Below are 71483 nucleotides of genomic sequence, written 5' to 3'. Positions count from 1 at the left end.
TTGTGATTTCCGACGAGGGAAGAAAAGCTCATCGGGCGGGTCGGGTTCGTCGGTTTCTCAGACAGCCAACCCGCAACTCGAACCGATGGTCTCGGGTGCTTGCGCCGGCGACCCACTTCCAACCGTGAACAAGCTTGGATCCGACGGTTTCGGGTGAAAGTGATCGGGTTTCGGGCGGTTTGGTCGGGCCGGCGGGTCATGGACAGCCCTAATTTTGGCATTTGGGACTATGTTATATTTATTTATTTTAGGAAAAAAAAATATTGTTTCAATCCATAAAATTTGCTTGAAATTTGTTTCTAGTGCCTAAATTTCAAAAAGTATTATTTTCCCCTATACTGATGAAAATGTTTCATTTTTTTGTACTTCTATTCGCTCGGTTAAATTTTATCCTACCTATCTAGTATATAAGTAGGTGTTACTAGTTTTAGCATTAGAGAATATTACACATGGATTATTATATTTTAAAAAGAAAATGAGAAAAGAACACACATGAGGTGAACAAGTGGCATGAAACTATTGGTCATGTACACTGTACAAAAGATTTTTTTTAAGATTTGGTATATACAATATAATGTTTTTAGTAGTTTAAGGTCAAAAAACTCATTAAGTTTTTTTTTTTTTTTTTGAGAATCAACTCATTAAGTTTTAAGAACGGAAAACAAACTTATGAAATCTTTAAGGATGCAAACAGTATTTTATCCATAATTATATATATATATATATATTTTTTTTTTAGAATCATAATTATATATATATATATTATTTAAAATTTGAAGCATAGTATTTATTTTTGTATGCTTTTGTTGAATCACATCAGTAGTTATGTCATTATTTTTTTTTCCATCATTTCTTAAAAAAAAATGTATATAAATATTTATTTATGCAATAATGCATTATGTCTTTACTCATTTTCAAAACTAATTATAACTTATCAATTATGATATGACCATCATTTTTCACTATTATGACTTTACATATTCTTAAACCTAAATGTAACTTATAATAGAAAATACATGTCATACAAACACCTGGAGCAGAGGCACCATTTATTTATTTTTAGTTGAATACTCATCTGAAACAAAACAAAAAAAAAAAAAAAATAATCTCATTCCACTACTATATTAATTTCCGTTTGCTAATGTTATTCCAGACCAAGTTAAAGGGTCCAGTTTTGCTTCTACTTAAAAAAATCATATGTCATTTTCAACCATATGTCTTAACAAAGGGTTTTTTTTTATTTATAAAATATTACATGCAAGTGGTTTTCTTGATATTCTTTTTTTTTTTTAATGGTGTACCAACTTTCTCCACATGGTGCCGAATCCAACTTTAATAAAACCTTTAACAGGCACATAGAAACACAAACGCATGCATAATAATTTAGCTAAATATTTAATGTGATAACAAATTTGATTGATGTTATTTCAGTAACAAATCATTTTCATCACATTCGAATACATTACTTATAATAGAATATGGTTTTACATCACTTTATCATTATTATTATTATTATTATTATTAATTTTTTGAGTTATGTTTAATAATTACGTTTAGGCATTCGGTCTAGTTTGGTCATTCCAGTCCATTTCAGTCCACTTCTATCCAAACACTCCCAAACTTTAAAGAATAAAATCCAAACACTCTTAAAATTTAGGGAGTAAAATCTAAATTCTTAAATGTCAAGGTGTAAAATCCAAACACCCACAAACATTAGGTTGTAAAATCCAAACTCTAAAACTTCAGAGTGTAAAATTCAAACACTCCGAAACTTTAGGAGTATCATTTGCAATTCATCCAAAAAATTATATATTCTCACGCATTGCGTTGTTATGCAACTAGTTTTAACTTTTAATATCTATACTATTTATAAGTGGATTCCCTTTTTTGGACTGGACTTTTATGGGGTTCAGAAACATCCCAAAACCTTAGTTTAACAAGGAAAAAATTTGAGAACAACCCGATAAAAATATATCTCTAACTCCACTTAAAATGCCTACAAAATAAGACACAATCCTACTAATTCATGTTTTCAAAGCAAACTTATCCAAATAAAAAAATAAAAAAATAAAAAGGGGGAAATTATGACACTAGACACAAAAAAAAAAAAAAAAAAAAAAAAAAAAAAAAAAAGCCTCACCTGCAAATCGCGTGTGATGAGCCTAGTAATTGTATAAGCGCATTTGAGTTAATTAGGGCAAGAAATACCATTGGAGGAGGAATTCTGAGGATAATGAACATTGGAAGAGTTGTTTTGTAAACGTATATATTAATTAGAATGAATTGTCAACCTCAAGCATATGTTCTTGATGCTTAAAAAGTGGATACTGGTATTTTGATTTTTTCGGTAACTGATATCTTAATGAAGAAATTATGCTTGCTAAGTTGTCAAATTCGGGATGTCAATTTCGTAGGGAGGAATCTTATGAACAATGTGACCTCTATACTGCGGAAAATGGGACAAATCTTGGAGATTTTTGCTAACGGTTTGAAAATCTTAAAAGACTTCAATACATGCCACAGTAAAGTAGCAGAAAATGGAATTAATTGATTGGGCCATTGGGGTACGTAATATTCATGACTCAACGTGTGCCAGGTCCCTTCTCTACCAAATGAAATGTTGTATGTTCTGTGATTATAATCACTTTGCATCTCTTTAATTTATCCTTCAGAGTATAAATTAACTTCACATGTTGCACTCCCTGCTTCTAAACTTGAAATAGCAACAATGTGCTCTCTCTCTTTTGTACATATCATTCTGTTCGGTTCATAGAACTAGTGGCATCCAGGATTACTAATGATGAAAGTTCCAATCCAGTTGCAAATTCCTGAAGTACTTCATAAAGTGATGTTGCAGGTTTACAACCTTTACTTGCAAACGAAATGATAAGAATGGTTGTTTTGACAATCAAATGAAAAGTAAAACATCTAATCTGTTTTACAAGGGAAATGAAAAACACCTATATATTTTTATTTATTTTCCAATAAAGGTGTATTTCATTTTGTTTCGTTTGTGACAGAATTCATCTCAGTCTCATTGATGGAAATCTCTTGCATTTTGTCATCATCAAATCCTTTTTCATCGTCTGGCTGCCCAGTGACAAGATTATCTGTCCTTTTTGCCCAAAGTACACAGTAAAGGCCTGCAATGATGAGAGACGCTCCTACCAAGCTGGGCAACACCAAATATACAAAAGAAAGTAGTTTAGTTCTTCATTTCCTCCCTAGCAATATGGACAATACACACAATGCCAGATTGTTTGAGGTTTTATTATTTACTAACAATTGTGACATGTAGCAGAAAACAGAAAATTGTGATAGAAAGCTACAACTGGATTGTTATAAGCAAATTTTTATGATAGGAGAATCAGAAACCAATGACTTGCAAGTGGCAGAAAGAATTTGTGTTCTATCTATAGCCCACCTGCCCAAGTGTAGTCTCTCTGCAAAAGCAATTGCCGAGAATATTCCCACAATAATTAAGAGTAGTGGACTAAACATTGCTGCAAAAACTGGTCCCTTATTACTGATACACCATGTTTGCAAGTAGTAGACTAAAGCTGAGATCACCACTCCCTATTAAAAAAGTAAGCAGGAAGAGATGAAGACTATAGTGTTTTACTTTCAAAGGTATCAAATTCCATGAAAGACCTGCATTTGTAAGAGTAAACACTCACACTGTAGAGGATGGTTAATAGCTGCATGTTCCACTCCAGCTTCCATAAGTCTAGATTTCTTGCAAAAAACAGTGCAAGAAAAAAAGATTGCAATGATGCAAAGAAGCAAATCAAAGTGTTCAGCGATAATCTAGCTGGGTAGACTTTGTAGACCACAGCCTGAGAATAAATAGACCAAATTTGGGGGAAAAAAAATGAAAAAAGAAAGGAATTTTTTCATACAATATATATTGCTATCATTTGAAAATATATAGTACATCACCTGGAGAATCAGCCATGCACTCCATGCTATGTGACTTGTCAGAATAAGTGCCGCACCCTTAATCCAGTTATCCTTGCCATGGCTCAACTCACAACTGTTGGTGCTACAGATGATTATCAGAGGCCTGTGCACAAAGCCTTTGAAAAGATATATTCCTTTCCAGAAGGTAAAAGTAAGTGCCCCACCAATGCAAATCAGTGTACCCAGCACCTTAGCTTGACCTCTAACACTTGCAATGTTCAATGTCTCCATCCTAAATCAGAGATATAAAATCAAATGAAGGGCATCTGGTGAACTAGTAAAGAAGGAAACAGCATTTTATATGAGGGAAGCTGAGATAATACCTGAGTATTACTGCTATGACGAAGGTCAAACTAGGGATAACATTACTTAAGGCACTTGCAACTGTTGGAGAAGTGTATGCTAAACCAGCATAGTAAACATTAAGATGGATAGTTGTCCCAAGTGACGAAAGCAAAAAAATCTTTGCAATCACAGAGAATGAAAGTGGAGGTCGATTTTTCCTGCTTTGCAAGAAGAAAATAAAATTTTTTTTTCTCAAATGCTCCGGCAACAAGTCATGAAACTAAAAGGCATATGATCACTGACCATATGCCTTTCTAGTGATTAGCTTGCATCTCAATAGGGGAAAAAATGATGCACGCACACACACACGTCACTGAAGACTGACCATAAGAAGGATAACTAACCTTTCAAGTACATAAGCAAAGGGACCTAACAAAAGCATGGCAATTATATGCCTGTAAACCACAAAGACAAGTTGATTGAGTCCCTTTTCAAGAGCAATTTTTATTAGGATATTTGCTCCACCGTATGCTAACTGGACTATTGCCATTGCCCCATAAGAAGTATAGGACTTCATGGCTATTCATAACGCATTTCCCCTTGATGTTCATCTGGTTTAAGTAGTAGTGGACAGGCAACCTCAGCCACCTCTTCAAAGAATCATTTTTTTAAGCCTCGTGGGAAGAATGACATTTGAATAATGGCAAGTGGAATGCATTATCACACTACCAGTATGCTTGAAAAGCATATTACCAAACTTGAAACAGAAGCCAACCTATCAGATGCTGTCTCTTTTCCCAATTAATATTTCCTATTTTCCTTTAATTTTGTGATTTCTATAGGGAAATTTTATTATGGATTGTCTAGTTACAGGAGCTGTACTGCTTTTGAGTAAACTTCCTTACAGAAGGAACAGTTCAACACACCTTTAGCGCTTTTTATTCCTTGCAGAAGGAACAGTTCAGCACTTATTGATCTTGGAAAACCCTCATAAAAGATTGACACGCAGGTAATTTAGCTTGCTTTGTTGTAATTTTCCCTCAATTTATATTTGTTTGAACTATGGTTAAATGATTAAATTTACCATTTTTTAATAGCTTAAGCTTTTATTACAATCAGTAATTTATCATAATATCAAAGTCCTAAGTTTTATTCCACCCATTTAAAATGTTAGAAACCCATGTGTTGAGCCTCACTTATTAAAGGGGGGTTTCAGCTCGCACATGAGATGGAGTGTTAGAATTATGATTAAATGATTAAATTTACCATTTCCTAATAATTTAAGTTTTTGAGAAAAACAATAATTTATTAATAGTTAGTGTTGTTTATAGCTTGATTTGATCAGATAAATCATTTAAGAAATATGTCCAATACCTATAACTTCAATCCTGACTGTCTAACAGACTGCTTGCAGTGTTGATACGTTTGTGCTGTGTTTTAGATAAAAGGAAGGAGTTTCTGATTGTGAAGTGAACAATGTGTTCTTCAGTTAGTCTGACTGCAGGTTTATTCTAATAGTACCTTCTCTCTTAATTTAATCTACAAAATTGTCCCATTAAGTATCAACATGGTAATAAGTGGAACATGTAAACCTTAGTTTTAATGGAAGATGGCATGATTGACATTGAATGTGCTACCAACTTGTACAGTTTTGAGCACTAGACTATCTATCGAAGACTCGAGTTGTTGCTGTAGCACTTTTGAACACCTTTTTAATGAATGCCCCATTGCTCAGATTGCCTGATCCAACTCATCGTGGCCCATCATTTTCTCAAGAATGAATGCAACTTCAGCAAGTGGATAGATCACACTGTTGCTCAATGCAAATAGCATTCTCAACATCTCTTCAGAAGAATCACAGAGCCTTAATCCATCGCCCATAGGGCTTCCAGTTGTAATATGACAGGAAGGATCACAATCTCTTTGATTCTAAGCTCGGTCCTGACAGCTCAAGGAATAGATGGAGTTTGTTCTTCCTCTTTCATTCAACATATTTTTTACTCTAAAAAATAAATAAAAATTCAAGCATTTTACCGAAGGAGACATTGGTAGGTAAAAATTTTTGTTTCAACTTGCCTTACAAATTGCTAATGCAATATGTTATTTCATTTCAAGGTCAAAATGCTACCGGGAAATCCACTCTCATATTTTTCAAAAGATAAACCAACATGGCAATATCCCTGAAAATCATGTGCCACAGTAATACTGCTGCAAGACCATTAACTTGTGGAAAGATTTTAGAGTGTCAGAGAAACCTGAACTAAGCAATGAATAATTTTTTTGAAAAATACAAAGTAGGATGAGCATGCAAAACAGGGACAGGAATTTTAGAATAAATTATAAGAAAAGAAAAACAATCATATCTTCAATCACTAGTTCAGTAGAATCAGTACTCTACATAACATGGAAAACCAATATTTAACATACACGCATGTGTGTGGATGGAAAACAATGTGATCAGCCTAAATTGGTCAGTCTCTTTCAATATCTTGGCCCTTCTCAGTGGGAGGTTCGCTTTTGAGCATCAGTTGACTGTACTCCTTGCTCCTTCCCCACATGACAGAATAAAGACCTCCAACCACCATAATGCCACCCAATATACTGTTAATAAGAACAATGGCAAGAAATTAGCCTAGAAATAACACAAAAGAAGAAAAATTAAAGTACTGCTTTTTTAATTGTTCTTGTAAAGCTACGTTCAAATTAACAGGAGGCAACGAACCTTCCCCAACTTAACTGCTCAGACCATACTAGAGCGGAGAAGATAGCTGTTATAAGCAATGAAAGTGGAGACCCACATAAAATGGCCCTTTCTTCTCTATACACCAAACTTGCAACCCGTATGTGAATCCAGTTACTAGAATACCCTTCATATTATACAAGCAAGACGTGCATTAATCCAACAACCATAAAGAAGACTATGAGGAAAAAGATATTTTGACAAAGCAATAAAAATATAATGAAGCAAAGAAAGCCGAGACATACACAATACGCTAGGGAAGCAAGTTGAATATTCTATCCTATCTTCCATGAGTTAAAGTTCGGCTGCATGGCAGCTGCTATGACAGTGGATTGCACAGAACTGAGGAGACACTGCAGAGTGGACAGCTTTAGCTTGGCAGGATATTGCGTAAGAAGCTTTGGTTGCATGATGAGCCATAATGACCAAGCTACAGAACAGAGAAACATAAGCACAGGGCCTACAATCAAGTTCTTATGATCCCCAACGTGAGATGTTTCAGTGCTGTTTCCCACAGGGCTTGGAGCATGGGGGTTTTTCAAAGGAGGACCCCGGTAGAAGCTAAGTAGCATGGCTCCTCCAACAGTTTTGAACATACCGACAATCTTTAATATACCATAAAATGAGCTCCAACCTACAGTCTCCATCCTACCATTTTGTGTTTTTCAATAATTTTGTGATAAATGCTGGCAAGAATAAGATAGCTGAAAGATAGACGTAACCAATTAACTATTACTAGCTATGATGAAAGTACAAAATGGTTTACCAGATAACCACATGGTTTCTTGATCAATATCTTTGCCCATTGGTTGATTTATGCAGTAGTACCCATATGACTTTATAACACAGTTTAATATGGTCAGAAAAGTATGTCATAACTTATATATGTGTTATTAGGAGGGGCAGTTCACATGCTATATAATTTTCAACCAAGCTTCTGCGAAGATCAGTTAAAACTTGCAAGGCAAAGCAAATGGAACTTGTAGATTGATTTATAAATAAATAGTATTCTTCTCTCTTGAATACTAGCTGAATACTTGCACATAAATGAAATTCAATATAGGTGGAAAGCAAAATTTTTGCCTCACCTCAGCAGAACAGAGAGGATAAATGTGACTACTGCCTACTGGAATGGTATTAAGCATCACAGTGCCATATGTGGCCGAGGTATAAAGGAGGGCCATATAGTAGAAATCCAGGCTCGCTGCAGGTCTACATTTCAATAATCAAAAAGTTGGAAAAGTTTCAGACAAAAAAGAAAAAGGGAAAAAGTAAACAAGCTGATTAAGGTAGTTGAGCAAGATGTGCATAATTCTTCTTAATCATCAGAGGCATTTGGTTACCTATCACCAGGTCTAGATTGGCTTGCAAACTACAGTCTTAAGGATGCTTAATGGGCTACATGTCTAAATTTCCTTCAAAAGGTCTTGATTTTTTTTTCTTTTTGGTGATGTGGCTAGCTAGATTTATGAAGTTGCTTCCAAATCACCCCAAAATAAAAATCCAAATTGCATTTTTTTTAATTTATTAAAAAATAAATAAATAAATAAATAAACTTCCTAAAGGCCTCAGAAGTTCTTTCAGAATACTAAGCCAACATTATGATACACACTTTTGCTGCTTATTGCAAAGTTCTTTGTGTACTTACCCACATAAAGCAGCAAGGAAGATCTTGCAGAAGAGGCCAAATGACAGCGAACAATGTGTTGTCCTATAGAATAACATGATGAGGAAGCAAATTAGAACCTATACTCAGCATGAGTTACATTTACAATTTTCATTTGGGAAAAGTTACTATACTTTTGGAAGTTGCGACCAATAATGGCAGGAAAAGATTGACAGCTAAAACCATGTACAGAAAGGAATACCAACCTTTCCAATAGAAATGCAAAGAGTGCCAAAACGATTGGAGCAATAGCTTGCCTATAAGCACTGAGCACCAGAGGACTCACTCCCTCATTGAAGGCAGCCTTGCTTATTAAGGCCATGCCTGCATATGACAACTGTATGAAAATCATTGCCAGCAAGGTTTGGTGGTTAACCACTGCTACTTTTATAGCTTTGTAAAGGTTCACGGTGCGGCCTTAAAAATAAAACTGAGAGATATGGAAATTATTAAGCAAAATGGAAGAGAATTAAACCTTAAAAGGGAAATCTACATAAAGAACTGCAATAGATGGAATGGCGTTTTTTCCTTTTAAATTTTTAGTGGGAGTCCCACTTTGCACTGAAAATAAAATGCACTACGGCAAATACCAGCAAACAGAGTTCACTACTTTTGCTTGGAAAAGACATACATAGTATAAGATCAACATGGTGTGCTACCCCATAACCAATATCATTTTATTAGGACATGATAAAAGTATTGGTTATATTTGCACGAAAACTCTAATCAGTAATCACAATTAGAACTCCTTGTAATTGGTTATGTGGTTTAAATCAACATTCTCCGATATAAGACTTGACACACTTTATTAATGGCAGAAAGTAAATTAAACTAATCATGCACAAAAGGTGAGTCATCTTAGCTAGCAGTGAATTTATCTTTTTCATCAAAAAAAAAAAGCAGTGAATTATATTTAAGCGCTAATGACGTGCTATGTTGGGGTGGGTAGGCAGACTAGATAGACTTCCCTAAAATAAACAACAAGGTTTGGTTGCTGTATTCTTCTTCTAAAAAACAGGCTTGGTCGCTGTAGCGATCGACTCTACAACATTACAATGCAAAGGAATGTCAGATATTCCTTTTATTCATCCTTTTGTTTTGTACTCTGTTAAGTGGAATATGCACAACGGTCAATTTGGTTATTATTTTTCTGAAGCGTCATTCTCTTCTTTTATAATGTTTTGCTCAAAAAGTTCGATGCCTTATGAATGGTGGAAGGCCCACGGCACCTTGTATCTTTGGACGTTCGACGTAGGCTTAAATTAAGGTCTCTCGACATATCTTCTTATTGTTTCCAAGAACGGCATTCTCAAAGAGTAATTTAATTATTTGTTTATTGTGAAATGAGTAAATTAAAATTTTAACATATATTAACAATAATTCAAACAAACATTAATTACTAGTATTGTTTTGGTTTTTTTTTTTTTTTATGATAATTCACTATTTCAAAGTAAAGGATTTGAACTTTAAATATTTCCGTTGAATTGAAAACATCATGAGAAGGAAACCAGTTAAACTACAAGGCATTTGGTATTTTATTGTCTATTTTAATATCAGTTTACTTATTTTATTATAGATGATTGGGATTTTAAAAACTCTAAGATGAAAAAAAGGATTGCTAGTCGATTATTATTTAAGTGGACCTGAAAAATGGACTTAAATTTAGTTGTTTATATCGAGAGGCGAGCCTCCGGAGTCCGAAGTGACTCGAAAGCTATTTTGCTTTGGATGTGTTCCTGTTATTTTGCTTTAGTTGATTACACACAAGCTTAGCTTTTTTTAGTAGCTTGAAGTGACTCAAAGCTATTTTGCTTTGGATGTGTTCCTGTTATTTTGCTTTAGTTGATAACACACAAACTTGGCTTGTTTTCAGTAGCATGAAGTGACTCAAAGCTATTTTTGCTTTGGGTAGCGTTTTTTTTATACACTTTTTAGCATGAAGGAATCATTAAACTCTTAAGAACTACCAATTGCATTTACCAGAACACTTAAACAATCTAGTGTGAGATGAGTAAGAATTGTCAACTTTTATTTTTGAACATATATTCAATCCATAAATATTCATTATAAATGATCGTAAATCATTTTTATACAGTCTTGATTTACACAATCAAAAGGGGATAGCATGTATTGGAGTCGAGATTATTGATTTAAACATTTCTTTCTCCCTCACTTTAAAGTCAAAACTCATTGATAAAGTATTAAATCTGATTGACGAAGAACATTATGATTCAAAGACATTACCCAGGCTTTATCTATATGTAGAGTAGAACTTGGGTTCAAATCCTCGTCCCTCACTTGTAAGCAAAGAAACAGTTCTACAATTTTTCAATGACAAAAGATTTGCATGTGTATATTCTGACACCAAAACTCTAACTTTTTCTCATACCACGTAATAGTTTTAAAAAGAGAAAGAAACCTCTTGTCTCGTACCTCCAAATTATTTGTTAAGCAAAAAAACCAATAAATTTGGGTCATCCTGAATGGATGATAACTGGTAAGTTCCACACCATCAATGCACAAAAAGTAAAGAAACAGTCATGATTCGGAGTAAGGGAGATAGATTCAGGTTTTATCATACATGAATGACTTCTTGAACCATCCTCTTTAGAATTAAAGATCGAATCAGGATGACTTATCATGGACTCAACATGGATCAAGATGAAGCACATATAACACACAAAAATCATTGAAGTTATAGGCAATATCAGCATCTGAAGCTATCACATAATGCGTCTTAGAAATTCAAACACACCCATGCCTAGTTTGATAACCTACTCCAATGGTAATTTAACTGATACTAGACATCCAATGACAATAAATTCAATAACTAAAAGTTGGCATTTATCTACCCAATCAAAGAAATCAACTAACCCATTGGGGATCCAACCAAAGAAAACGAACATTCAGAGTGTGAGCTTCAAACTATAATAGTCTGAACTTTTTTCCTCAAGTCATCAAATTCAAAATACAATTCTAAATGTGTACCTTATTATTACTATTGTAGGGATCTTGAGAGTCCGTTTGGTTTAGAGATAGCTCAATTTTCATAATTCAGTTTTCAAAACTCATAACTCAAACCCAAAACTCATAACTCCCTACTCAAACCTCACCTTCACTCAAAAATTGCAAAACTCCTGTTTGGACTCATAACTCAGTTAATATCTCTACAACTTTTTGCCAAAACCATGGACCCCACCCATTGACACTACCCAGTGTTGCCTACTGTTGCTACCCGCATCTCATTAACAAAAAATCTTCTTCTGCATTACTTCTCCCACTGTGGCATCCTCTCACTTTTTCATTTCTTTGAGTCTCCCTCTTTTCTATCAAAATTCTTTGTCTATCTCTCTTTCTCTCTCTCCTCTTCTCTATATTTGATTTTTTTTCCACTCTTATCTATTTCTTTCTCAGCTTTCTCTGTCTCTCCCCTATTCAATCTGTATTTGATTTTTTCTCTCCTCTGTTTCTTTCTCAGCTGTTTTTGGTTGGTTTGAATCAGTGGTTATTGGGTTTAAAGTGGTGGGTTGTTTCAGTGGTTGCTAGGTTCAGATTGGTGATGGTGGGTTTCAGTGGTGGTCATTTGGGTGTTGGCTGGGCTTCACGGTGGAGATCGGGTTATGGGTCATGGTGGAGAGCTGGTTTGAGATTGGGTTTTTGGGTTTTAGTTGTTTCTCAGTTCTCAATTCTTGTGTCTCAGTTCCAGTGGTGGTCAATATGAAGAGTGGTGGAGGCGTGGCTTGAATCGGTTGGGGCTGGTTTTGTGTTTCGGTGGTGTGGATCAGCGGTTGGTTTTGTGCATTGTTTTAAAAACCAGACCGGACCGGCCAGTTCAACCGAGAACCGGACACCAATCCAGTCCAGTTATCATTAAAAACTGAAAATGGAAGAAAAACCGGAAAAAACAGGAAACCGCCGGTTAAACCGTAAAAAACAGAAACTGCTACAGTTAAACCGGTTCTTGAATCTGAAGAAGAATAAGAAGAAAAACTGGAATAAAATAGATCAAACTTCTTAGATTTGCACTAAAGTAAAATTGAGGAAAATTTGTGGTGAAAATAAAATAAAATAAAATAAATACTTCTATTGGATGATATGTATAAGAAATCTGTGCTTTGAGCTTTGACTGGAATAAAATGTAAAGAAAAACCATCAAAAACTTATCTTGAGAAAGAGAAAGACTTGAGATTTGAGAGGGAACGGCGCTGAGATGAAGTTTACCGCATTACCGAAAAAGTGTGGAAAGAAAACTAAGGACTGAGGAGGAGTAAAATTTAAAAAAGTTCGAATCTGATTTGAGGCCTTGAGGTTGACGGTAGGTGGTAATGTGTGGTTATAGATTTTAAAAAAAAAAAAAAATAATTCAGCAAAAAAAAATTATTTATAATATATATATATATATATGAAACTTAAATAGTAAATTATACTTTTTCAACAATTATTAATTAGGAAAAAAATGAAGAATAAAGAAAATCTTTTATTTTTTTAAATACTTTCTTAATATAATTTATGAAAAATAAAAATTCACAAAATTTTTTTAAAATATTTTAAATTAAATTATTTATGACATCATCGGTTCGACCATCAGTTCAACCCCGGTCGAACCATAAACCCGGTAATCAGTCCCTTTACCGGTTCTTTGACCGTACCAGTTTTTAAAACCATGGTTTTGAGGGTTGATTTAGGTGTTTTGGCGGTGGCTGAATTTCAATTTCACAGTGGTTGTTGGTGGTGCTGTGGTGGCCCTGGGTTTGTTGTGGTGGTGATATGGTTGTTTGCAACGGTAATATCAAACAGGCTCTGAACTGACATGACAACACAAGCTATGGGTCCCACAGAGTCCGAATATTTACGTTGGTGCCACCGAGTTTCCTATCTCAGTATTTGAAAACACCCATTTGTTGTTTCCTATTTCCATCACTCTTAACTCAAATTTTTGAGTTTTGAGTGATGGAAACAAGGGCTGAGAACCAAGCCAAACAAGAATTTTTTGTGGGACCCACGTGTTTTGAGAACTCAGTTATGAAAACTGAGTGATATGATCCAAAAACACCCTCATCCAAACAGGCGCTGAATTACTGAAAGTTGAGAGTTAGCACACACCTTAAGGACTAAAGGAGTCTTATTATGAAATCTTGACACAACAAGATAGTAAAGCAGGTTAACCTGCTACCTATTGATGTAGGATTTGTCCACTATGTTTTGCCTAAAATAAGTGGATAAGGGGGATTCAAACCAAGTTCTAGGACAACCAGACAATACCACAGAATCACAATAGCTGTTGGCATGTGGGACTCGATCACTTAATCAACTATTCTACTCACACGTGAACAAAATTGATAACTATGTGAACAATAAGTCTGGCCAATATTATACCATTATTTAGCATGGTAGGTCTAATTCAGATCCACCATCCACAGAGTTTGTTTTGGAAGACCAAACTCTGCTCCAAAATAAGAATTTTTACTCAAAAGTATGCAACATAAATACTAAGAGGCATAGACACAATTGTAGATTTGTATAAGATGAAAAACCATTCAACCAATACTAACTCATATTAATAAGGCAAAAAATTAAAAATCCAGCAAAGCAGAATGACATAATCAAAGAAGGTAAAAATCCAAAATTTGATAATCCAAAACCATGTAGCACTACATCCATTGCTTATTGAAAAACAAAATAACTAGGTTGTAATAATCATTCTTCCACAGCAATTGTGTCTTTCTCACTCACATAGATGCCATCAAGAAACTTGCGGATATCTTTGTTCTTGACGTGGCATTTCTGTTAATCAAAACAAAACAAAACAAGACAGACAATATTTTGAGAGTGATATCATATGACTAAACACAAACACAAACATACATTAATAGTAATTAGAGTCCATAGTAACATACTTGGTTGATAAGAGCAGCTGAGCGTGAAACAAGCTCGATATCATTTCCATCCAAAACAAGCTCATCCTTCACCTTCTCAGATCGAAGAATTGTCACACCCTCAAGCATATCCACTTTCCGAACCTGACGCACCATTTATACATATATGATAATGGTATGGAATCAACACCATGAAACGCAAAGCAAATCAAAGACAGAGAGTGTTTGTGTGAAATAAAAGGGACCTTTTTCTCGCCGAGAAAGTTTCGGATCTCGATGGAGCGATTGGAGTTGGTGATGGAGGCGTTAATGGGGAAATGGGCGTACACAAATCTCATTTTGTATCGGTACCCTTTGGTCACACCGGTGATCAGGTTCTCCACATGGCTCAGTGCGGTCCGAATCGCGGCCGAGGTTTTCCTAGACCCGAACCACGCCTCGATCTTCAGCGTCCTCTTCCCTGTGGTCTCGTCCTTCAGAAGCTGGAAATCGAGGTTCAGGTGCTTGAAATTGCGGGTGAGCTTTCCGCGTGGGCCTTCCACCTCTATCACCTTCGCGTGCACCTTTATCTTCACCCCATCGGGGATCTCCATTGTATCTGAAGATACAATCGTCTTCATCTTCTTCTTCTTCTTCTTAGGTCTCAACTCTCAACGCCTCCTCACAACCCTAACCCTAACCCTAGCAACTGATACAAATCAAGAATTGGTTGAAGCCCTTATATATATGTGTGTGACTTTGGATTTTCGGATCTACATTTTGTCTTTGAACAGGCCCACCTATGGGCTTTCCCAATCCCAGGCACTATTTTCCAAACTTCAGGCCCATGGTTAGCATCTTAACACTTTTTATTTTCTTATACATTTTAATTTTATAGGTTTTAAATCTTTAAAATTTTATTGCACCGGTTCCATAGTAATGTCTATTTATCCCCAAACCATGACATAAATCAATTTTTTTTTTTTATACTGGCTGAATTGATTATCATTCTTTTTTGTCTTGTGTGCATGTGTATTTGATAATAATTTTAGTATCTATGTAAGTAGACAAAAATATCAAATTTATGTAATCAAAATCGATTCTCTTCAAGGTTAGGGAGTGTAAATCTTATATATATAAAGAAGCAGCAAATGCTAACTTAGAGAAGAAAGAAGATGACCAAGATTCCAAGGCATCCTTAGAAGCCTTTGTTACTAATAACAATCCTTATTACCCTTATAATCAGGAATTATTTGGCCATGATGAAACCTTCACTCCAGACTTAAGAGAGGATTAACTCTGTCAGCATAAGGTCCAAAAATGCTAAGTCCACAAATAAAGAATCTCTTGTTAAAGCTGCTAATTTGCATTGATTCCCTGCTAAAGTTACTAAAGCTGCTTGGGTTCCTTGATAAATGGTTCTTACTCTGTCTGTTCTCCACGAAGAATGATCCCCTCGGATATATATATATATATATATATTAATTTCCCTATTTTTCAATCAAATACAATAGAGAGTGAAAACTTTACTTGAATGTGATCATAGACCTAAAAAAAATTTCTCAATTGTTATCCATCACCCAAACACATTTTGCACCTAAAAAATTGTGAGAATGCATTAGTTTTTAGAGTTTCCAAACATAGCCTAATACATACAATGCAATACCACATTAAAGGGTTGAGATCAAAAGCACTTTTGAATCTCAACCCTCGGACTAATTTTTTCTTCTTAATCTTTTTAACTTCTACTTTTTTTTAACATTCATCTCTCACATTTTTTTAATCTTTTAACTTCTATATTTTTAACCTTTGTCTCTCATTAAAGGAGGTATTGCACGGTGCGGTGCAATAGCTAACAAATCCAAATCCTAATACATCAATGGGTCTTTACTTTCAGTTTACTTTCTCGTAGGTCTGCACAATCGCATCACATGTGGTTTTTCCTTCCATTACAAGGGGGGGTGGGGTGGACCATGCTGATATTTACAAGTAGTCACTAATTAATACACACAACTCATCACATTGCTACCACACTGATATTTACTAGCAGTCACTAGTTTATGTACATCTCTATCTCTATCTCATCTCATTGATGCCATAAGCATGACACCCCACAGCAGGGAAATGTACAAAATGATGGAAGCTGATCCTAAGGGCGTTTCAGCTCCAGACGTTCTCCTTTGGACTCACTGCCAACACGTCTACCCAAAAATTTGCTTTCTGATCCACATGAGGAATCTCATTCGTAAATCATAAAATTGACACGAGTGAATCATACCCTCATTTACCATATCGGTGCAGCAATAGCCCCGGATTTTAAAAGAATAAAAAGAACATACCCTTGGCCTTTGTCGTGGATGTTCAGTGCAGAGCTTGGCTCCATAAGCAACTTCGAGACTCAAAACAATTCCACATACAAGGGGTAACATTGCGGACTCATTTATTCTCTGTACATTCTAACATAGCACGTACTTTTTTTAAGTTCATAAGTAAAAGCTTTTTCAGGAAATTTCGGACTCCAATGACCAAATTTCAGATGCAAATTCTGCCCATCGAATGAATATATTTCACCACAATAAAAAGCTGATTGAAAGAAAACTAAAAATAACATATCAAAATGACTGAACATCAAATACAAAGCCCATTCGAGCCTAGAAAAAAGTGAACAAAAATTGTAAAACCCACAACACAAAAAAGGGCATGTGACGCATTAATATACCACACTTTGGTGAATTCTATACAGGAAAAGAAAAAAACTAAATCAATCCTCTTTCAGGACAAAACCCATAATGCATTAATACAATCGTCTTCTCCCAAAATCAGATATGAAACACATTGATGCTGGCACTTTCTTGTCAGCGAACAAATATCCCAATCATCTTCATCTCCCAGTATGCAATCAGAAGTGACTTACTCTGAACTTCCACTCTCCTTTGATGGAGTCATAAGACACAAACTCAGCACCTTGGTCCTCAGCCTTCCTCTTGAGCATGTCCTTGTACTTTTCAATCTTTGGCCCTTCTGTATACTGCTGTCCAGTTTTCTTGTCAAAGCATTTTACGTTAAGAAGTGTTACCTCAGCAGGCTTATTTAGGCCTTGTCCAATGGGAGGTTTCTTGCTGTCATCCATGTATACGATCACCTCGCGATTGTTAAACTGAACAAGAGCCTCAAGATCAAGCCGCCGCACATCTGTCTCGCCCAGGAATTTGATGCTGCCATAGCCATGACGTCCAACCACAAAATCCCTGACATGACGGCAGAAACCTGGCTCAGCCCTTTCCTTCGCTGCTAGTTCTTGGATTCGAGGCTCAGTGTAGTAATCAGAACGACGGAGCTTTGGCATTAGTGCCTCAATGTCAGCCCCATGCTCATACACAATGGCAGCCTCACCAGCTCTGTGTCCACTGAGTGTCATATAAGAATCCCCTTTTTGAACAGAATGATCTTCATGAACCCCGTTTGGTTTCTGATTGACTTTGAGATTATGAACACGTTCCTTGGCAAGACCATTTTCAACTGAACTTTCTGCAATAATTTCAGAGATTAAGACAAATTAGTGTCCAAAATAAAGATAGTATTCAACCAAAAACACATTAATTACATGTCTCAACTCAAGTTATAACCTAACAAATTATTCATCACCTTTACACAAACTATCTTTAAATTTGCAGATCAGTAATTCATACAATGTTATATCTTTCTTACACAGGACTTCCATATTGACCACTGAGATCTTAAATTTCCCCAACTGAATACTCTTAGAGAAAATGAGATTATGAAGTCCTATGGCAGCTATTCTAATATAAAGAGCAGGATTCCTTATGTCCAGAAATCAGTAATTCACCTTCCAAACTACCCTACTGCTGGACTTACAGCAAATGGTCAGTGAAAAGCAACAATTAAGTGGAAACATCAGCAGATCCCAGAACTAATAAAAAATTTGCAAAAATATCAATCACATAATTTCACAGCACCAAAACAAGCTAAACAACCAATCTTAGTCCAAAATATTTTGGGGGTTGGCTATGAATTCTCAACAGATTAGTCAGGGTTAGCCATATGTATTCTTTTCTACCATTCACATAATTTTCCATATCATAAATTTTAAATTAAAAAAAAAAAAAAAGCATTATTGACATAGAAAGAGAGAATTGCATACAAAATGAAGTTATAAGGAATTACTAGTTGAAACAAAGTCATAAAGAAACATATACTTACTATCCTTATCCTCAGAGATGGAGCCACCTTGAAAAGGAGTGCCTGCCTCTTCAGAAAATTTCCCTGAATCAACATTGTATTTAAAAGAGTCAGCCAAAAACTATTTAGCCTTGACTTATTCAGTGAACAACAAAAATCCCAGAATCTGAAAGGAGAGGATTACATTTAAAAAAAAAAAAAAAATCTGAATACTCCTGCTAAGACAAAAATCTTAACAGGGGAGAGAGAATAATGCCCAATGATTCCTGGCATTGCTGTCATAAAGTCATTATACACACCCATAAATTGTTCTCAACTTTGATTCCACCATTGTAAAGTAAAGCATACGAGAGAGAGACAGACAGACAGAGGGGGGCCAAGGATGAGGATTAACACTATGGGACAAGCATAAAGCAGAATAAAGAGATTAAATGCTATTAACAAGTTACCATTCTCATGCACCGAAGTGGATTCCTTCAATGGAGATGCTTTCTCAACGCTAGCTCTCATAGGCCACTGCTCTATGGGACGAATGACCAGTGATCTTGGATTTTCCCTAGGAATGAAAAGAGCATCTGCCTTTGGTGTGCTGCTGGGTGTTTCTTCATCATCACTAAAGAATGGAACCTGTATACAAAAAGTAGCAATTAACATAACATACTGCATAGCTACGTTATAATCGTTTTAAAACAAATATTAAGTTTTAACAGAAGCATCATTCTCACCTTCAGCCCATCATGCTTAGTATGATATTTCCTTGCAGGCAACCTAATCCGCCTTTGTGACAGGTGTTGAGAAGTCAATAAGGATGATATTCGGACAGGAGCAGGTTTATCAACAACCTGATAGAAAGCGTTATCAATACCATGGTCCTCAAAATTATACCAATTCAAATTCAAAAAAGCAAAGTAAGGACAGTCATATTACTGGCAAGGAAGAAATTCCGTATTGAATTGAAGGTGCGGTTCCAACTCGACCAATTGACATTTGAGGCAATGCAGGGAGTGTTCCAAATGGATTTGTAGCAGGTACTGGTTGTACAACTGCAGAGCTCTGGGTAGCAGACCTGTTAAGATGAGCATACAGTGCAAATCATTAATTGATGGGGGAAAATGTCAATTTTGTGTGTCCATAAAGTTATAAAATATGTTAATCCAAGATATGGATATAAAATAGAAAAAACAAACCATATATGTCAATCCAAGAGATGGACATAATAAAACAGAGTAAAGACACCCACACAAGAAGTGACAAACCAGATGCAGCAATTCAGGCAATGTGGTGTAGGTAATAACCCAAACAAACTGCTTCTTTTATAACTAGGGAAAAATTAACAAATGCCCTAAGAGCATTGGTTTAGAAAATATTTTTAGAAACTTTTAATGGGAAAAGACAAAGAAGTTGATTTTTTTTTTTTTAACAGCTTTTTATATTTCCCATAAAAGTGGAATCAAAACTTTCCTAAAATAGTCCATTAACAAATGCCCTATGGGCAGCCATTAACCAGACCCAAATAAATAATAACCCAAACCAGTCATATCAGTATTTAGGTGACATATGAGACTAAATTTTTTTTTTTTTTAAAGCATCTTCACCAAATACAGTTTTCTTCATCCTAAAATCTCTGCCAATTTAAAATTCATGTAAGCTGAATTTGGGTTATATCAATCAAACACTTCTCTCTAATCTGAATGGAAACACAAGTGTTATTGGGTGTGGATGCATTTATGACACAAATACATGCGCTTTGTATGCATGGATTTTAAATGATAGCAAATGCATAAAGCAGTAACTACAGAAGTGGCATACAATTGTCCAATGTTACTTTGACCCAAAGTGCCTGATGATCCAGCAAAGATACTTCCACCAGCTACAAAGGCAGAAAAGCAATTAAATTAGCATACCATCAAATAAAAACCTCAAGGTCTATTATTTAGAAAAAATTAACGTAGAAAAACAGTACAAACTGAAGTTACCTGGTTGTGTCTGACCATAATTACTAAGGTTAAAAGTGCTAGCTGTCTGAGCAGGCTGAGCCGGTTGAAAAGGCATTGAAAAAGAGGGCTACAGGTGAAGACACAGTTAAAAAAATATATTGCTCAAGAATCAATATTACCTAAAGCATCAAAATTCAACACTGACAACAGGAGCACAAAATTACACGTTCACAGAGACAGAAGGCTGTATAAATAAGAACTTAGACTAGCAAATTCACAAAATAATTGCATATGCAACATATTACATAAGACAGCAAGAGTAGTCAGATACAAATCAATGAATTGTCACTGGCTACCTTTATTTATTATTATTTTTTTTTTTTAAAAGGTCGTAATCATGGTCTATAAAGACTATGGTATAACTTATAAGTTTCAAAAAAATATATATATATTATTAGCTTCTTCAGCTCCTACTCAGGCATATTTTACATAACAAAATAAAAAGTTTGAGGGCAAATTTGAAAAATAAGTACTTCACACAAATTCCTAAATAAAACATTTGGAACAAGAAGCTTAAAGAATGACATAATAAAAAGGCATTCAAATAATTTAAAGAATTACTCACATTTGTTTGATTGAAACTAAGTGATGGAGCACTCGAAAAATTATTAAATCCAGTGGAGGAAGGACCAAGTCCTTGACCAAAGGGTGAATTTGTAGTCTGCCCAAATGAAGATTGCCCAAATGTGGAGCTCGTCTGCCCGATTGGTGGAGAGGATTGGAATAAAGGGGATGACTGAGTGTTACTAGTAAATGCTGGATTTGTTGTCGGAGCTGAACCAGAATTAAAGATGGATGGCTGACCAAATATAGATGGAGATGAATTAAGACCAAATGTATTTGTCGTTGTTGATAATGATGCTGATCCAAAAGGGCTAGATGAAGTTGATGCACTAAAAGGTGAAGAACTGAACTGAGGAGTAGGTGAGCTTGTAAAATTTAAACCACCAATGCTGGAATTTTTTGGTGCAAATGGATTGGAAGGCATTGAGGAAGAGAAAGGATTTGCAGCTGACTGGCCAAATGATGGGGAGGGAGATGAACTAAAGCTTATCCCACCAGAAGGCTGACCGGCAGGGAGTGGTCCACCTGAAATTTCAAAGTTAACATGTGAGTTATCATCGCTGGCAATAAGCACCATAGGAAATTTAAAATTTTGACACATTTTCAAAAATGTACCTTTATCTCCCAATTGATAGTCCTCCCATCTCAGCTCCTCATGGCTTTTATCTTTGTATACAGGCATAGCTGATATTGACTCTAATTTCCCACCAGCCTGTGCACCAGCACTATTGTCTGCTTCAGTTGTTGGAGTGTAAGCAGCTACTCTACTTCCCCCACGTTGACTCCCAAAAGGTGACTGCCCAATGCCAGTGCCACCAAATGCTGGTGCTGTAGATTGTGCTCCTGTACAACAGCTCATATGGAGACAGTTCAATAAGTATTGAATAAAATACCGAATAAAGATTAACAAAAGTTCTTCACAGAAATACAGAATCTTGTCACCAAGTAACTCACCAAATGGAGAACTTTGGGCTCCAAAAGGAGTTGTGCTTCCAAATGGGCTGCTACCAAATGCAGAACTTGATTGACCAAAAGCTGGAGTGGACCCAAAGCTAAAGGACGGGGAAGTAGAAGCCCCAAAAGCAGAAGTACTTGCAGCACCAAACGCAGTCGTTGTGGCACCAAAAGCTGGAGTAGTTGAGGCACCAAATGCAGGAGCACTTGAGGCACCAAATGCAGGAGTGCTTGAGGCACCGAATGCAGGTGTGCTTGAGGAACCAAATATAGGGCTGCTTGAAGCTCCAAATGCTCCGCCAGATCCAAATACAGGGGCATTCGACACACCGAATGCAGTCCCTGTGCTGCCAAATGCAGGAGTTGTTGCTGAACCAAAGGCTGGAGTGCTTGTAGCACCGAAGGCTGGGGTGCTTGCAGCACCAAATGCAGGAGTGCTGGTTGACCCAAAAGCTGGAGTACTACTTGCACCAAATGCAGATTGACTTGTTGCCCCAAAAGGTGCGGCGGAACCAAACATACTAGTTCCAAATGCTGGCTGTGATTGTTGATTTGTGCTTCCAAAGGGACTTGTTTGAGTAGGAGTGGACCCAAAGCCTCCAAAAGCAGGCTTCTGACCAAAAACAGATGACCCTATAGCGATAGGAGAGAGCTTTCAGTTCAGATAAAATCTTAAAAGAAAAAAAGTGAACAAGTTGAGTACATAAAAAGTACTTTTGTAGATAAGACATCCACCTACTTAAGAGAAATATTATTAGCTTCTCTATAATCTAACATATATAGTCAATTGCAGAGAATGATCATTTAAAGTACTTCTTGTGGTCAAGAAGGGAGAAATATTAGTGCAGGGAGAAAAAAGAAAAACAAAAAAAAAAAAGCAAGCATCCATTTACTCAAAAGTCGATAAATAAATACCAAAAGCAAATTCAATTAATGTCTTAGTTATTATTTAGTGATCTGTTCAAATTCTAAAGGTGAAACCAACCACAAAATGATAGAAAGGGCAGCTGCAATAAAGTAGTAAAAGCTAACTCTTCGAAAAATAAATTTTTATTATATTTTTTATGATATTCCTTTCCCTCATCACTTACCAATGAGCTCTAGCTCAAACGGAAGCTCCAACCCCTATAAGAGCAAGGTTGAGGATGAGGCCATGGGTTTAAGATCCACCAGGTGCACCTATAACTTACCAATAATAAAAAATTCCTGTCCCTCATCACTTCATACCCTTATCCCCTATAATTACCTTACAAAGTAATTCCATTATATTTACTTATCCCAAAAAAAAAAAAAAAAGTAATTACTAATATTCAAGATAGAAAAAATGACCAAATAATACAATAAAAACCATAAAGCTGACAAATAACTTGTCTAGCAAGGAGAAAAGTACAAGAGACGTGATATCCTACGAAGTAAGTGAGGAACTTACAATTTTCTATCCAACAAACTTTTTTTTTTTTTAATTTATCTAGACAAACTCATTTAAAAAAAATCAACCAAAAGCTGTTGTCCATTGCATCAACCACCAATGCATATCAAATCGGAGTGTATCAAGAATAATGCTTAGTTTTCCAGTTTGTAATCAGATTATCCCAAAAAAAAAAAAAAAAAGTATAAAGAATACATCCACTTCATACAGAAAACAATATCCATACTTCAGCTCAAGCACAGCTTTCTCTTCCATGGATACTCAAGACTCTGAAATAGCATTTGAATATAACAAAAAGAAAGTCTAAATATGCACAGGAAACCAGTTATCACACAATTCACACACTACAAATAAATGATCATAGGATGCTGAGAGACATTATACATCAAGAAATAATCAGCCAAAACCATCTTTCTCAGCAATTAAATCAAAACCAAACAATCAGTTAACAGTATGAGAAGGAATAAGCAACTAATTGGACAAGTAAAAAAAAAAAAAAAATTGTTAGACATACCACCAAATGATGATGATGATGAAGTACCGAAAGCAGGAGTAGAAGATGCTCCAAAAGCAGACATTGTACTTCCAAATGCCGGTGATGATGAAGCACCAAAGGTCGTGGTGGAAGAGAAAGGTGAAGACGGTTGGGGTGTTGCACCAAAAACTCCAGTTGATGTACCCCCAAATAAAGAACCCCCAGTTTGTGAACCGAAAGGTGTTGAAGTACCAAAGGGTTTTGGAGCAAACGGATTGTTACTTGCATTGCTGGTCTGCCCAAAGACTGATGGGGACCCAAATGGGCTACTAGAAGACTGCCCAAAAGCTGTTTTATGAATAAGCACTAATTAATTTCCTTTCAAAAAGAAGCCTAGAGAACAAAACCTATAGATCATTACATACAATTCTGAAGATGAGCAGATGGAAAAAGAAAACCAAAGGACTAAGAGAATCATAGCAAAATAACTAACTTGAGTAAATGCAAGTCATACTCACCTTAATAAAAGAACATGAACGTTCGATGATCAAAAGAGCTCAACCAAATTATTAAAGAAGTAAAGATGAAATATAATTTTGATGGAAGCAAACAAATTTTTCCATTTGTATAATTGTAGTTGAAATTTAAACTAGTACACAAGTACAGGTACAATACAGTGACATAAGCAATTTTTGAAAAATTATAACATGATACAGGAGATAGGACACTGTTATGACATGGTTACAGCACCCCAAAAGAAGTGTCCATGCATCCTCCTTAAATGACACTCTAGATACACCACCAAAATGACAGAATCAAGAAAAGCCTATAATATCTGCAGGTATAATTTTTCTAGGAATATCAAAGACCTACTCATAATGGCACAAAAGCATAAAAAATGTAAAAAATAAAATTAGGATCAGATATAAGAGCCTCCAGAAAAATCTAATTAAACAGATAAGTAAATACATGTATTAACCAAACACTGAGGCATAAAAAAATAAAATAAAAACACAAAATAATAATAATAATAATAATAATAATAATAAGTTACAAAGAGAAAAGGGAAAGCTTTAAGCAAATTAGACTCGTGGACAAAAACACATGCACTAACATATCAATAACATTGAAATGAAATTTAATCCAATCAAATACAAGCTCCCCAGTAAGAGTTGATTTCCCACAAGCCAAAAGTAAACATAAGATAACAGAAGGGAAAACATAAGATCCAAGAACATGAAATTTAGGATAACAAAACACATTGATTCAAAGATGACATAAAAACTTGGTTGAACAACACTTACGGTTCGAACTGAACATCCTTCAGTTTAACTCTCTTGGCCAATAAGATGAAGACGAAGACGTGTCCGAAAACTGAAATAGAGAAAGCATAACACAAATCAGAATACTTAATAAAATCATCAACGCCAAAAACAAAAATCGACATTCCACAATATTATTGGTTCCACGGCGATTGGTTCACGAGCATTGAGGCTAGGTATATGAATGATGTGCAAATTTGGATCCAAACTCCATCATTCCATAAATTACACAGACTACTCGTAGTGTTACTATAAATATCGAATCGTAATGAATCGAGGCGTATAAATTTGTGGAAAATATTCAAAATCAGAAAGCGGATTAGGTTTCGAATTGAATAAATTAGAGTATATCGCGATTAATCTGATGAGAAAATTTGAAAAAAACCTAAGTTAGAAAGTAGTCGTAAAAAGTGAAAGAGAAAACAGCGAGAAAGAGAGAGAGTGAGGGTGTGTGTGTGTTTTAGGGTTTTGAAAGAACATACCGAAAGTGAAAGCGTCGATCTCAGAGGCTCAGAGCAGTGTGGAAGATTGGGGAAGAATATATGATTACAAGGGTTTGGAGGAATTGCAGAAACAAAACTTCAGAATTTTTATTTATCGTAAATGTAAAATATTGTTTTTTTTTTTCCTTCCTTTTATATATGGCACAGACTCAGGGTTAAATCCGCGTAGCGTTTTAACTAATCTTTTACCACTCTGTAGTCTCTGTCTGCGTGAAAACAACGTCCGTACCTCAGCTTTTTTTTTTTCTTTTTTTTCCCTTTAAAAAAATTCAATTTAGTTCTTTAAGTGGTTGTATTTATTTATTTTTCATTTTTTAGAAACAAAGAGAGAGAATGAGGTTGATGCAATTACCATCAAGTTGTGATATGGAAAGTTAAAAAATAAAAAGTTGAAAGTTTTTTTTAAAAAAAATTTTAATTAAAGGGCTTGGATTAAAAGTAAACTTTTTTTTTTAACTTTCAATATTATCCATTGATTCATTACTGTACAAGATCAAGATTCATTAGAAAAAACAATTAATATGATCACTCTTACAAATATTTTGGTAATTTTCAATAAGCCCACTTTGAAGTGCATTTCCCTAGTTTAGGAATATAGTTTTCCTTTAATATTTTGTATTTTCCGGTAGCTTATAACCCAATATAACATGGACAATTGGACATACGTCCAAAACTTGTCACGTGTTAGCATTGTGTCGAGTTTAGTGGCATAAGAGTACTAGAACTAAGCTTTGCCCAATAAATTAAACACTCTAATTTCAAAATTAACAAATTAGCTCTTATAATTTAAGAATGGCAATGAGGTAGAATAGGGGGAGAGGGTTGGATCAATGGTGCCCTATCCCCTCTTTAATGACGGAGTTTGGCAAGTTTGGGGCAGGGCAAAATGGAAATATTTGTCATTTTTAATTAAGTGACTTCAACATTAATGCTAAGAGATACAAGAGGCAAGTATTTTGGGAATAATAATAGAATGTTAATAAAAATAAATAAATTATAAGTTGGATATATATATATATATATATATATATAGACACCCACATGCACACAAGGTCCCCCAAAAAAACAAAAAAAGCCCATCACTCCATTGGATTAGGAAAAATCAACAGTAGGTAAGGCGGGTTAGGCAAAGTGGGGAATTTTTGCATCTCTATTATAATCTAAAAAATAAAAATTTAAACCTTCAAGTTTCAATAATAAACAAATTAAACCTTAATCTATTTAACAATAAATAATTGTCTTTGGGTTTAATATATGTTGAGGGTATAATTTGTAATTTATGAAACTATGGAATTAGTATATTACTTTTGGAAATTTCATGTTTCATTTGTTACATTCCTAAATTATAAGGTTTAAATGTACAATTTTCTAAATTAAAATAGGGTTTTCTTGATTGAATTTTGTTCTTGCCCTTGAAATTAAAAAATGTTACAATTTAATCTCTATGAAATTTAAGATATCTTAATTTCATACTTTCTTTTATATGTTATCAAAAAAATGCATAATTTTCAACAGAATACTAACATGCTCTTGCATAAATTTAATATAAGAAAAGTAAAATGAAATGACAAAAATGATATTTATAAATAATTAAAAAAAAAGGAAAAAAAAAAACTCAAGAATGGGCTTGCAAATCTGAAGTATGTTTTTCATATTAATCTAATCAACTTTCTTGCATGTCAATACAACCATTTCATATCAAATCAACATCGAATTTGTATGGACTAGGTAATAGAGAGAAATAAATAAATAAATTATCCTACAATAAGATATGTAGGAAGACCCTTTTTATTTGTTATTTAAAAAAAAAAAAAAAAAACTGTGAAAAGGTGCTAAAGTTGAAGTCATTTAGATTTAAAGACTTGCCAAAACAAGCTTTTAGCATTAATCTTAACGTTAAATTAAATAAATTTTAGGGAAAAATTACATGAAAGACCCGAACTTTATACCATAGTTCAAATTAAGTCTCAAGTATCTAATTTTATCAATTAAAGTCCCCAATTTATGAACTCGTTTCAAATTGAAGTCTCTGTCCATATGCATTAAGGAGTAGTAAGAAAGCATAGAATAATAGAAACCACCTAAAACTTTTTCAAATATCATTATGGTAAACCATTTTACAAAGATTAGATGGTAGAGACAAAAGAACTTCGCTTATAGCGAAACAAAAAGTATCAAAAAATCAAAATAAATTATCCATCGAAACACAAGGTTTTATCAACAATTACACTTTTTTTTACTGATTCATACTTCCCAAAAGTAACATAAATGAACTACGGAGATAGACATGGTCTCACGTTGAAACAATTTCATAAGTTTGAAATTTTAATCAACAAAATTAAAACCTTCATACCTTATTTTGAAACGTGTGTATACATACATATACGGATTTGGATTTGGTGCAATTGTATCTTGTAATTAGTAATTACCACACTCATATGAGATGTAAAAGTTTAAAAGTTTTGACCAAAAAAAAAAAAAAAAAAGTTTAAAAGTAGTTTAAAAATAATTTTTTTTTTACCCTTTTTTCATTAACTTTTACATCTCATAGGAGTGTTGTAATTGCAAGATGCACTGAATCTCAATTCATATACACACACAAAACGAGGGGCAGAGCTAGGATTTTTTGTGTGGGGGGGCTAAATTTTGATGCTAATATATTAGTCTCGAATCAAGATAAACCATTACACAAATGCATAAATGCACATACACAAATATAGACATTAATATTTTTGATAGTAGAGTAGTTTGTAATTTCTAAATTTATTCTATATAAAATTATCAACTTTCACACATGTATATTTGTAAGATAATTTTTTATGGGAATTTATCATCTTTTAAATTCCAACGAGTATACAAAAGCTGTTTAGTTTGATATTAAACATGTTCAAAAAACGAATTAAAGAAAACAAAAACTACATTGTCTTTATAACTACTACACCAATTGACATATTCTATTGGTTTTTAAGAGTATCATTGGACTAACTCAAACATTTAGGGGGGCCAACTTCTATTTTTGTAGGTAAATATTTAAAGTTCTTAATACTTACACATAATATAAAATAATTTTTTAAAAATTGGGGGGGGGGGGGGGGGGAAGCCTTGCTATAGCTCCGCCACAAAACCAAAACAAATTGTATAAAAGTTTGAAACAAATTAGGGGTTAGTGTGTTTCAGTGCACTTTGTTTTCTGATCTATCTTTCTAAGTACTTAGTTGTTTGGTAGAATTTGTATAATCTTAGGCCCAATTGTTATGTAATCTGTGATATGATTTATAGAGTTGCCTTGGTAACAAAACAAACCCCCAACCCCAACAGTATATATGATTCGAGGTGGTTTAAACTTTTAAGCTATTCATCTCTATAATATGCACATGCCTGTGCTGGAATTAGAGTAATTCCTAGGGTAAAGGAATGACAGAGATGATTGTAATGAATTTTAGATCATTGCAGAAGGCTTTTGACATGAAATTATGATATCGATTACTTGAGCCCATCTTAGGCTTGCATACTAAATTTTAAACTGCTTTGCTTGTCTTGGTCAGATTATAATCTCATATTGGAATTTCGTGTTTTTTTTTTTTTTTTTTTTCGTGGCTTGCATAAACTGCTTTGCTTGTCTTGGTCAAATTATCATCTAATATTGGCATTTCATGCTTTTTTTTTCAAGGACAAATTTGGATTTTGGTTGAAAATTTGAGACACTCTTTATTATTACTAATCCCCAAAAAAAAGCAAATGAAATAGTCTTTACTGAGACCAATGAGGCCTTTTCTTAGGTTCACTATTTCATGTAGGAAGTTTCCCTGTTGGATTGCGCACACTTCTTTTTTTGGCGTTTGTACTAAAATCTTGTAGGAAGTGTTCAAATCCCCTTTTTTTTTTTTTGAGGACTTATTAATTACAGCTAGAAGGGGTGAGATTTTTACGGATGTACGGTCCCAAGGTAACAAGCCACAATGTAACATCATCCAAAGAATCTAGAAGTCTTTCAGAGGCCACTGTTGTTAGATAATGTATACAATCTCGTGTGCTTAGTGTAAGAGGGCCATTTAGTCCAAGGATTGGAGAACCAAGACCGTCTAAATGAGGTTAAAACTAGGAACAATCGGTTCATTCGGTTGTGTTTATATTGCCAATCACTAAATAGTGATCATTTCATGAGCATGAAAAGAGGGCTTGCAATAACCTTTCTTTTACTTTCAACTTTTTTTTTTTTTTTAAATAATTTTCAATTGGGGATCTCATTATTGTAAGATGTTTTGCCTTTGTGGAATTTATTAGAGAGGAGGGATTTGTAACCACAATTTTTGTGAAAAATTATACTAAATTCCATATGTTTATTTCCAGTGAAGCAGGACATTACAGCAGGAAATTGTACAAGCCCTATTTTGGCACTTTTATGTTTAAACTTTAAAGGGCACAATTATGGTGAGATGTTGCTTTTAAGTTCATAAGCCTTGCAATAAGCATGATATTAGTGAAATTTTGATTTTTGAAATACTAGAGGTGTTGCTTTAGTGAAATTTTGCACTCCTAAGATGATTTCAACCCTTACTTGGATCAAGGAAGAGATAGAAGGGGGCATTATGCCATATATGTGTAAGATAAAGCACAATCAAATTTGAGGTGATACAACCCAGGTTTGGTAATAGAAATTGTGGTCAAAATAGACTAGCCTCCAAGAACGTGACAAAGAGTAGAAAATTTTCTGGAATTAATTTGCTTGCCTTCTCTATTTCATTCTTTGCTTAAAAGCGAATTCAATGCTTGGAAATTCAACATAATAAGTGATAATGATAGGAAATTTGGCAATTCTAACTGGTAAACCTTACCACTAGCAATCCTAATTGAAGTATTAGCAATCCTTATTTAAACAATAGCTAACAACCTGATCAACTAACAATTCCTATATATATATAAAAGCTGGGCAACCAACAAGCATTCTATCCTTAGCAGGCAAGCCTTATCAGCCATCACTTATCTCTGCACCCTTATCAGCATTATCAATACGCACTCCATCAGCATTAGCAACATTCACTCCTTGCAATTTCGGACAGCTTGTGTCATATCAGAGCCAATGTAGAATACAAAAAATTTATAAGTCACATAACCAAATACCTCACTATCCATGCTACTAAGTTTCAAAATCAACCACATTGTGGAAGTATCCATGCTACTTAGCCTCAAACTCCATGCCATCCGAAAGGTAACCAACCAACCACAGTATCTGTGCCCTGAGAGGAATTTTTGTCATCCTATTAAAATAACATCAAAACAAATAGGTGAGCTTAAATTTTATTCAAACAAAAAGACTATGACTAACAAATTAAAAAATATACAAAACAAGCCTAGAAATATACAATCAAGTTCAGGAATATGCATAACAAACCTAGAAATATACATAACAAGCCTAGACATAGGACAAAAACACTGCTAAGAACAAACATTATAATCAAAAAAAAGAAGAAGAAGAAGAAGAAGAAGAAGAAGAAAAACAAGTTTTTTCTTTTCAATACACTTGAGTTCAGATATATACAGAACAAACTTGGAAAATAGGACAAAAACACTACTAAGAACAAACATATCATCAAAATAGAAGAAATCGAGTTTCTTCTTTTCACCGCACATGAGTTCAAAAATATAGAGAACAAACCTAGAAAGTAACAAATTGGCTACTATAAGAAATTGGTTAAAAGCAAGGTGATAAGAGAGGGTATACAATCCTCCAAAGGTCAGAAGTACCACGATAAGACTAGTTAAAGGCTACAATATGGACTTTTCAAGATCCAAGAGACTTGCTGACTTACTACCACCGTTAGGTACAAAAATGAAAAAGGGCTAGTTGAATTCATCCAATCGACATACATAAATAATAAATTGATATAATGCAACTACTTTAACAATCAATTCAGAAATATGGCTTCAAAAATAAAAAATCCTTCTAGTCGAAGATAACTAATAAATGTTGATGATGTGTAAAAACATTACTCTTATAATTATTCCAAGATAATAAAATAAATTTTTTTTCTAATTTATTTACATGCCCATGGCTTATTCTAGTGCAGATCTGTAATGTGCCTTCATCCACGGGAGTGATTGGCTAATAATCCATAGTATGAGAAATTAGGGTTGCAATAGTGTTTATATAACATAACCCTACCCAATGCAAATTCCCAAAATACCCACTTTGTTCCATTCATTACACTCCACTCTGTTCAACCATAAGGCCCTTTGGCCAGTGACCTATAAACAATATGAGCCAACTACAACAGTATTCCCTACATTTCTTACCGCTACCATTCCCTTCCCATCCAATCACAAATTGTGCATTGAATCGAGACCCATTTGAGATCACAAATGGGTGATGGCCAATATTAGAGCCTAGCAAAGAGAAAAATGGGGAGGAATCTTTCCCTCTAGGTCCAATCAAAACAGCATAAAACAGATATGCATTGGAAATAGCATATAGGCATCATTGAACCAAAATTGAAGACGCTCATACTAAAAATCATACTATTAATTATTTTGCTTTTTTCTTTCAAAGCCTATATTAAACATATGTAACAAAAAGCTCAAAAAATGACATAATGAGAGAAACTTCAATAATTTTAAGAGTTATTCACATTTGATTGATCATAACCCAAATGTGTTGCTAGAATTAATCAAGGATGACCTGCTTGATAAAGTACTTACCCTAAATCCAGTAGAGGAAGCACCACATATTTCTTGACCAAAGTGTGAACTTGTACTATGTCCAAGGGAAGTTGTCTGTCCAAAAGTAGAGCCGGTCTGCCCAATTGCAGGCGTGGATGATTGCAATAATGGGGATGGCTGAGTGTAACTACCAAATGCTCGATTTGTTGCCTGAGATGGACCAGAGTTGAAGAAAGATGATGCTGAACCAAATATAGATGGAGATGGATTAAGACCAAATGTATTTGTTGTTGTTGATAATGATGCTGATCCAAAAAGGCTGGGTGAAGTTGATGTGCTAAAAGGTGAAGAACTGAATGCAGGAGTAGCTGAGCCGGCAAAAGTTAAACCATCAAGGCTGGAAGTTTTTGGTGCAAATTGATTGGAAGACATTGAGAAAGAGAAAGGACTCGCAGCTGATCGGCCAATTGTTGGTGAGGGAGACGAACTAAAGAAAATCCCACCAACAGGAATGCGAAGTGGTCCACCTATAATTTCAAATTATAATGTAACATGTTAGTTATGATCCCTGGTAGTAGGCAGTAAGCAGTGAGCACCATAAGAATTTTAAAATTTTGACACATTTTCAAAAAATATACATGTATCTCTTAATTGATTGTCCTCCGATTTCAGCTCCTCATGACTTTTATCCTTATATTCATGCAGGGCTGATATTGACTCTAATTCCCCAGCAGCCTGTGCACCGCAGTCAGCTTCAGATTTTGGAGTGTACGCAGTTCCACCAGCTTGATTCCCAAAAGGTGATTGCCAATAGCCAGTGCTGCCAAATGCTGTTGTAGGTTGAGCTCCTGTACAGCAGTTCATAAGGAGAGGAGACCAAGTTCAATGATTATTAAATAAGATACCAAATTAAACATGTATAAGCTAACATAATTCCTCACAAAAAGAAGGAAGCTTGTCACAAAATAACTCACCAAGGGAACTCTGGGTTCCAAATGGAGTAGTGGTATTACTAAATGGGCTGCTACTAAATGCAGAAGTTGATTGGCTGAAGGATGGGGCATTAAAAGCCTCAAAAGCAGCAGTAGTTGAGGCACCAAATGCAGGCAAGCTCGACACACCAAATGTAGGGGTGCCTGAAGAAAATATAGAGCTACTTGAAGCTCCAAATGCACCAACAGATCCAAACACAGGGACACTTGACCCACCAATTGCAATCCCTGTGCTACCAAATGCAGGAGTTGTTGTTGAACCAAAGGCCGGGGTGCTCACAGCACCAAATGCAGGTGTGCTTGTGGCACCAAATGAAGGAAGCTTGTCACAAAATAACTCACTACGAGAACTCTGGGCTCCAAATGGAGTAGTGGTATTACTAAACGGGCTGCTACTAAATGCAGAAGTTGATTGGCTGAAGGATGGGGCATTAAAAGCCTCAAAGGCAGCACTAGTTGAGGCACCAAATGCAGGCGAGCTCGACACACCAAATATAGGGGTGCTTGAAGAAAATGTAGGGCTACTTGAAGCTCCAAATGCACCACCAGATCCAAACACAGGGACACTTGACCCACCGATTGCAATCCTCATGCTACCAAATGCAGGAGTTGCTGTTGAACCAAGGCTGGGGTGCTCGCAGCACCAAATGCAGGAGTGCTTGTGGCACCAGATGCAGGAGTAGTTGAGGCACCAAATGCAGGCATGCAAAAGCCACCAAATGCAGGCGCATAGGCATCAAATGCAGGTGTGCTTGAAGAACAAATTACAGGACTGCTTGAACCTCCAAATACTCTGCCAGATCCAAATACAGGGGCACCCGACCAACCAAATGCAGTCCCCATGCTACCAATTCTAGAAGTTGCTGTTGAATTTGGGGTCCACGTAGAATTAAAGGAAGGGGTGTTTGAAACATTAAAGGCGGTCATAGCTGGTTTACCTGAGATTTCAAATTATAATATAAAGTCTTACTTAATATTGTTGGCTGTAAGCAGCATAAGAATTTCAGAATTTTGACATATTTTCAATAATGTACCTTTATCTCCCACTTGATAGTCCACCCATCTCAGCTCCTCATGACTTTTATCTTTGTAGACAGGCATGGCTGATACCAGTTGGTGCACCAATTGGAACCTCAGTTGTTGGAGTGTATGCAGCTACTATACTTCCCCAACTTTGACTCCCAAAAGGTGACTGCCAAAAGCTAGTGCCACCAAATCTTAGCGTTGTTGACTGGGCTCCTATACGACAGTTCATAACGAGACAAAGTTCAGTAATTATTGAACAAGATACAAATATAAAGATGTATAATCCTACAAAAGTCCGTCATACAAATAAGGAAGCTTGTCACAAAATAACTTACCAAAAGGAGAATTCTGAACTCCAAAAGGAGTAGCAGTGGTACCAAATGGGCTGCTACCAAATGCAGAAGTTGATTGGCCAAAAGCTGAAGTGGACTCAACACTGAGAGACAGGGTAATAGAAAAGGAACCAAATATAGGAGTAGTTGAGACACCAAATGCAGGAGTGCTTGAAGAACCAAATACAGGACTGCCTGAAGCTCCAATTGCTCCACCCAATCCAAATACAAGGTTAATTGAAACAGAGAATGCAGGACTTGATGTTGAACTAGATGTTGGGATGCTTGTAACACTAATGGCAAGGATGCTTATAGCACCAAAGGCAGGGATGCTAACCTCAAAGGTAGGGGTGGGCATGGCACCTATTGCAGGTGTGCTTGTAGCACTAAATGAAAGCATGGTTGTAACACTAAAGGCAGGGGTGCTGCTTGCAGCAGATGAAGACTGACTTGTTGCACCAAAAGGTGTGGAGGAACCAAATATGCTACTTCCAATTCCAGATGTGATTATTAAATTATGCTTCTAAAGGGTCTTGTTCGAGTAAGAGTGGACCCAAAGCCTCCAAGAGAAGTCTTCTAACCAAAGACAGATGAGAGCCATCAGTTCCCAAAAATAAAAAAAATAAAAATAAATAAAAAGAGTAAAGAACACATGTTCAGTAGATAAAAAACTATTTTTGCAAAGAGTACTAAGATGTCCATATGCTTAAGAGATCATATATAGAAGTAGTTACTCTACTGTAATCTTGTCTTTATAGACAATTGTAGAGGATGCTCATTCAAGATAAACTCATTCATATGTAAAAAGAATGCAAGCATCCATTTACTCAAAAGTCAATAAATATGAACTTAAAACAAACCAGTTTAATACTTTAGTTAATATTTGACAAGCTGTTCAAACTGTAAAGAGGAAACCAACACCATTGCCAGAATGATTAAAAAAAATAAAAATAAAAACTGTAGCTAGAATAAACACTATTAAGTTCTATTACTTCATTTATGATAATCCTTTCCCTCATAACTTCATAACCCTGTCCTCTATAATTGGCTTTCCCAAAGCAATTCCAATAAATACACAACAACGAAACAATACAAATTAAAAAAAAAATTACCATAAATCTGACAAATGACTTGTCTGGCAAGAAGAGAAATACAAGAGACATGATTCTATGAAACTAGTGAAGAACTTAAAAATTTCCACACAAGACAAACTGATTTTAACAATCAGCCCAAAGCTTTTGTGCATTGCATCAACTGCCAGTGCATGTCAAACCAGAGTGTCCCAAGAATAAACCCATTTGTTATGAAACACAAAATCCATGTTTAATTCAAACTCTAGCACAACTTCATCTCATGGGAAACAAATAACTCCAAGTTTGTATATTATGGAAAATAAAGATGAAAGAGATTGGAAAATAATAAACTTCTACGGGGGAGACATTGGCATGTTTGGTTGTGCATGGTTGAATGTTGTATGAAACTAAAAAGGTTACTGTATCTCTAAAAAGAAAAGGTTACTGTAAAACAGTTTTATGTCATAAAAATCACACGTTTTGAAGGAAGGTACATACGTGGTGAATCGTAGATATTTGGTATCAAAGCATAAACAGTAGTAAGTAGTAACACATTAGAATTTTATTTGTAAGGTTGTGAACTGCCTCTCACTGCGTATATATAATATTTGGGCTGCGTTCAAATTAAGTCACTCACTCTCACAGTTTCACTTACTATGCGTGAAAAGTACGTCAATACCAGAAGCGTTTTTAAAATTTATTGGTTGCTTTGGTCTCCTTTAAATCTTAAATTTCCATAGAAAAGCCCAAATATATATATATATATATATATATTAAAAGCGTCTGGCTACTCTGACCCAAGTTCAATTCAATTACAAATTTCCAAATCCAAATAAAATAAAATAAAAAAATCTATAACAAATACCCAAATCACCTAAGTAAGGGGGAAAAAAAAATCAATGATCCCTCGTAAATAAAAAGAAATCTTCCCTTTCGTCTGCTCTGCTCCGATGATCAGCGACCACCTTCCTCCAGACCAGTGGTAGTGGTGCAGTAGTATCTGTATCTCTCTCTATTATTTATTTCTGTCATTCTCTCTCTGTTTTGAATATTTTGAAGTTTAGTAGTGGAGTATTCCTGTTGACGTTTTCTTCTTTATGTCATATCTTTGATCCTTTTTTTTTTTTTGGAAACTTCATATCTTTGATCGTTAGTTTATTTGATTGATATTGTCTTATGTTTTTTATGTTTTTTATTTTTATTTTTATTACATAGTTATATTTGATAAAGTAGTATGTGTGACAAAAAAAGAGTAATAGAAAAAGTGTTAAGTAATTTAAGGAAGGAAATCATTCACAGTTGATGTATATTTTAAAAGAAAAAGTGTTCAAAATTTGGATGCCATTGCTCAGTTCTTTATCCAAAATACTGAAAATTGCACAAAGATGTGAACTTAATAGATATTGTTTCTTTGAACATGATCATAGATTACAACTATAGATATGAGAATGAATTTTTGAGTGATTGCTTAGCTTTATACGTAGAAAAACAAATTGGCTAAAAATATATTAGTTCAAGCTCAATATAGTGTGGGTTTGGATCCGCGTTTCCAAACCCATGTATGCGTTTCTTTCAATTTTATTTTTCTTTTGCTGCGCAAGAGTTAGGGGACAAATGGCTACTTTTTATCAGTCCTGTGGGTCCGTGAACAGTGCATGAGACTCACAAATCTCACTTTTCAGCAACTTTTTCATTAAAACTGGGTCACATGATACTATTCACACATTTAAAAATTATTTTGCTACAATGTTTTTAGTTTTCAGTTTCAGTAAAATAAGTTCTATCCAAACGGACCCATAACCGTGAAAGAAAGTAGGAAACTTTGTTAAGTTAAAGTTAATTATAGATTAATACTTTTTTTATAAAGAATTTTGTTATAGTATTTAGCTTAACCCCTCTTAGAAAAATTTTCTGGCTTTGCCATTGAGTCTAGTGTTCTTGTAGAATTATTCACTTAACCCAAAATTTCATTTTATTTTTTCTTCTCCTATATCGTCTGATCCACCCCTTGTTTGTGGCAGTGGTATCCTCTCTCTCTCTCTCTCTCTCTCTCTCTCTGCATTTGTTTGATATTAATGTTTCATATTTCTAGACTCTCTCTAGAGTGGTGTAGATGTGTAATATTGTTACAAACTTATTGTAGCCTATTATTTGTGCATCTCAATATATTTTAGAGTGGTTTTTAGTTTTGCACTCTATACTGATATGGACAAAGTTTGGTTACAAATTTGGTTGTAGGCTAAGGTTATAATTTTACTTAATATCTTTTTATTGGATATGAATTTTGACAAATTCACCATGAGATTGCATTTTCTTCTTATATCCTTCATATTTGCAAAATTTCCAGAAAATCAAAGATTAATAGTTACGTCATCAATCAATTGTTTAAATAGCAAGTTTTTGTAGTCTAAAAATATGTATAAATGTAAGTATTTGGATCAAATAATAAATAACATTTGATTGACTTGTATGTTAAGAGTGTAAAGAATGTGTAATTCAACGATTAGATTTTCAAAATATATAATGATGCTAATTTTTTTAAAGGAGGTTTGTAGCCTCAGGCTACAACTAAGTTTGTAGTCAAATTTTATCATAGTGATATTATTATTATTATTATTATTATTATATAGGCTACAACTAAGTTTGTAGTCAAATTTTATCCTAGTGGTTTGTTATTGATTGTTTATTAAATAATAATGGCTTCAGCAATTAAATTAAGTTTAATTTTTTTTATCCTTAGCAAAAAATTTTATACATATTTGTTTATTAACATTTATAATCATGATTTACACTTTTAAAAATACTATATAACTAGGGAGATAAACTGATTAAAAAAAAACGTGAGAGATAAAGAATTTATCAACACTTTCTAAATTGTGCTAAGGGATGGAGAGAGCAAGAAAATCAACAATTTGTCCGCTCATTGATAGATTAATTAGATTTGTGTTTTTTCTTCCCATACGTGCATTTTCAGTGATTGTTTTACTATATATATAGGAAAAGACAATGCTAAAAAAAACCATAATATATATGTGTGTATGTATATATATATTTATAAACATTAGGTTATAATCAATTATATATGATTTTAGTACTATGAAAAGTAGGGCACAATTTTCAAAACGTATAAAAGTTTCTTAAATAAATTTTATTTTAATAAATTTTATTATATATAGCTTAGTCCTCCTAGAAAGAATTCTCAGCTCCACCACTGACTGGAAATTGGCAAAATTTGGTTGGTCACTTCTCAACAACATATTTATAGCTCATTTTACAATCCAATCTCGTACACTTAGAGCATCCACATCCGGATCTCATATCCCATCATATTTTACCATCCCAAAAAACTACTTTATCACTTATACCATACCATTTTACAATTCATCCAACATCCCATATTTCATTTTTTTCATTCTACTTATTAAAATAATATAAATTACACAATAAAATAATATAAAAAATCTCTCTCTTCTCTCTTCATCTCTGTTCTCCGTCTCTCTGTTTTTCCCTCTCTCATCCACCCACCACCAATCCAAACCCAGAACAACCACCACCAATACACGCCTGCAACTTGAAAAATCCTTGATTTTTTTTTTTTTCTCTTCACTGCCAATTCAGCAATATTCACAAAGAAAGAAAGAGCAGAGATAAAATTCAACCACCATCCATATCAAACCCATACCCAATTCAGCCATACTCACCTCTTCCTTAAGCCATCAGTCACAACAGGGAAAAAAAAAAAAAAGAACCCAGATCGCAACCCAGAAACCCAAACCTCTTTCTTTAGGCATCGGTCACAACGAAAAAAAAAAAAAAAAAAACACACACACACATACACACAGAACCCAGATTGCAACCCAAAAGAACCGAATCGCAACCCACTTCGGCAGCGCTTTTTGACACCAGATTCTCCACTTCAGCGCCTACAAACTCGCGTTCATCGCTTTCCTCCACGCCATCACCACCACGCCACCACTACCCTCTGCCCAAACAAACCTAGCAAACACCGAAACCCACCATCAAACCCATCGGAACAAATCCCCCAACCCATCGGAAAAAATCACAACCACCGGGCCTAAATCCAACCACCCAACGCCAACCCAAACACCGCCCAAACGCCACCCAAATCCGACCCAAACGCCGAAAACCGGAACCAAAAACCCAAAATAAAACCCACCACGCCCATCGCAGCCGCGCCACCAGCCTCGCCACCACGCCGATCAAGAAATCCGATCCGGCATGAGCTCCGATCTGGCTTGGTGATTCGGCGTGAGCTCCGAGAGAGAAGCTTGACAATGGCGAGAGAGAGATGGGATGAGAAACATAGAAGGAAGAGAGAGAAAAGAAAGAGAAAAAATGAGAAAGGAGAGAGAAATTACCGAGTAAAAAGAGCATTAAAAAATTATTATTTTTTATACAATTCAGCTACAGTACCATCTTACATTTGAGATGGTACTATAGCTGAATCTCAAAAAAATTTAGCCTTTTATGATATGGCCTTCTCGTTGTTGGTGAATTTTGGCCTTTAAATGCTATATTATCACAAGATTTAGGATATGCAATGTGAGCTGCGGATGCTCTTATGTTTGGAGTTTCATATATGTTGAGGGTATAATTTGTGATCTTTGAAATCACAGAGTTTAGTATAGTACTTTTTGGAAACGTTAGGGTTTAACCTATTACTTGCAAAATTGCATGTGCTACTCGTTACATTCTTAAATTATAGGGCTTAAAATGTACTCTCTTTTTTCTAGATTAAAATAGGCTTTTCTTTATTTGAGTTAATTTCAAATTTTCTTTCATATGCTTTAAAATAAAACACAAATGTTTCAAAGAGAGTACTAACGTGCTCTTTCATAAATTTAACAGAAAGATAAGTAAAATGATACATTTTAAATGATACTTGTGGCGGGTGAAAAGTAAATCGGTTAATTAAGACTAGTTTTAATTAAGCTACAGTTCACTCACACAATGAATTTATAGAGATGGGATGCAAAGTCAACCATAAAATACCCGTTGCACAAAATGAAACAAAGATCAGAGTTAAATTTTCTTATGCAAAATGGAAATATTCAATTAGAAATAGCGTAGAAATTAGCCAAGTGTTCATCCTTAGGTTCAGTCCGAGGATGAAAGTAAAGCTGAATGGTTTCTCTCCTTCTTTTGTTTTTCTCCCCTCAATCTCCCATCCACTTTGATGCAGGTGCTCCTTAGCTTTATATAAATTAGAAATGATGCATCTGGATCTTACACTTGGTGGGTTGAGATAAGATTTTCTTGATACTTGTCCCATCAAGACCTTACTAGAAGGTTTCTACAACAAAATGTGAGCTGTGAAGGACACTGTTCATGGTCATTTCTTCATTAATGTGGCTAGGTAAGTGGTTGCAGTGCATTTAATACGAAGGGGATGGTTACCTTGTCCTTCCTTTTTCTTCTCTTCCTTGTTCAGAACCAAGTTACCTTTGTCTCATCGGGGATTGCACCATGCTTCCTTCATTCCAGATTCTCAACCTTCCTAAGGTTAAGTAGGAATCCTTGATGTCTTCATCAGTAGCATCATCCCAAACTCCTTACTAGTTAAACAAGTCCTCTCCACATAGTTCCGCTTCTCAAAATTACTCTTGCTGCCTCTATTAACTACCTTTGATCCTCATCCCCCCACAGTACTTATATAAAAATATATGGTCCGTCTCCCCTTCCATTCAAAATCCTCTCATTCCCTCCCATTTTTAATTAGATGAAAGACACATGGCAAATAAACAAACCAAAGGCTAGGAAAAAAAAAAGTCAAATACAACTTTTCTCTCATGTGTCAATGTTATTTTCCCACTAAATAAATTTAGGTAAAATTACATAAAAGACTAAAGTTTATACCATATTTTAGATTAAGTCTCAGGTTTTTAATTTTGTCAATTAAACTTCCCAATTTATGAAATCATTTCAATTTGAAGCCCTTGCTCATCTCTATTATTGAGTAGTAGCAAAGCATAAATAAGTGGGAAACCATTGATTAAACTTTGCATTTCACCTAAAACTTGTTCATAAATGAACAGAGATGGTAGAAAGAAAAAGCTTCTCTTATAGTGAAAAAGAGTATTAAGAAATCAAAATAAATAACCTAGGTGAAACATAAGATTTTATCAATAGTTCACCGTTTTCCCTATTACATTACTATCCAAAATAACATAAATGAATCATGGAGATAGACGTGGTCTTACATTGAAATAATTTCATAAGCTTGGGACTTTAATTGACAAAGTTAAGAACATGAGACTTGTGGCGGGCAAAAAGTGGAACTAATGGATTAAACAGATTTTAACGTGTTACCTTCTGCTCACACAATTAATTTTAGAGATGGGATGCAAGGTCAATCTATAAATACCCGTGACAAGATAAATAATGATAGTAAGATTAATCTCAGCTGTGATTGAATGTATTCAATTAGAAAAAGTCTATAAATGGATAAGTGTTCGTCCTTGGGTTCAGTCTGAGGAAGAGGTTACAATTGGATAAACTCTCTTTTTCTCTCCAAAATTTGTCCCCCCTGATCCAGGTGCTTCTTGGCTTTATATAGTTAGCCAAAATGCATCTAGACTCTACATTTGGAGGGCTAAGATCAGACTTCCTTAATACTTGTCCCATCACGACCTTACTAGAAGGTTTTACACTAAGATGTGAGCTGTGTGGGTACTGTTCATGGTCATTTCCCCATTAATGTAGCCATCTAAGTGGTTGCATTGCATTTAATGCGAAAGGGATGGTTGCTTTGTCCTTCCTTTTTCTTCTCTTCCTTATTCAATGCTTAGTTACCCTTTTCCACTTTCGGGTTGCACTATGCTCCTTTTAACTCTGTCTTTCGACTTTTCGAGGTTAGGTGGGTGTCCTCGGTGCCTTTACCAATTGTGGCCATTCAACCACTATACGAGTTAAGGTAGTACTTTTCGAGGACATCCCACCAATACTCCCCAAGGTCTACCTCCTCAGAAATGCCATCACCCCCTTTATCGATTGTCTTGGATCCTCGTCCCCCCACAAGTCTTAATCTAAAATCATGTGTATATATACTCACACACACACAAAATCAAAAACAAATTGCACAAAAGTTTCAAACAAAAGAATATAATAAAAATTGGAATCTAGAAGCTAGCTGTGGGGATTATTAATTTATGATTGGTTTGGTTAATGGATGCGGATGCCCTTAGGCATTTGTTAATGCATAATTTTAAGAAAGTTTTAATAACACTTTTATGGAAAATAAAAAATAAAAAAAAAATTATTTTTTTATTTACCTATAAGATATTTCTAAAAATATTTATTAAAACAATGTTCTTAGGATAGTCGTTAACTTTTTCCATTTATAATTAATGTTTATTAGTTATTATACACACTTTTACATGACTGTACACACGGATCGGAATTGAAATGGTGACTTGAGTCATGATTTCAGTTCAAATTTCACGTGTGTACAAACCTTCCTTTCACCTTCTTAGAATAATCCTTGGCCATGGTAAATATCATGAGCTTAAGGACTTCACATAAAGGAATAGATGATGGCAAACCAAACATAGGGGAAGTTCATATTGAAGAACCCACCCAAGACTTAGAAACATTTTCAGGAATTAGGAGCCTCCCTGTAGTAAGCCCTCTATGTATTATCAATGTTTGATGCAAGGAAATTATCGATCTCAAAAATATATAGCTGGTATCCTCTCCTCCCTAATGCTATGTTTGGAAGTTTGGAGGGAGTGAATAGTAGAGGTGAGGAGAGTAGAAGGGAATGATTATTCTCCACCTTATTTGGATTTTTTAAAATTAAGTAAGGAGGAGAGAAATAATTAGCCTTTTCATAATTTGTAATTTTGTTAATATAGTAAGGGTAAATTGGGTAATTTATTTGGTCAAGCACTTCTATGCTCTATTCTCCCTCCAAATCTCTCCAATTTTGGAGAATTATAAATGAAGGGTTAGAAGTAATTAGAATCCCTCCAAACCCTTCCAAATCCCCCCCCCGTCCCGTCCTTTCTTAAAAATATCAAAATATGGTAATTTAACTTACTCTTCCTCTCTCTACTTTATTTCTCTCTACTCTCCCTCCATCCAAACAAAATATAAAAGTAGCTTTCAGGAACAGGGAAGGATGTCACTGTAGAATCCAGAAATCTCTACCAAAAGACAGAAAGCTTAGCAACACAACAGACAATTTGCCACCTGAATGCCCTAATGTGTTTAACTATTAATTGTACATGACTTTAGAAAACTTCTTTTGACCCATTAAAAGATCCTAGAACACCTTTGATCAGAATTTTTGGTAGACCAATGACAACTACTTAGACACTCGCAAATTTATCGAGTGCGCATGGCCAAACGCTTCAAAGCAGGATCACGAAATGAAAAATAGTTGTTAACACACTTTATTATTAACTTAGTTATATTTGAAGCACCTTTATTCTTTTTTTGAGACAGGAAGTGATGAATTAGTTGTATTAGATGTAACCAGTGTTAGCTTGACACTTGAGAAGAAACTAATGGCTGTTAGTTGTAGGACAGATTGTACAAGTACTCTTGTACTCTCATTTTAGTGATAAATTTTTGAGAATCAGTGATTTTAAGCCTTTGTGTGATTTTCATTGGAACTTAGGACCTGTTTGGTCTTGCATCTCAAACTCACATTTTTACATTTTAAATAACATTACACACATTTCTACACATATTTTTCACCCATACGTATTTCAAAAAACTACAAACAACATTACTCAAATTACTCTACCAAACACCGCCTACTAAATGTTCTTGTAGAGGTGCCTAACCACCTACTAAATGTTCCATGCAACTCCCATTGCTAAACAAAACTAAAAACAGTTCAGCCTACACACATTTCCTACACCAGGAAGTTTTATTGATTATATATTAAACAAGTACAAGTGCCCTTTGATTATATACAGAGGGTTGTCAAATGTCAAGTTCATGGGAATCCCACAAAAGATGCGGATTCACAAACGGAAGAGGATAAAAAACACACTTCTCTGAACTTAGGTCAGCTGCAGAGCCTCTTCTAGTGCCAGCACATCAGCACTTTTAGAAGTATTAGCTTCTCAGTATATGATATCTGACTTCAGCTTACCAAGAGGTTCCTGTACCTTAACTCTAGCTGCAAGAAGTGAAGAGAAAATTATAACTTGACTTAGAAAAAAGTTGACATCAACATGTTCAGCAATGCTTTCCATCCACTGGAATGGCTCTTGCAGTTGCCTCCAACTACACCTATTGAGAAGACTAAAAAGACTAGTCACCCTTAACTTCCTCTTGTGCAGGTGCATCTACGATGGTGTCGGTGGCTTGGTTGGGCAGAGGGATAGGCGCCTCTTTGGGAGCAGTAGAAACTGAGTAAAGAAACTGTAATGAATTATATATACCTTAAAGCAACAAATTTATTCAACATTGGTCTTGTGACCCAGAGTTAGACAACATGAGCATGAAATTGCAGGCACTATAACAAGAAGCAACTTACATTTACAAAATCATATAATACTCACATTCACTAAATAAGACAACAAGAGTAGTTCTACACCAACCAATGAATTGTCACAAATAAGCTACTATATTTTAATTGTGGCTCATAAAGACTATGCCATAAGTGTCTACTTGTTAACATATATATATATATATATATATTTTGGTAAACTGGATAATTTCATTAACTAAGACAAGGAAGCAGTAACAGCTTGGTCAGGACAGAGCCTGGTACAATAATGGCCATAAAGATCCGAGAGGAAAATTCCAACAAACATGAGACTTTAAGAAGCTATACCCAATAATTTGGGAAAAATATGATGGCTAGCTAATAAGCCGTAATAAATAGACACAAATGAATAGCATTAATAAGCTTCTTCAGTCTTTGCTCAAGTGTAAATTATATAACAAAAAGAAGAATTTTATGAAAGCCAAATTTGCCAAAGTAGTACTTCACACTAAATTTATTTGAATTTGTTGTGAAAATCAGGTTACACAATATTAAAGAAGAGAGAAGATAGAAATCAACACAAAGAACTTAAGTGGTTTGGCAATGTGCCTTCGTCCATGGGAGCGGGCAACTAATAATCCACTAAATGAGAAATTAGGGTTACAACAGTGTTTATATATATCATAACCCTACCCGGTCCAAATTCCCAAAATACCCACTCTGTTTCTCTTGTTATGCTCTGTTCAGCCCATAAGGCCCTTGGGCTAGTGGCCTTAAAACAAGTATGAGCTAACTCCTATAGTATCGACTACATTTCTTGCCTCTTACGTCCTGTTCCCATCCAATCATACATTGTGCATTAAATCAAGACCCATTTGAGACAATAAGTTAGTGATGACCAATATTAGAACCTAACAAAGAGAGAAAAATGGGAAGGAATCTTCTCCTCTTGCTCCAATCAACGCAGCATATCACAGATGAGTATTTGAAATAGCATATAGGCATCATCGAACCAAAATTGAAGAAACTCATACTAGAAATCATATTATTAATTATTTTCCTATTTTCTTTCAAAACCTACATTAAACAAATGAAACAAAAAGCTCTAAAAATGACATAATGAGAGAAACTTCAATAAATTATAGAGCTATTTCTATTTCATTGATTGAAACCTAATGAGTTGCAAGAATTAATAAGGGGCTATGTGCTCAAAGAAGTACTTACTCTAAATCCAGTAGAGGAAGCACTAGATTCCTCGACCAACGGGTGAACTTGTACTCTGCCCAAGGGAAGTTGTCTGTCCAAAAGTAGAGCCTGTCTGCCTGATTGCAGGTGTAGATGATTGGAATAGTGGGGATGACTGAGTGTAACTACCAAATGCTGGATTTGTTGCCTGAGATGGACCAGAGTTGAAGAGAGATGATGGTGAACCAAAAATAGATGGAGATGAACTAAATCCAAATACATTTGTTGTTGATGATGATGTTGATCCAAAAAGGTTGGATGAAGTTGACATGCTAAAAGGTGAAGAACTGAACGTAGGAGTAGCTGACCCTGCAAAAGTTAAACCACCAAGGCTAGGACTTGCAGCTGATTGGCCATATGTTGGTGAGGGAGACAAACCAAAGCAAATCCCACCAGCAGGAAGATGAAGTGGTCTACCTGAAATTTTAAATTATAATGTAAAGTGTTAGTTATTATCACTGGCAGTAAGCACCATAAGAATTGTTAAATTTTGACCCATTTAAAAAATGTACCTTTATCTCCCAATTGATGGTCCTCCCATCTCAGCTCCTCATGACTTTTATCTTTGTATTCAGGCATGGCTGATATTGATTCTAATTCTGCCTGTGCACAGCCGTCTGCTTCGGATGTTGGAGTGTACGCAGCTATTCTACTTCCCTCACGTTTACTCCCAAGCCCAAAGCCAGTGCTACAAAATGTTGTTGTAGGTTGAGCTCCTGTACAGTAGCTCATAAGGAGAGGAGACCAAGTTCAATGATTATTAAGTGTGTATTTGGCATCAGCTTATTTAACTTTTTGCAGATTGTTTTTTGCTGAAAATGTGTTAAGGTATGCTTGTACTTTGAAAAAGTGAGGTTTTAAAAAATTGTACACAAAAGTTAAGAGTTATCAAAAAAGCTGGACACAAAAGGACATCGAATAAGATACCAAATTAAAGATGTATAACCTAACAAAATTCCTCACAAAAACAAAGAAACCTGGCACAAAATAACTCACCAAAGGGAGAACTCTGGGCTCCAAATGGAGTAGTGGTGGTACCAAATGGGCTGCTACCAAATGCTGAAGTGGACCCAAAGCTGAAGGATGGTGCATTTGAAGCCCCAAAAGCAGGTGTAGTTGAGGTACCATGCAGGAGTAGTTAAGGTACCAAGCGCAGGCGTGCTTGAGACACTAAATGCAGTCATGCTTGACGCACCAAATGCAGGGGTGCCTGAAGAACTAGATATAGGACTGCTTGAAGCTCCAAATGCTCCACCAGATCCAAATGCAGGGGCACTTTGCACACCAAATGTCGTCCCTTGGCTACCAAATGCAGGAGTTGCTGTTGTACCAAAGGCTGGGGTGCTCGTAGCAGCAAATGTAGGCATGCTCAAGGCACCAAATGTAGGTGTGCTTGAACCTCCAAATGCTCTGCCAGATCCAAATACAGGGGCACTTGACACACCAAATGCAATCCCTATGCTACAAAATGTAGGAGTTTCTGTTGAAATAAAGGTTAGGGACCTAGGGGTGCATGTAGCACTAAAGGCAGAGGTGGTCATAGCTGGTCCACCTGAAATTTCAAATTGTAATATAAATTCTTATTATAGTTGGTTGTAAGCACCATAAAAATTTTAGAATTTCGACACATTTTAAAAATGTACCTTTACCTCCCAATTGATAGTCCTCCCATCTCAGCTCCTCATGAGTTTTATCTTTGTAGACAGGCATGGCTGATATTGACTCTAACTTCTCATTAGTCGGTGTATCATTACAAACTTCAGTTGTTGGAGTGTATGCAGCTACTCTACTTCCCCAACATTGACTGCAAAAAGGCAACTTCCCAAAGCTAGTGCTACCAAATGTTAGCGTTTTAGTCTGGGCTCCTATACAACAGCTCATATGGAGACAAATTTCAATAATTATTGATTAAGATACAAAAATAAAGATGTATAATCCTACAAAAGTCTGCCATAAAAATAAGGAAGCTTGTCACAAAATAACTTACCAAAAGGAGAATTCTGAGCTCCAAAAGGAGTGGCAGTGGTACCAAATGGGCTGCAACCAAATGCAGAAGTTGATTGGCCAACAGCTGAAGTGGAACCAACGGTGAAAGATGGGGAACTAGAAGCCCCAAAAGCAGAAGCACTTAAGGAACCAAATGCAGGAATAGTTGGGACACCAAGTGTTGGCATGCTTGAGGCACCAAATGTAGGAGTGCTTGACGAACCAAACATAGAAGTACTAGATGAACCAAATATAGGGCTGCTTGAAGCTTCAATTGCTCCACTAGAACCAAATACAGGGGTAATTGACACAAAGAATGCAGGACTTGCTGTTGAACTAAAGGTTGGGGTGCTTGTAACACTAAAGGCAAGGGTGCTCATAACACCAAATGTAGGTATGCTTGCGGCACTAATTGCAGGAGTTGATTGGCCAAAATCTAAAGTGGACCCAACACTGAAGGAAGGGACACTAGAAGACACAAAAGCAGGAGTACTTAAGGCACCACATGTTGGTGTGCTTGAGACACCAAACGTATTAGTGCTTGAAGAACCCAATATAGAAGTACTGGATGAACCGAATATAGGACTGCTTGTAGCTCCAAATGCTCCATCAGATCTAAATACAGGGACACTCGACACAATGACTTCAATCCTTGCAGGACTTGTTGAACTAAAGGTTGGGGTGCTCATAACGGTAAAGGCAGGGGTGCTCATTACGGCAAAGGCAGGGGTGATCATAGCACCAATGGCAGGTGTACTTGTAGCCCTAAATGATTCATGGTTATAACACTAAAGGCAGAGGTGCTACTTGCACCAGATGCAGACTGACTTGTTGCACCAAGAGGTGTGGAGGAACCAAATATCCTAGTTCCAAATTCCAGATGTGATTATTAATTTGTGCTTCTAAAGGGTCTTGTTTAAGTAAGAGTTGACCCAAATCCTCCAAGAGAAGTCTTCTAACCAAAGAAAGATGAGAGCTATCAGTTCAAATAAAAACTTAAAAAAAGAAAAGAACACGTGTTTAGAAGATAAAAAACTATTTTTGCAAATAAGATATCCATATGCTCAGGAGATCATATAAGTAGTTACTCTACTGTAATCCTGTCTATATAGGAAATTGTAGAGGATGATCATTCAAGATAAAGTCATTCACATTAAAAAAGAATGCAAGCTTCCATTTACTCAAAAGTCAATAAATATGAACTAAAAATAAACTAATTTAATGCTTTACTTCATATTTGACAAGTTGTTCAAACTTCAAACTGTAAAGGACAAACCAACCACATCACCAAAATGATAAATAAGAGAAGCTGTATCTAGAATAAATGCTACCTCTTCTAATTATTAAGTTCTATTACCTCGTTTATGATATTCCTTTCCCTTATAACTTCATACCGCTGTCCTCTATAATTGACTTCCAACATTATTCCAATATATAAACACAACCACGAAATATACGATAGACACCATAAATCTGACAAAAAACTTGTCCAGCTAGAAGGTTGTACAAGAGACATGATCCAGTGAAACTTAAAATTTTTCACCCAAGACAAATTGATTTTAAACAATCCTCCAAAAGCTTTTGTGCATTGCATCAACTGCCAGTGAACATCGAATTAGAGTGTCTCAAGATGAATAACAAAATCCATGTTTTTTTCAACTCTATAACAACTTCATAGCATGGGAAGATAAACCCAAATGGCAAGAATTATTAGGTTACATATTAATGATTTTAGTTCCAACAAAGCTCAGCCCAATTGAAAAAAGAAAAAGAAAAAAAAAGAGGCCAAGTCAGGAATTGTTATGGTACTTTTTGAGATGGCATTATTGGGTAGCTCTCTAGCTCAGAAGAGGGCAGCAAAGCTATTAGAATGGTTCAATTTTCCACGGGAGATAGCATATGATGATTTAAGATCATATGAACATGGTAAAAGAGGAGCGCTTTCCCACAGAATAATTATGAAATTTGTATATCATGGAAAATAAAGATGAAAGTTTTCTGAAGATGGGAGAATAATAAACCTCTCCGGATGAGACATGAAATATTTGGTTGTGGTTTAATGTGATACCAAGAGAAAAATCAACAAAAAAAATTTAGTTTCTTATAATAACAAGCTTAGTCTATAAAGTCAATTTGATTAGCTTTTTTCCTTGTCATCTGCCAACTTGACATAATGACATCTATTAAGTTTTGCTAGCAGAACAAAAATTATTGAGTAAAGTGTAAGATATAATCAGCTAGAAAGTTAATAATAAATAAAGAAGAAATTTTAAGGCATTTGTATTGAAAAGTGATAACTCTTGTCATGCATTTGATTTGGGTTTATGATTGTGAAAATGTCTAAGAAGAAGAAGTACTTCACTTACCACCGAATGACTATGATGACGATGAAGTAGCAAAAGAAGGAATAGAAGAAGACGCTCCCAAAGCAGACATTATTGAATTGAGAGAAGAAAGTAAAGCAGCGAAGAAGATGGTGGACTGGAGTGGAGGGAACAGGGAAGTGTTTGGTGTTCGTACTAAAAATGTTCTTTTCTTTAGACTCTTTTTTTTTTTTTTTTTGATCAGCTTTTCTTGAGACTTAAGAGTTAAGGCTTGGAGTTACGTAGTACAGACTACAGAATGGACTCATTTTCCAAGCTTTTTGGGCCACTATCATTATTGTGTTTTGGGTTTTAATGACGCCTATACGGTAAATATATTAGTAAATCATTTTATTAAATTTTTTATGAGAAAATAAAAAATTTATTAATTTTATTTTTTATAATTTTTTAATTTTTTTTCAAAAAATAAATGGTTAATATATACCCAAAGGATATACATTAACTAAACCTTTTGCTTGATTGGGCGGTAGTAAATGATAATACATCTTTTTGGGTTGTTTTATCACTTTATGTCCCCAATCACAGACATATAAAAAAACTTGTCATATCCCAAGCTTTTCGGCCGAAATTACACAAAGTTCTTGAAAGAAATAATATATTTAACAAAGAAAGATAAAATTTTGGCCCAAGTTATATAAAAATAAAGGGTAAATTACAAATTACACCCCTAAAGTTTGAGAGTGTTTGAATTTTATTCTCTAAAATTTTAGAATTTAGATTTTACCCTTTAAAATTTAAGAGTGTTTGGATTTTATACTCTAATGTTTCAAAATTTGAAATTTATCTCATAAATTTTAAAGGTGTTTGAATTTTAGTTCCCAAAATTTAGGAGTGTTTGAATTTTACACCTTAAAGTTTCAGAATTTAGAGGTGTTAAATCCTAACACTCTCAAACTTTAGGGGATAAAATCTAAATTCTGAAACGTTAAGGTATAAAATCCAAATACCCCAAATTTCAGGATGTAAAATTCAAAATTTGAAACTTTAGAGTGTAAAATCCAAACACTTTCAAACTTTAAGGGTGTAATTTACAATTTACCCAAAAATAAAAATAGCATTACAATTTAATTGAGATGATAAGTTGCTATTCAAGCAAAATCATTACTTTATATATATATATATATGTATGTATGTATGTATAGACACACCCATCATGTGAGTTAATTGATTTTGAGAATGGATTTTTTTGGCTAACTTTAAGCCAAAATAAATGGGTGATTTACTTGAACATTAGTTGAAGGCAATGAAACCCATGGTTTCGCGTTGGAAAGTTTATAGTTGTTTTAGTGGGAATATATACTCTTTTCTTAAACACATACCTGGGCCCCAAGGGGCATCGCATTCAGAACTGTGCGTTCGTTCACCATGAACATTTACAAGTCATTCTGAACCCTCACAAGTTTTTTTTTTTGTCCATAAAAAGTCCACTCAGATAGAGAAATTTATTTCTAGCTGAAGTATTATTTTCATCCATAAATTTAAAAATGTTTACTTTTTTGTCTTTAAACTAATTAAAATGCTCTAATTATTAATTTTTAATTTAAAAAGTTTACTTTTCATACCTAAGTTATTGTAAAAAGTTATATGTTCATATATCCAAACTATTGAAAAATCTCTTTAAAATATTTTGGATGAAAAATAAAATTTCATGCAAACTTTAGGAACAAAAATAATATGTTAGCCTTTATTTCATTTATTTAATTTTCCATAAAGAGTCCACTAAAAAAAAAAAAAAAAAACCATTTCTAGCTCCCTGGGAACAACGACCACTCATGCCTTGCCTCACTTTGCCCCGAACCAAACCGGGTTGGATTGCGATGGGTTGGTCATGGATCTAATTAAATATTTAAAAAATAATAGTCTGAATAGTGTGTCTGTTCATCAATTTTTATTCATTCAAAATAATGTCTGTTCATCATGAACGGTGGCAATTGTTTTGAAAAATTACGGATTTTCTATAAATTTTTGGTCCCAAATTGCATTCAAAGAGTTTTTGTTTTGATCTATAAAAGAACCCATTTAGAGAGAGAGGTTTTTTTTTTTTTTTTCCATTTCTAGCTCCCTGGGAACAACGACCACTCATGCCTTGCCTCACTTTGCCCCGAACCAAACCGGGTTGGATTGCGATGGGTTGGTCATGGATCTAATTAAATATTTAAAAAATAATAGTCTGAATAGTGTGTCTGTTCATCAATTTTTATTCATTCAAAATAATGTCTGTTCATCATGAACGGTGGCAATTGTTTTGAAAAATTACGGATTTTCTATAAATTTTTGGTCCCAAATTGCATTCAAAGAGTTTTTGTTTTGATCTATAAAAGAACCCATTTAGAGAGAGAGGAAAAAAAAAAAAAAAACACAATTCTAGTGCACTGAGCGCATAGATAGCAATGCTTTGGTGTGTTGAAGATAATTATTCTGTTATGGGAGGCAAAAAAATTGTCCCAATAAGAGCATTCACAGTAGTGGATCTAAATTTTTAGCTTTTTAGCTATACAAAAAGTTACTTTATCTATTTTACATTTTCATACATTATAGCAGTAGAGCTATTTTACCTTTTAACACAATAAAATAATATAAACACTATAATAAAATAATATTTCATTCAATCACCAATACACCACCACAACTACCATCAAACCCATAAAAATCACTACACAACCACAATCCCACCATGCCCATCAAAACCAGTGAAGAAGAACAAAACAAAAACTCAGAAAAATCAACACAGCCAAACCCAATCCCATGCCTGATACTTTGTTCAATTCGGTATCAGCCAACGAGACTTGCGCTGATTATCGATCAGTGATCATAAATAGTGATGATGAGTGCAAAGCGAAACGGAATGCTCCGATTTGAGGTGAGTCGGGTAATGTGGGACTCGATCGGAGCTAAAAACACACAGAGAGAGAGAGAGAGAAAAAACGAAAAAGAAGTGGGTCTGAGGCGATCGGGGATGTGGGTTTGAGGCGGATGATGGCGTGGGTTTAAGGCTGATCAGCGGCTTGGGACGGCTGGTGGGTCGGTGACATCGAGCTTCGGTGATGGCGACGTTAAGGATGAGTTGGGTCGGCGGCGGTGAATGAGGGAGCTTGAAAGAGTGACGTTGAGAGAGTTTGCCTAAGAGAGTTTTGAGAGATGATGAGAGCTTCAGCACTGAGAGAGAGAGAGAGAGAGAGAGAGAGAGAGAACCATTTTTATTATTTTAATCGGGCCGGAAGTAAAAAATTGTTTTTTTTGTTTAGCTCTCAGCTACAGTGCACATCTATCTATAGATGTGTACTGTAGCAATGGAGCTAAAAAAAAATAAGTATAGCTCCACTACTGCATGCTTCTTTTTGGTGTTTTGGTGGAGCTAAAATAGCTATATAGCTATTTAGCTCCATTGTTGCAAGTGCTCTAACGTAGCGTAAAACATTGGCCTTAATTAAATAATGTTTTGTATTCTTTTTTCTCTGGTTTGTAAGTCTACTTGTTACTTATATTTCTTTTACGCAATAACATAGTTTATAAAATTTCAGTTTGATTATAATTTGTTTACAAAATCACAAAGTTCATCAAAAGTTTACAAAATCACAAATAATACTTATATATATATATGTGTGTGTGTGTGTATTTTTCAACACATCATTCACATGAGGATGTATCAGGAAAAAAAATGTTATTTGGGAAAAAAATGATTCTCAACATGTACTGTTCACCTTCTAGGAGAAGATCTGAAGACCCAGATAAACTTCCCTCATCCCTCAACTGGACAGCCACCAAGTTGGGATTCCCAATATTCTCCAAGGGAATCTGTTGGAGAGTAGAGAATGGTTCGAGGAAAAATTTGTGGACTGATAGTTGGATTAGAGGACATTCCCTAAGATAGCTCATTAAAGGCCTTTTGACTCGGGATGAAATGAACCTTGCTGTTTCTGACTTGCGACATGAGCATGAATGGAATTGGAACTCCATTTCTTTTGACCTTCTCTTACCTGACTATTAAGGATAGGATTAAAGCCAGTCCTTTTCAAGAATATGGTAATGGAGAATATACAATTACATGGAAGCATTCAAAAGATGGGGAGTCAATTTACCACCAACACTGCTTATCTCTTGGCCAGAGCTGCCCATGAACTTGAACCTCCTTTCCAAGTACATTGGATTTGGAAACTTGACATGCTGCCAAGAATCATAAACTTCCTCTGGCTATTCCACCTCAACAGCGTTCCTGTTAGAGATGTACTAGCTTCTAGAGGCATTAATTGTGGAAATACTTGCCAGCTGTGTAACTATCAATGTGAAAATATCGTCCACTTGCTTCGAGATTGTGCTTATGCTTGAGACTTTTGAAGCAAGATTCGGTTTCCTTAACCTCTAATCACCTCCTCGAATGACAGCTTATGCGTCCGGGGTCCTGTGGGGACCCACCCCGCCCCTAATACAATTTTATATATATAAATAAAATTTTTGCTACAATAATATAAATCACAACAAAACAAAATATTTTAAAATCCAAGCATTTAAATAAACCAAGAACTTAAATAGTCTAATATGTAACAACAAAATTCAAAATTTCTTATAACAAAATAAACATTGCCTTTGCATGGACAGAATCATCAAAGATAATTGACTAGTTCTTTAACAAAATAAACATAACGAAATAAACATTGTCTCATAACAAAATAAAAATTGACTAGTTCTTTAAGAATGATTTTCACTTCTCCCAATGTAGTGACACCACTTTCTTCTTCATCATCAGAATCATCAAGGATGTTTTGGAATGTATTAGCCTCAATTCCATCTACAATAGATGAAAGGCCTAAAAAAAGTAAAACAAATTCAATCAAACAATTGAAAAATACAATGAAGAATGCAGCCACATAAATCATTAAATAGATTAACTAGTAAATTTGATTACCTTTGATTTCAGCCCATAACCAATTTTGAGCACACATCAATGCCTCCACGGTCTTTGCATGAAGTTTACTATGATGTGGACTTAGCAGCCTACCACTTGTACTAAATGCTGACTCCAAAGCAACAGTTGACACTAGAATGGCTAGGATATCCCTTGCAATACGTTGCAAAGTAGGATACTTAGGCCTATTAGATTTTTGCCATGCCAAAATATCAAACTCCAAAGTTCTTGGCATTAGATCGTCCTCAAGGTAATGCTCCAACTCTAATTTAATATTCCCACCTTTTTTTTTTCTGACTAAGATATCTTTCAAAGTCCATAAGAGAGTCATCAACTTGTGGATCCTCACTTACACAAGTGCCACGAGTACCTTCCCTACCCATTCTCCCAGAAGTATAGTCACAGATCATTTCATAACAAGTATCTCTAACCTTTTGAATTTCATTTTCAGCTTCGTTGCCATAAATAAGAGGAAAATAATATTCCAACAATTCAATCTTATATCTTGGGTCTAAAATGGTTGCCACAACCATATGAATCACATTCCAATAACAGTCAAATTTTTCTAACATTTTAAATGCCATACTCCTAATCATATCACTTGGGCTTGTGAACCAAGAATTCAAAGCTATTTTTATTTCACACACCTTAGGAAAAAGAAGATTAGCTGTAGGATATGAGGTACCCGAGAATAGCTCTATAACCTTGTAAAACAATGCTAGTCTCTCACATATACTACTTGCCATCTCCCATTCTTCCTCTTTTGAAATGCACTTATAAGATGACTCCCTTTGGCTCAATCGAAAAAAGACATCTTGATACTCTATAGCAGTAGAAAGTATTGTTAGGACATATGCGATTCACTTGTTAAGAACATATGTCATTCTTTTATGTAATTGGCTAATTCTTTGACAAAACGCACTCAATTTGTAATTGGGTAGTTCTAGGTGTTTTTAATATTTCAAGAAACAAGGTTTCAAGATCAAGTGTTGAAATCATCAAGTCTGTCCAAGAAACAAGCTGAAGAAGTGCACAATCATTAAATCTCGACATCTGCTTGACACCTTACTATCTGTCGAAATTTATAAAATCAGAATCTCTGATCTGATTTCTTGGAATCCGTGAATGTGTCTTTGAGCTTTCTTTGCTCCTAACCCTAAACATATAAAATGATTGTTTTAAGGGCCATCAAAGTGTTCACAAGTTGCACAAGTATTAAGAAAACTATGTTCAAGCAAATTGTAACTGGAGACAAAATTTTGCCTTAGTTCATCTCTTCTGAAGAAGTTGTTGTGTATGTGCACCTTTGGGTTTTGTGACCAAACATCTTCTTAATCTTCATTGTGGATGAACTGAAGAACTTTACAGCCAACAACTCTTTCTAATTGGTGATTAAAGTCGCGTACTGGGATCTGCGCATTGGTTAGTCACGTACTTGGGAGCCGTGCATCAAAAGGGGGAAGTGTCACTACAGAACAAGTTCAATTGGGTATTGGGGTAAGGGTTCAATTGTAGGTTGGTAAGGTACTTGAGATTCCTTTACTTGTAACCGCTTGTTGTGATAATAGTGGAGTTCGGGAGTGGTGATCTGAAAATCACCCGGTGGAGTTTTTGCTGTCAGGTTTTCCCCATTCGTAAACAAATCACTGTGTTATTTATTTTTCATTGTATAATTAGTTTATTGGTGATTTATTTGTGCTACTACGCATTTGCATGTTAAATTGATTAATTAATAACTTGGCTAATTAATTAATTAATTTAATCACAAGAGGTCAATACGTTTTTGGCCTATCAAGTATAAGATGGGTAGAGTTCCAGCGAGTCTTACAATCAAGGGCTAGTTCTTTGGTACATTCAACATGTAATTGTCGAGTTGTATCTGTAAACCGTTGCCTTCTTTTTGTTGATCCAGTCCAAAATCCCACACTCTTATGAACCTTCTCAATGCATGATCCAATAACATTCAAACCATCCTGAACAATCAAATTAAGAACATGTGTTGCACAACGCATATGCAACATTGATCCACACATAACAAGTGTACTACGTTGAAGCTTGTCTAGTATAATATTTATAACTGCATCATTGGTACTACAATTGTCCACTGTCATAGTAGATAACTTCCTATCAATGTTCCATTCCAACAAGGTTTGTAAAAGGACATCAGAAAACACTTCTTTTGTATGTGGAGATGGCACATAAATAAACCTAAAATAAGAAATTTAAATTATTATAATTAATAGTGAAATAAGTTCTTACAATATTTGAAAAGAATTTAAATAAAAAAATGAATATATACTTAAAAAAATGTACCTCATAACTCGGCTTCGTAATCTCCAGAAATCATCAATGATCAATGAAGTGTGCCGTTACAACCATAAACCCTCGCCTTTTGTTTTGTGAAGTCTAAATGTCAGTGGTAATAGCAATTCTACTTCGATTCTTTTCTATTTCATGCATTGATTTCTCCCTTTCATGATCATAGATGCTCATAATGTCCTTCTTGATTGTGTTCCTACAAACCATCTTGAACAATGGTTGACGAGAAGTTGAATATCTTCTAAAGCCAATGTGATCAACTATAGAAAGGAGATACTCATGTAAGATGATCATACAAGCAAGTTCTTTTATTGATTCATCTTGATCAAAATGATAAGCATTCACACCTGCCATTGAGTCCACATTATGTTGATCCCTCACCAAAATATTTTGTTTCATATCCCTAATGTCCTTAAACTTTTTCCTAGGACATATTTTTAAGTGGTCATGCAAATGTCTAGTACCATTTTTAGACCCCCCTACAAGCAATCTTGTACAATAGTTGCACTCAACTTTGTCTTTCCCATCAACTTTCCTTTTCTTAAAATGATTCCACACAATTGATTCCAACCTCCCTCATTCCTCAGTTATCTCATTGTTAGGTTGGGCTTGGGCATCTTCCGGCTTATCCAACGGAATTGAACAGGTGGTTGTATTATCTTCATCTACCATCATTGAAGATTGATGGATGCCAATGGGTGTGATAGATGGATTGGAGTTACATTGTTTTCACTTGAAGTCATTCCTAAAAAAATTGTTTATGATAATTTATTAACTTAGCAATCATAAAAAAGTAATATACATACACCAAAACCTAAGCCAGAAGTCTCCAACACAAACAATGTAGAACAATGTAAAAGATAAACTTATATCACTTATGAAAAAATTCAAGTAAATTAAATTGTGTGTAATACTTTCACACATTTCAAAGAAAAATTATGTGAATAGAACGATATAGATATAAGTATATAACCACATTAACAAAGATAAAGTCTTTAAGATTATTAATTAAATAATTTTCAAAAACTGTGCCTCTATCACATGGTAATTAGTAAAGAAAAAAATAAGTTGTATATAAAAATAAAAATTTAACCTAATATACACAATCAAATCCAATTGTGGGGCCGAATATATCAACGACGCTAAAAGACAAATATATTATAGTCATTTGATTGAAAAACATGAAACAATGTGCCAAAAAAAAAAAAATTGAAACATTTGGAACATGATAAGAAACATACCTACTGCCTACTGGAAGCACTAAGTGAGTAAGTGACCAGCCTTTTTTTCCTTCAATTGTGCTTCTACAAAAGTTACAAATAAAAATACCAATTTTAGATAGAAAAAAAGAACCAAAATTCAAACTGAAAAAAAAAAAAAAAACAGATTTAAGAAAGACTAAAACAAAAGGAATGAGATGAACCTAAAAAGTAAAAAGCAACGTCTTGGACTTGGAGAGTTGGAGTGGAGTTTGGCTTAAAATTGAAAAACGTGTCTAGGCTATAGAGAACTAACAGAAGGATGAAGGATCAGCGGCAATAGCAGTAGGTTTAGAATAAAAAATATTTTATCTCATGTCTTGTGTTTCACTTTAAATATTAGTGATTTATGGTTTACTAAATTTACAATTATAGTCCTTATTAGTGCGGGGCGGGGTGGGGATAAAAATACTAAACCCATCCCCACCCCGCCTCGGGGTGCGGGGACAAAATATTGCCCCATCCTCACCTCACCACCTTTGCAGGACGGGAAAAACTCGCGTGGGGCGGGGCAGGTCAAAGTGGGGCTGGGCAAAATTGCCATCCCTATGAGAGAAAGTGTGAAGACTCAAGACAACATTGAAGGTTAAAGGAGTTTTTGCAGGTAGCTCGCGAGAAGACTTCTCGCGAAGTGAAGCCATGCAAATGCTAAAATTTAGCTTTTAGAATTTTTAGCATCCTTAATGGGAATGCTCTTAGTGGTGGTATAGGTAAAAATTTTACCTACTCAGCTACAGTGCACAGCCATAGATGGCTATGCACTGTAGCTCAAAGCTAAAAGCAAATAATATTTTTTATTCCCACCTCTCATTAAAATAATATTTCTTTCTTTCTTTTTTCTATTTCTTTTTTTCCTCCACCATTTCATTCATTCTCTCTTTCTCAAAAACAAAACTCTCACCTCTCTTTCAATCTCTTGCCCATCATCCTCCTCATCAATCTCTCACCTCTCTCTCATCCTCCTCAAACTTTCACCTCCGATTCATCCATCATCCTCACCATTCCAATCAAAATGGCCGGAAAATCTCAACTTGTAAACTTGGTTTTTTTTTTCCCTTCTTTCTTTCAGTGATGGAAAAGAGAGGGCGAACTGAGTGAGAGTAAGTGAAAGAACTTTTACAAAATGAAGACTATAGACTCACCTGTTTCTACTTGCTAAAAGTGCTATTATGTAAGCTTGTAAACTGAAGGAAAGAAAAAGAAGAATGGTGTGAACTGGGAAGAAGCAAATAAACAACTGAAGAAGAAGAATGAAAAAGGAGAGAAGAAGTATATTATATCATTATAGAGTGGAGATTTTTTTAAGATCTTGTGGTGTATATCAAACATTGGAAAGTAAAGCATTATATTTTAAAAGTGGATGAGATGAGACATGACTTAGGGGTGTAATCAGTTCGATTCGGTCGATTTTTTTAGTTTTGGCCAACCAAAACCAAAATTTTTGGTTTGTGAAATTCTCAACCAAAACCGACAGAAATAATTAGAAATCAATCGGTTTCGGTGGTATTTCCGTTTCCATCGGTTTTCGGTGAAGCACATGGGGCTATCGATTTTTCCAAAACTCTAAGTCAACATTACAGTCATAAAAAGAAAATAACAACTCAACATCACATTGGTTTATCGATTTTTCAATAAGAAAATAACAACTCAACATCATAGTCACAGATTCACAAAAAATAGCATTGATTCAGTATTAAACAAAAACCCAAAATACAAAAAAGCGAGAGGGTTATCAAGAAATTAAAAAGAGAGAAGGCCACCGTGAGAATGAAAAGATCAAGTCGCGTGGAGGCTGTAACAAAGGCAGATTCACGGGGAGTGGAGGCTGTGAGAGTGACAGTGAATACGTGTGGGCTGTGCGGCATGTGGAGTAGCTGTGGAGGCCGGCATGTGGAGCAGCCGTGGAGGCCGGAGTGCGGAGGCCGAAGGCAGATGTTGACAAATGGAGGCTGGTGTGTGTGAGAGGGAGTGATGGAGGCTTTGTGTGAGAGAGAGTGATGGAGGCGTAAGGGAGATGGAGACGTGTAAGTGAAAGTGGGGTAGGCAGGGTAAGGGTAGGGTTTTTATTTTCTTTATTTTCAATTAGTTTCTATTTAACTTAATTAATTTAAGTTAATTAGTTTAATTTTAGTTAGTTAATCTAACTAATCTAATGGGTAGTGGGCTTCTTTCAAAAAAAAAAAAGGGCAGTGGGCTTGAGTAATTTTGGCAAGGCCAAGCCCAAATGTTTACAAACTTTATATTATATATTTAATATAATAATATATTTCAGTTTGGTTCGGTCAGTTTGATGCATTCAAATCTGCCACCAAAATCGAACCGAAACCGAACCGAAATTTTTGTAATGGTTTGGTTGGTTTGAAGCAATTTTTTCTGTTCCTCGGTTTTTTGCACACCCCTAGACATAAGAGTGACGGTTGGCAGGTGAATTAATAGAAAAATTAAAGAAAAGAAAAAAATTTTAAAATTTTTGTTGAGTTAATATTTTACATAATATATGTTACCTTTCAATATTTTACAATAATTTCATAATAAGTTTAGTTGTTAAGTTATTAGAAATTGTTTTATGCCCAAAAAAAAAATATGTATACATGTGTGTGTGTGTGTGTGTATAATTTGGGATTAAAAAAATATTATTGTTACATTAGATGATTATTTGCTATTATGTGGTGGTGGTGATGGTGGTGGCTGGGGTGGTTGTAGAGGCAATGGCGGGGGCAGTTATGGTTGCAGTGGTAGTGATTGTTATTTATTATAGTGAATATATTATTTTATTGTAGTGAATATATTATTTTATTGTGTTGATTATATTATTTTATCGTGTTGAAAGCTAAAATAAAACCACTGATGTTGGATGTTTTGTAAAATGAGAAAGTAAAATAGATAAAGTAGTTTTTTATGGTGTCAAATAGCTAAAATTATGGCTCCACCAATGTAGACGCTCTTATAAACTATCGTGGGTTTCCCTTTAGAAATGGGCTTGAAATGTGTATCGACCTTATCTATGTCACACACACATATTTCGATTTGTCTCATTAGCCCATTCTTTTTTCTTTTTTCTTTTTTTCTCCCTCCCCAAACTTTTTATTTTTGGGCTAAACTTTCATAGGCTTTTATAAGCGTTATGGTCCAATAGTGCTTAGCTTTCTTTGTAAGCTAATTGATTATTATTATTATTATTATTAGGCTAAAATGCAAAACTTATCTTCTGTGTTACACAATTAATTTCAATACTCTGAGATTCAAGTTTATTCAATTAAGATATCTCTATCAACTTTTGTTATATGTTGCGGTTAATTGTCTAATTTTTTTTTTCTTCAAAATTTTTTAATTAAAAAAATCTAATTAGTGATTGAAAACTATTTTTTAGATTTTTAAATATATATATATATATATTTAATAGAAATTAACAAAGAGGCCTTAATTGAATAAACTTGAATCTTTAGCAATGCTAGAGGACTAAAATGAATTTTAGAAAAACTTAGATGGTGAGTTTTGTATTTTAGCATTATTATTATTATTTAACCAAGCCAATGACTTGTTTAATACATCATCAGACTTAAACATCATCAGACAATTTCCCATTACTTATTTTTGGGAAAGCAAAACTGAGAATTTGATTACTTTGCTCTTTGTCTTCTGTTCTTACTCTCTCCCACGTAAGTCTCTTTGGCTCTTTGGAATTTCATTATCAACTACAAACAAGGAAATGTTTCGTAGAAGGTTCTTATTCAACCTTTGTGTAGAAGTGCGTCCAGCACAAAAGTCGCCTAATAATTGTTTCGCAATGAGTTCTACATTGGGTGATATAAATCAACCTTAAAAATAACACATTTGTGCTATTCTATAATTCTATGAGATTGTTTCTAAACTTAGTAGAAGTTTCTATTCTTCTTGTTATTTTTTGGATTAAACTTGTTTTTTTCACTAAAGATTTTCTACATTCACTAAGAATATTTCCAACATTAAACTCATGGTCGAAAAGAAGTGGCCCTATTACTACATTTGCATTTTTTAGTATGGATTTGATAAGTCTCAAAATAACTCAATGTTATCACCGCGTACCCTTGGTGCGGTGGTCACTCCACAAGTATAAGTGCTTGTGAGGTGTGAGGGCAAGGGCTGGGGTTCAAGTCTCCATGAAGGAGTTTCACACACATATATACTTAAATTAAGCTAGAGTAGAAATTCTATCTTGTAAAAAAATAAAAAATAAATAAAAACTCAATATTTCATGACACCCCATTCTCTTTCATTCTTTCTTAAGCTCTTAATCCAACAACGAATAGGGAATAAATAAAGAATAATTAATTTAAGAACCCAATTTTTTTTATTAACTACGTATCTGATTTGTTGTGATTGGTGGTAGATAATAAATTTTTTTTTTTTGGGTTAAAAGGAAACTTCATTAAAGAACTAACTAGCCAAAGTGGCAAAAGTAGCGGTTGAAAGCCTACAATAATAAAACCCAGTAGCATCCAAATTAATAAGGGAAGTAACTTCAACAAAGGGGGAAATATAATAAAAAAAAATAACAAAATCCTCCTAGAGAGAACATCCACCTTTTGCTAGAGCGTCAACGCATTTATTTGCTTTCCGAAATACATGCTCCACTCTAACTTGACGAAAGCTGCCTAGCAATGACCTACAATCATTAAGAAGAGGAGAATATGGTCTATTAGTATTGATTTTAGATTTAACCAGATCCATAATCATTTTAGCATCAAGCTCCACTTCTAAATTCTGGATACCAATATTAGAAGCTAACCGCAAGCCATCCCTAAAAGCCCAAAACTCAACCATAATACTTGAAGCATACCCAATGGACCTTGAGAAACCTTTAACCCAGTTGCCAAGGCTATCTCTGATGAGGCCTCTCCCTCTTGCCCTCTCTCGATTGCCAAAGGAGGCTCCATCTGTGTTTAGTTTATGAAAGCTCGAATATATTTGAAAACACAAGAGCTGTTTAGAACCCCAAATTAAAAATTACGACTTAGTTGATTTTACTCTAATTTAACTAAGTGCGGGATAGAGTAAATGCGAGCAAACTAACAATATAACTACTCTAAACCATATTCATCAAATATCAACAATAAAATAAAAACTAAAAGAGTAGGGAAGAATGATGCAAACAAAAGATAACACCGCAATGTGTTATTGAAGAGAAAATTGAAGAACTCGGTGAAAAACCTTTCTGCCGCCCTCCAAGTGGTACATCGATCCACTGGAGAATAAGTTGGAGTACACGAATAACAAAAGACCATCTAAGCCTAGTTTACCTCATGTACTTGAGCCCTCTAAGCTCCTGTTACCAACTAACTTAACGAATGAAGCCTTGTCTTCTCTAGCTCTCCGGGTCATTCAATTCAGCCCAATTGCATTCACCAAACAAATGACTTCTTCCAATGCTTCCCAACAACACCAAAAGCTTACTTTACACTTAGGATGGGGGTGTTAAGTGTTTGGGTTATTAACCTTTCAAGGATTTGGATATAGAGAGGTAGGAGTTAAGGAATACCATAATGGATTGTGTAAAGGATTGTGGGTATGACAATCTTTACCTCTCAAGGGTTATGGCTAGAGTTTTCTATTTGAAAAGCACGCCTCTCAATATGTGGGTAATGATGGTATATATAGTGTGGGTGAAAATATAGTGGAGCACATATGCCAAAATAGCAAAACAGAAAGTTTCACGGGTACCTCACAAGAGGGCCTTATCCATAAAATACTTGCGAAAACCAATTGTTTTCGCATTCCTGTAACTCTGCTCCATGAAAGATGCTATATCCTAAAAAATTTGACATCTTGCTACAATGCGCTCTCATTTTTGAGAGCACACTGTAGCAAGGTGTTATCATTTTTTAATATTTTTAATTCTCTCTCCTCAGACTATCACTCTCATTCTCACTCTCTCATTCTCGTTCTCTCTTTCTCAGACTCTCCTTCTCGTGGGTCTGATGGGGTCGTTGATGATTGCAAGTGGGTCATGGGTCCGACGGTCGAGAGTTCGACGGTGGTGGGTCTAACTGCAAGTGGAGGTTTGCTTAGATGGGTCTCGTTGGGTATTGATGGTCTTGATGGGTCTCAATGGGTCGCGGTGGTCTTGATGGGTCTCGATGGGTCTAGCAGCGGTGGGTTGCTCGGTTGCTTGATGGGTCTTGGTGGTGCTGTGGTTGGTTGTGTCGTGGGTTGAGGTTGGTGGTGGGTTTGTGGTGGTTGGGGTTGGTTAAGACCGTGGTTTGAGGTTGGTTGAGGTTGTGGGTTCGTGCCGTGGGTTGAGGTTTGGTTGAGGCCGTGGGTTTGTGTCATGGGTTGAGGCCATTGGTTGTGGGTTTGTTGTGGTTAGGTTGCTAGGTAACGGTAGTGGGTCTGGTGGTTGATGTGCTGTGGGTTGAGGTAGAAAGAGGATGAGAGGGAAAAGTAAGGTTGTGTCGTGGGTGTTGTTGTGGGTGGAAGTTGGTGGTTGGTTGTGCCATTGGGTGGTGCTGTGGTTGGTGCTATGGATTGTGCCAGTGGTGGAGGTCGTTGGTTGTGTGGTGAAAAAAAATGATATTTTAATGAAGTGGTAAAAAAAATAGAAGTTTTGATGTTAGGTGTATTGTAAAGTGATGTGTTAAATGTTATAAAGTTGGTTTTTGTTATGTTAAATGCTAAATTTTTTAGAATCTTTGATAAGAATGCTCTAATGTTGTACACTTTTGTATATGGTGATGCTAAAAATAGCAATTTAATTAATGCTCTAAGCCGATCAAATAGTCGGTTTGAAATGAACAGAACATACAATTACAACATTTGTCTGCATCCATCTTTTAGCGCTAGTGTATGATCTCATGCATCCAGAAGCCCCTGCAACTAGACTTTAATTATCCACAAACTACATTTTTTTGGTTATACCTTGGATGATCTTATATGTCAGAAAGTATATAATAACAAAGTGTTAATTGCGACAAAGGGACTATATCAATTAGTGCACAGTTTTTAATTGTTAATATAGGAAACAACTAATTTTGCACATAACTACTACCCTTGGGTTCATTTGGCATTTGGGTAGTTATATATTAGGCGCTTCTTAGTCGTTTTGATATTTTTTTCAGCATCATTTCATCAGTGCCAGTTAAGCAATGATGAAATAAGCAGTGATGAAATGAAACGATGACCATTTCGCAGATACCTTATTCTAAACAAAATTTCGTTGATATTTCAATGCTGCGTTCGATACAAACAACAGGCCTGCTTTGCTGAGTGCTGATAATGACATCCGATCATTATTTATATATATATATATATATATAAAGAGCATCCGATCCTTTTCACACACATTAAAAAATGAGAATGCCGTTTCCTCATTTGTCCATCAGTGGGACTTGAAGATACCTTTTTTTTACTGACTACCCTCTATAAAACAAGAATTGCCTCAGCTACTAAACGGTTCAATTAATAGGAAAGAATCAACATGGGACTTCGAGCTTCACCCGATGGCACCTTGCGTGGCAGAAGGAAATCATCATCGAGAGGACACCATAGATTTGTGGGGGTTCGGCAAAGACCCTCGGGGAGATGGGTGGCTGAGATCAAGGACTCATTGCGCAAAGTCAGGCTTTGGCTGGGAACATTTGACACTGCTGAGGACGCTGCACGTGCATATGATGACGCTGCTCGTGGTTTACGTGGTGCCAATGCTCGTACCAACTTTGAATTGCCACAGTTGGGCTCTAATGGTGTTGGGGCAGATACTATTGAGCCTTTTTCATTCGACCAAGTGTGCGCGACAGGGGCAGAATCAGATGGCCTTCTTGGTGCCCTAAAGGCCAAGTTGCAGGATGGCAAGGTACCTCAGGTGCTCGCTACTGCTAATTTTTTGGGTGCACAATCCTGCGTTGAGGCTAACTCACCTGATAATAACACTAGTGCGAGGAGAGATCTGGTATTATCAGCTACTGCTGTGGTCCCTCATGGGATTGGAAATTTGGACCCTATGCAAGCGGGTTCCAATAAGGCTGATTCTCTCCCATATGATGAGGGATTAGCAGGACATGTTGGGGTTCAGTGGCATCAAACAGCTTCGCCAGCAAGCATGGCATGGTCTAATATTGAACCAGCATATGAAGTGCCTTTGCCTACACAGATGAACCCTGTGAATAATGAGCATGGATTGTATACTAGTGCAACTACTACAAATGTTACATCTGCATGGACTGACTCAACAGTCAATTTGGCATATGCAGATCAAGGCTCTATGGAGCTGCCAATAACAAATAAGATTAGCGAAGGTGTTTGGTTAAACGATCAGCAACAGTTTTTGCATTATGAGAACAACAATTGGGGTGGTGCAATTCCCCCTTGGGACCAAGCTCTCTTTTATGCATCTTCTATTCTAAGGTGATATATGATATCCATAGATCACTTACTACTTTCATGTTTGTTTGGTTTTTTTTTTTTTGGGTGTCTGATACTACCATCCATCATGGTTGGTGTAATCATTCTTTTTCAGCATGCCCTATGGAAAGCACAGATTATGCTTTGGCCATCTACATGTAATTGTAATATGCTTCTAGACAAGTTTGATATATAAAATCACCTTTATTATTATCCACCATTAATTACAAGAAGACTGTTATGTGAAAGGTACTCATTATTTCTTCAATCCATAGGGAAGAAATGCGAGATTCACGTCCTTAAAAATATTATTATTTGTTTTATTTTTCTTGTTTTTAGCTTTTGAATTGAATCTACCGCCAATTGTACTACAACAAATTCACAAACCAATAAGATTTATGACTAACAACACGTTAACAGCATAATAAATAAATTCTTTAATTACTATATTTTTGTATGGATGATGCTAAAATTACTAAAACTTTTATTATAAAAAGCTTACAACTGACTTTTTTGTTGATAATGAATATAATTGGTGTCACTTTAATAACATAATAACTAAATGTTGAATTAATTTTTTGCAATTAGTGACACAGTAATTTGTAAAGTTTATATGATAAAGTTTATAATGTCTCCAGTATCACTATTTTTAATCTTTATATGGTGTATAAATGTTGTGGCTTACTCTGTTTATAAAAATTATGTACTAAAATTTGTAATATCCTTATGTGAGAGATCGTGGCCCCACCACACCCTTTTTGGGCCAAACCAAGGCGAGTGGATGGAAACATGTGTGGTGTCCCTCATGGTGGTTATTCAGCTGATTATATCTTCCTTATAGATCAATAATTTTACATGGAGTCACTACTTATTTTAAAAAAAAAAAAAACCATATGAAAATTTATTTATTCATAATCAAAATCATTTGTTCATAATCATGTGTGATTTGACTTAATCATGTGGATGCATCTTAGGCATTAAAACTTGATTTCAAGATATCTTTTAATCAGACGATTTGATCAGAGCTATGATTTGTCATTTTAATCATTAAGACTTCAAGATTTATTTTATGTGAGTAATTGAAAATTTAATTGTCAAAATTATGATTTACCCTTGTGATGTGAAGTTGTCCTTTCATCCGTCTAATAAGGTTAAATGCATGTTATAAAATGGGATGTCTATACCTAATATAACTTCCTCACCCCCAGAAAATTTCATTTTAAACCTTATAATTTTAAAAGTAATAAATTAAACCCTCGAATATCAAAATATAACAAATTAAACTCTATAATTTTCAAAGTAACAAATTAAACTTTGAATATATATATTGTTGGGGGCGTTTTTTCGTTGCCCATATGATGTTAGGGGAGTCAAGACCGAGACTCGACTTTAGGCTTGGAATTTGGCCAAAAGGCTATCGGTGAAGTGTAAAATGCCCATTTTGCTCAAAGTTCGGGTTATATCTAACAAATATTATAATAAGGCCCCAAAATACCTCTTGCAAAGATAAGCTAGTACAAAGGATGGCCCACCACAATGAGTGCTTAAATAATAGTCCAACGGCAAATAAGAAAAACGTCTAGCGGCAAATGTTTGGAAAATCAAAAAATGTATTTGCATAGTAAAAATTATGCATTTCTTTCATAGTTGGTTATTATAAAAGTGGGACTGTTATAACAAGTACACAAGAGAAAAAATGGTTCAGTTGTGAATATGATAGACTTGCAGCGATAGACGTCTGATAGGTTAATAAGTGTGTTTACATGGTAAAAATAAAATATTTTCCTTATTATTATTAAGTCAACATAAGGGAAAACTTCCATAATATCCAAAACATTATGGCTTTCTTCATAATAAAAATAAACAAGGATTAAAGGCTTCATAATTACAAATAAAAGAGGAAAAAATAGGATGGAATGAAGGGAGAGAGAGATTCTAGCTCAGTGCAGCAAATGTTGAACTAAGATTCTTCGAATATATATATGTGGCATGATTGGGGTAGTGTAGGCTATTTTGAGTGAGTGGGTATGTAAGCCACAATGTTTGTGACTGATTAGGAAGCATTTATGGGCTTGGAATATGCAGAAAAGGAAAGGGAATGTTTGAGGCTAAGTGAGTGTGGACTAAGGGGAATGATTTATGAGCTTGGGGAGAGTGGAACTACAAGCAAAGTGACAAGAAAATCAGATATTTCAAAGGGGTCGGTGTGTGTTTTGTGGGCTGATGTGCTTACCCTTTTATAGTGGAGTTTAGGGAGGTATTAATTAGCAAAAGTCCAAAAACGTAGGACTAATCAGGAGGCAAAATAGCCAACTTAATTATCTTAGGATTTGGCCATAAATGGTAGATTTGCTTTTGGGGTTGCTTTGCTACTTTGGGTAATATGACATATGGTGAGTATTTGGGGTAATCTTGCATTAAATGCTAATATTTCTAATGTTGTGTTCAGCCAATGGGATTAAGGCAGGTATTAAGGAGAAATCCTAGTGTTGTAACTTAGATTTGAATCCTAGGAAGTAGGATTCAACACCCCAAGCCAGGTGTTAAAGTTTAAGCCCACTTCAGAAGGTTCTGCTAAAGATCCCTTTATGCCCTCCAAACCACATGTTCCCAAATTTTTCCTTCTAGGATTCATGGGCTTGGTTCATGAATCAATTATATACATTTTAAGTAATAAAATAAACTATTTAGTTAAGGATTTCATGAGCTTGGAGGTCTTGATTATGGCTTCCTTGAGTTGTGACTAAAACTTAGGGAAGAAGGGTATTTATTGCCTATTAGCCTTTAAGTGTCAACCTTTGGTACTGTTTACATCAGAGTTGGCAGTGGGACAGGTGGCTAGGTCCTAATCTGGTTTTGGAGCTTAGTTGAATCTTGAGGTGACCTTCAGCGGAAGGCAAAACTGAATAGAGTTCTCCAACTGGATCAGTTTGCACACATGGGCTATTTTGGCTAAGACTTCATGTTGGGCTTAGCCATGAGGGCTAAGTACTTTGGCGGGCCTATGACTTAGTGGTTCTCTCCACTTTGGGCTATCCTTTTGCTTTCTCATTGTGAGCCCTACAAAATGGACAAAGCTACTATATATTGCCATGGATTTTTATTCCACATGGGCTTTAGTTGTTAGTAAAAATGAAATGTATTCATGAGCTTTAATAAATATTTATGATAAGTTTTGGGTATTAATTTCCATGGGTTTTAGATAACAATTTGAATAGTTTCTCATAATTTTTTCCATAGATTATTTTGTAAATGATATTTTCTTTGGGGCTTTTAAATAATGATCTCCAATATTTCACGAGAATAATATTTACCATGTGTTTTAAATAAAGGCAATATCCATGGGTTTCAAATAAAATATGGTAACAACCACTATAATGGAATAATGTGATATTTTCATGGGTTTATCTATAGATAATCATAATAAGGTGAATAATTATCATGAGTTTTGGAAATAGATATTAAGAATGTATAAGATAAATAGTGACCATGGGTTCTTATATAAATTCCATGGGTTT

The 71483-nt window shown here is 35.1% G+C and overlaps 6 protein-coding genes and 1 pseudogene across 8 annotated transcripts; all 7 read right to left on the bottom strand.

The window, feature by feature from the left end:
• Nucleotides 1-2483: 2483 nt before the first annotated feature.
• LOC111984725 (WAT1-related protein At5g64700) lies at nucleotides 2484-4877 on the bottom strand. 2 transcript variants are annotated; one of them, XM_065761160.1, is made up of 6 exons: nucleotides 4650-4877; nucleotides 4284-4466; nucleotides 3940-4192; nucleotides 3678-3836; nucleotides 3425-3576; nucleotides 2484-3172 (listed from the first exon to the last, which is right to left on the bottom strand). In XM_065761160.1, exons 1-6 carry the CDS (start codon nucleotides 4820-4822, stop codon nucleotides 2998-3000), a joined length of 1095 nt encoding a protein of 364 aa, XP_065617232.1. In that variant the 5' UTR covers nucleotides 4823-4877; the 3' UTR covers nucleotides 2484-2997. The 2 variants fall into 2 exon arrangements, with proteins under 2 accessions (XP_065617232.1, XP_023872113.1); XM_024016345.2 differs by having other exon boundaries at nucleotides 2486-3172; nucleotides 4284-4463; nucleotides 4650-4874.
• A 1491-nt stretch (nucleotides 4878-6368) lies between these two features.
• Nucleotides 6369-12877, bottom strand: LOC111984681 (WAT1-related protein At1g43650-like; annotated as a pseudogene).
• A 1347-nt stretch (nucleotides 12878-14224) lies between these two features.
• On the bottom strand, nucleotides 14225-15238 carry LOC111984702 (large ribosomal subunit protein uL6). Its single transcript, XM_024016318.2, has 3 exons — nucleotides 14773-15238; nucleotides 14549-14671; nucleotides 14225-14435 (listed from the first exon to the last, which is right to left on the bottom strand). Exons 1-3 carry the CDS (start codon nucleotides 15145-15147, stop codon nucleotides 14349-14351), a joined length of 585 nt encoding a protein of 194 aa, XP_023872086.1. The 5' UTR covers nucleotides 15148-15238; the 3' UTR covers nucleotides 14225-14348.
• A 1855-nt stretch (nucleotides 15239-17093) lies between these two features.
• Nucleotides 17094-26066, bottom strand: LOC111984660 (nuclear pore complex protein NUP98A). Its single transcript, XM_024016279.2, has 13 exons — nucleotides 25930-26066; nucleotides 25430-25499; nucleotides 24165-24473; nucleotides 22222-22854; nucleotides 21883-22110; nucleotides 21269-21792; nucleotides 20683-20770; nucleotides 20516-20576; nucleotides 19634-19772; nucleotides 19432-19548; nucleotides 19156-19333; nucleotides 18728-18790; nucleotides 17094-18034 (listed from the first exon to the last, which is right to left on the bottom strand). The coding sequence occupies exons 2-13, from the start codon at nucleotides 25443-25445 to the stop codon at nucleotides 17406-17408; spliced, it is 2985 nt and encodes a 994-aa protein (XP_023872047.1). The 5' UTR covers nucleotides 25446-25499; nucleotides 25930-26066; the 3' UTR covers nucleotides 17094-17405.
• A 4601-nt stretch (nucleotides 26067-30667) lies between these two features.
• LOC111984661 (nuclear pore complex protein NUP98A) lies at nucleotides 30668-34293 on the bottom strand. Of its 2 annotated transcripts, none has more exons than XM_024016281.2 (4): nucleotides 33582-34293; nucleotides 33246-33455; nucleotides 32647-33134; nucleotides 30668-31208 (listed from the first exon to the last, which is right to left on the bottom strand). In XM_024016281.2, exons 1-4 carry the CDS (start codon nucleotides 34189-34191, stop codon nucleotides 31137-31139), a joined length of 1380 nt encoding a protein of 459 aa, XP_023872049.1. In that variant the 5' UTR covers nucleotides 34192-34293; the 3' UTR covers nucleotides 30668-31136. The 2 variants fall into 2 exon arrangements, with proteins under 2 accessions (XP_023872049.1, XP_023872050.1); XM_024016282.2 differs by having other exon boundaries at nucleotides 30668-31187.
• A 15-nt stretch (nucleotides 34294-34308) lies between these two features.
• LOC136061374 (nuclear pore complex protein NUP98A-like) lies at nucleotides 34309-37133 on the bottom strand. Its single transcript, XM_065761155.1, has 3 exons — nucleotides 34961-37133; nucleotides 34634-34838; nucleotides 34309-34537 (listed from the first exon to the last, which is right to left on the bottom strand). The coding sequence occupies exons 1-2, from the start codon at nucleotides 35355-35357 to the stop codon at nucleotides 34681-34683; spliced, it is 555 nt and encodes a 184-aa protein (XP_065617227.1). The 5' UTR covers nucleotides 35358-37133; the 3' UTR covers nucleotides 34309-34537; nucleotides 34634-34680.
• A 7992-nt stretch (nucleotides 37134-45125) lies between these two features.
• LOC111984682 (nuclear pore complex protein NUP98A-like) lies at nucleotides 45126-51299 on the bottom strand. The gene is given in 10 exon segments (XM_065761152.1): nucleotides 45126-45181; nucleotides 45324-45426; nucleotides 46718-46742; nucleotides 46744-47155; nucleotides 47251-47454; nucleotides 47735-47865; nucleotides 47867-48290; nucleotides 48382-48603; nucleotides 48726-49676; nucleotides 51091-51299. Coding segments are annotated over 9 exon segments (2313 nt in total). The 5' UTR covers nucleotides 49462-49676; nucleotides 51091-51299.
• Nucleotides 51300-71483: the final 20184 nt, after the last annotated feature.

This window comes from Quercus suber, unplaced genomic scaffold (assembly GCF_002906115.3).
Source record: "Quercus suber isolate HL8 unplaced genomic scaffold, Cork oak 2.0 scaffold_399, whole genome shotgun sequence".
NCBI lineage: Eukaryota > Viridiplantae > Streptophyta > Magnoliopsida > Fagales > Fagaceae > Quercus > Quercus suber.
This window is presented reverse-complemented; position numbering and strand designations above follow the sequence as displayed.

Bases quoted from the DNA above. Each gene is read 5' to 3' on its own strand.
- LOC111984725 (XM_065761160.1), bottom strand. From the start codon at position 4,822: ATGAAGTCCTATACTTCTTATGGGGCAATGGCAATAGTCCAGTTAGCA. The intron at 3,837-3,939 runs GTGATGTACTAT...ATTTATTCTCAG, and splicing joins GTGCATGGCTGATTCTCCAG to GCTGTGGTCTACAAAGTCTA. The intron at 3,173-3,424 runs GTGGGCTATAGA...GGTGTTGCCCAG, and splicing joins GAGAGACTACACTTGGGCAG to CTTGGTAGGAGCGTCTCTCA.
- LOC111984702 (XM_024016318.2), bottom strand. From the start codon at position 15,147: ATGAAGACGATTGTATCTTCAGATACAATGGAGATCCCCGATGGGGTG. The intron at 14,672-14,772 runs GTCCCTTTTATT...ATGGTGCGTCAG, and splicing joins ACTTTCTCGGCGAGAAAAAG to GTTCGGAAAGTGGATATGCT. The intron at 14,436-14,548 runs GTATGTTACTAT...TTTGATTAACAG, and splicing joins CAGCTGCTCTTATCAACCAA to AAATGCCACGTCAAGAACAA.
- LOC111984660 (XM_024016279.2), bottom strand. The intron at 22,111-22,221 runs GTGAGTTACTTG...GCTGTTGTACAG, and splicing joins AGCCCAAAGTTCTCCATTTG to GAGCACAATCTACAGCACCA. The intron at 20,577-20,682 runs GTAACTTCAGTT...CTGCCTTTGTAG, and splicing joins TTATGGTCAGACACAACCAG to CTGGTGGAAGTATCTTTGCT.
- LOC111984661 (XM_024016281.2), bottom strand. From the start codon at position 34,191: ATGAGGATTGCAATCGGTGGGTCAAGTGTCCCTGTGTTTGGATCTGGT. The intron at 33,456-33,581 runs GTGAGTTATTTT...ACTGCTGTACAG, and splicing joins TGGAACCCAGAGTTCCCTTG to GAGCTCAACCTACAACAGCA. The intron at 33,135-33,245 runs GTATATTTTTTG...TTGAAATTATAG, and splicing joins CAATCAATTAAGAGATACAT to GTGGACCACTTCGCATTCCT.
- LOC136061374 (XM_065761155.1), bottom strand. From the start codon at position 35,357: ATGCTTTCATTTAGTGCTACAAGCACACCTGCAATAGGTGCCATGCCC. The intron at 34,839-34,960 runs GTAAGTTATTTT...ACTGTCGTATAG, and splicing joins AGTTCAGAATTCTCCTTTTG to GAGCCCAGTCAACAACGCTA.